At 43.5% G+C, this 71,805-nt stretch overlaps 2 protein-coding genes across 2 annotated transcripts in view; both read right to left on the bottom strand.

Moving 5' to 3' along the window:
• LAPTM4A (lysosomal protein transmembrane 4 alpha) overlaps positions 1–11,348 on the bottom strand; it is a 13,263-nt gene extending 1,915 nt beyond the window's left edge. The window contains exons 1-5 of the mRNA XM_054280470.1: positions 11,172–11,348; positions 4,511–4,631; positions 2,329–2,405; positions 2,111–2,233; positions 877–972 (exon numbers count right to left, since the gene is read on the bottom strand). Coding sequence (XP_054136445.1) covers positions 877–972; positions 2,111–2,233; positions 2,329–2,405; positions 4,511–4,631; positions 11,172–11,270 — 516 coding nt within the window. The 5' untranslated portion in view covers positions 11,271–11,348. The remainder of the gene's footprint in view (positions 1–876; positions 973–2,110; positions 2,234–2,328; positions 2,406–4,510; positions 4,632–11,171) is intronic.
• An 8,020-nt stretch (positions 11,349–19,368) lies between these two features.
• Positions 19,369–51,011, bottom strand: LOC128938701 (protein LYRIC-like). The gene is made up of 13 exons (XM_054279045.1): positions 50,934–51,011; positions 50,313–50,696; positions 50,154–50,237; positions 39,268–39,327; positions 37,973–38,063; positions 35,554–35,622; positions 33,499–33,714; positions 32,530–32,604; positions 30,860–30,958; positions 24,261–24,364; positions 23,442–23,561; positions 22,048–22,177; positions 19,369–21,584 (listed from the first exon to the last, which is right to left on the bottom strand). Exons 1-13 carry the CDS (start codon positions 51,009–51,011, stop codon positions 21,529–21,531), a joined length of 1,566 nt encoding a protein of 521 aa, XP_054135020.1. The 3' UTR covers positions 19,369–21,528.
• Positions 51,012–71,805: the final 20,794 nt, after the last annotated feature.

The raw sequence follows: 71,805 nt of genomic DNA, 5'->3' as shown, positions 1-71,805 counted from the left end.
TATGATGAGGATTAGGGGTTTTTAGTACTAATTTGTGTAACATTAACTTTTCCAAATCTCTCACTGACAAGTTAGCACTGTTGTACCTAAGGTACCAAATTTCCCAATCAATACACAAGTGCTACCTACTGTATTAGGCTTTCACTCTCCTCAGTTAAACATTCCTCTTGGAAAAAGTATAGAAAATCAGTAAAATTATTTTTCATTATTTATTTTTTTCTGAAATGCAACCTGAATGCAATAAAGGAACAGTATCATGGCCAATGTATATTATAAATACATTTCTCTAATATGCTTTGTCTACACAAGAGTTTTTGTAACCCAAATGAATGCCCCATTATTTGGATCTTCAGAAAGAAACTGCTACTATCATCCTTCAGAAGGGAGGATGACCTAAAATTAACTTATACATTTCCTCATTCCATCATCTTCCTTCCAAAACTTGCATTCTGGTTTGTTAGGCACAGTGAGAGATTTCAAACATTTTGTTTAGTGAGAGATTTTAAACATTTTGTTTAGAAACTTGTATACATCAACTCAATATTATTTCACTACAAGCTTAATTACAAATATTAAAATTATCTCCACATAGACAAAAAGTCTTTTTGCATTCCTCCTTTCTACTTAGGAAGGGCAGAGCTGCATAAGCACACCCCACTGCTCACACACAAGTTAGCTGAAGACACCAGTACACAACAGATTAGACCTAAGTCATGCTGGAACTGAACATCCCAACAATTGTGCTCAAAGAAGTTCTTACCTCAGCATTAAGAAAGCAGCTGGGTTCTGAATTCAGCATTGAGAATTAACTCAGATTGACACCATCTTAATATTTATTAACTCTTGCAACAGACACATGATTAAGTTTTAACTTACCTTTAAAATGATAAATAATACAAAGAACACCAGAACAATAAACAAGAGACAACTGGAGTCCAAAGAAAGGAGATCCTCTTTGTAAGGAAAATCAGGCTAGTGAAAAAAAAACATGGGGGAAGGGAGAGAAAGGGAAGAAATAAGAATGAACGCTGCACAATCAAATATGGTAAAAAACATCCAAACTTCCCACCAAATGAAACAAACCCTTGTGTAAACGACTCCTCTGAAACAAAAAGTTCTATTTCTAATAAGTTTCCTCTTTATCCTGCCACAAAGCAGAGTATTTATCCTGTCTCTGTCCTACAAGAACAGATCACTACAGTACAGTCTGTGTCCCTAGTCACTTCATCAGTCTCATGCCAACACAGATTCTTCTTCACAGCTGCAGAAAAGTATTTGTACTCATGGTCCTCTACAACTTAATGACTTACTGTTAATTATATCCTGGCAGTCCAACCTGTAACACACTGGTGTGCAGTGCAAGATGTCACCCCAAACCTGGGGGAGCAAAACCAGAACTTCTCCAAACCTGTCTCTCTTCCTTCCCTGACCACAGTAACAAAGCCTCTCTCAAACATCAATCTAAGATTTTGTCTGTTTTAAAAGGGACTTGCTTTTAAACATCTACTTGAGCAAATCACAGCACCAGCCAGCCAGAGCTCATGGTCTGTCAATGCAGACAGTACATTCTATGCACTGACTCTTCTTGCAGTGAAAACACAGGCAGTGTTAGTGAGAACTCCACTGCAATTTCCTTAGAAAGTGCTGCTGCAACTTGAGAAGAGACATACAGAATGTAAAAAGGAAAGCTCAGATGCCATGTGTAATGCTATGGGAACCCTTACCTATACTTCTCTTCCTGTCCCCCACCAGATAAGGGTCAACACATTTTTAATCTGCAGCAGCAAATTTGCCACTGAGCTCCACTGCTTAAAAGGCACAGTTAAGTGTGTTAAAGAACACATGTCCAAGGCAAATGTAGCCAACACAGTTTAAACCAGTAGTTCCCATCACAATTCTTTCCTTACTCTCCCTGGCTTTCCTATTAGGGAGCAATGACAACTTTAACTCTTCCACCTCTGATAAGCTACCATGCCCATAATAACCACCTATGGCTGCTGCAGGCTGAATTCCTTTTTCTTATGCAAAGGGAAGTGTAACTCAGTCACTGATCCAATAAAAACAAACTTAAATTGATATTTTACATTTGAAATTAGAGCTGAATACTTACCAACTGATCCAGGTAATCTTTGATTCTGGGCAAGTAGGTTAGAGAGCTGATGGCAACCAGACAACTGAGCACAAAGTCAAAGAGTTGGTAACAGAAAAATGGTATCAGCCAGCCTACACGATGCTAAGAAATAGAAAAAAGGAGCAGCATGTTAATTATTTAGTTAAAAAAAAAAATCAAGTAGCAACTCTAAAACCATGAATTATAAAAATACTTACAGCAATGGCACCATACACCATCATTGCGCTGATTGTGAACATGAGGAGGGAGATAGCAAACAGAACACAGGCATTTTCTGCATTAAAAAAACAAAAAACAGTAAGAATTAGTCATTTCCTGGAGTTGTCACACTGCAGCTGACAGGTACCCAAGCTCTGTCCATTACTATGATCTGTTCTCAATTGACTCATCCATGCCAACTACCAGTAGCAGAATAGAGTAATTCAGATCCTTCATAACAAAAAAAGATCTGGTTCAAGAAAACCTACAACTGCTTGGAAAAATCCCTCTGCCTTAATCAAAAGCCTGACTGAAGCCCAGGAACACCAATTAGAAGCCTGACATAGTTTGACAGTAATGCACCACAATGATGCTGATTTGCAATATGTGTCAGTGCTGTAAGTATGTGAGTGATTAACTTTACAACTGGACAGAATCTTAAGGGAAGCTAACACACTATCAACCTTTACACTTGAAAATGGTTTGGTTACATAATTTGGTCATTGGCAGTGGGAGCAGCACTGCTTCTTCAGTAACACTAAGGAAAACAGGAAATCACTGTGTGGAAGGTATCCCACTATTTACAAGAAAAGGCAGTTGAACAGAAACCAATTTGTAGCAAAATCCAGGACACTCATGGAAGTTGCATGATAAAGATTCTCCTTGCACATCACAGTTACTGATTACAGAAGCAGAGCTGCTTTCCACTAGTTAGATTAAATTTGTTCTTTTTTAAACACAAAGAAACCAGCCTGAGAGTCTACGGACATGGTAAATAAATGGGTTTTAGCAGTATTGAAGCCAAAATTTTTTTGTTCTCCTGCTTGAAAAAGATTATCTGAGAACCCTTTCTACTCTGCAAGTACTATCTACATACACAGATGGCATCAAGGAAGAGCTCCCCCATGTCTGAAATGTGTTGATCAGACACAAGTCTCAGCAATCACCAGCGAGTGTGGCTGTCTTCTGAGGAGTTATTACTCACAATATACACTAGTACAATAATACCTGTAAGGTTCTTTCACACACACAAAGCCCTCCAGCCCAGATCCCAAAATAAGGAATAAGAATTTTTAAGTAAAAAGCATGTGATAGATTTTACACTAAAGAGTGAAGAAAGCACCTCCAGCTTCATATTTCACTCATATAAGCTAAAGGCTACCAAGTACCCCAAGGGCCTTTACAGATCTTATGACAATTTACAGACCTCTGCTGTGATTTTACTTAATATCTTAGCCTCACAAAGAATTTGGTCCTTGCTCCCACTCCCATTTCATTAGTAGCAAATGTGAGTTACAGTCACAGGTCAGAACAGACAGATCCTCAACTCAGGTCATGAACAATTAATCCAGAATGCTCAAAACCAGTTTTGTGCTGTTCTATTTACTTTGCTGAACCTGACCCTCCCTAAATTTTCATGTAATACAACAGACTGAGGTAGTTCAGAAGTGCCATACTACACATTTCTGCACATTTAAAACCAAGAGAAGCAAAGCATATGCTCAAGTTCACAGATACAATAATTAAAAAGCTTGACACCAGTTACAGCTGTAAACATATGCACTTAGTAGAAGAGTGAAAAGTGGGCATAATTCTGCTCATTATGCTTTCTCTCATTTATTCTGCAGGTGAAACTTAGAGAAACACTTTGGTTTCACTCAAATACTTGGCATCCCAATTGTTCCTCTCTTCTTCAAAAGGTATCATGGCTTTCTTCTCAGTAAATTCATATGCAGGAGCTCTAAGGTATTTCCTGATCTATGAAGATGACCAAGAACTCTGAAGAAAAGTCTTTAAACTTGTTTTCTGCAGCTTGTTTTACTGAGTCAGCAAAGATAATTAATGTTTATGGAGAAAGCGAGTCAGAGATGTCCCACACATACTGCAACACTCAAAGCATCAGACAGCCAAGAAATCTCATCATTGAAGATGAGATATAAAATGAAGTATAAAATGAATGAAGTATAAAATGAAGTATAAAATGAAGTTATAATAATAACCCATAAAGCTTTCTTTTTATTCTTGTAGAAGAATTCAATCCCAGAGTAACTGAAGAAAAATTCAGAAAACAAGATAACCATATTTATGAAAAGTCATATGCATATATTACAACCTGGTGTAAGGCAAATCCATGGCAGTGCATGCTTTATATTCCCATCACCAGCAGAGCTCTAGACCTACCGGCCATTCTCTCAGAAGCATAGTAATTTCCAATGACTTCATACTGGATATCAACAGTTGGCACCATGTTTGGGTGAGTCACTTCTACTGTCAACAAGATGCCCATCAGCAAGTTCACCACCTGAGAGAGATCACAGTTACCTCAAGGTTAATTACTTTGCAACAGCTGAGATGTTTTTTAATGACCACTAATAATCCTTTATTTCAGTTAAAAATAAACTCTTCTCTTTACCTGTATGTGGAAGAAGAAAAAAAAAAAAAGAGCACAACTTACAGTTAAATTTCAAGCTCATTTAATTAAATGACTACTAAAACAACCCAAAGAGCGTGGAGCACTTGCTAGGTTCAATGAATCACCACTGAGTAACTCTGCAAATTGAGGGGATGGTAAGATTCCTAGGGATTCAAATAACATAATTAAGCCGACGCTGCCTGATGAATGTACAGGTTTGTGAGCTGAAAAACTGGAAACAGTTAAAAAAGGTCACGAATACAAAGGTACAGAATGAGGAATATTTTGAAAGAATTTCTGCTTTCTACAACAAATTGAGTTAATTTAACATAGCAATAAGTTACTGGGTTTCTGCCACATTTCAGCCTTAATAAGCTAGAGAGAAGATCTTCCTCTGCTTCCCAGGTCACTTACTGAAACCTCACCTTATCAAAAAAGTCTACACAAGCACAGGGGAAGTTAAAAATTTCACACAAAGATCAACCCCCACAGCGTGTGCTCGCCAGTCTTTCTCCTCCCTCACGCTGACACTTAAGGCTCCTTCTGTTGCCCCATTTTGGTACACACCAGAAATGTCTTCAGTAAGAGCTCAAAGAATCAGAAGTAGCTGAAGTCTCTGTAAAATTGCCTTGACAGCATTTATAAGTACCCAAGGTTTACAGGGACATAGTTTCTGTTACTAGTATCTGGAGACACAAGCCAAAGGTTGCATAACACAACAAAAACTTCATTATGGTCTTTTCTAGCTGCAGACATTTTCCAATCAGTATTCAGTACTGTCACCACCAGCAGCAGGATCCCTTCCAATTAGCCTCAAAATAAAAAGAAAACTGGTTTGTAGTTTCTAACAACTTAAGAATATTTGCCAGGTATTTCTTCTTCTATGGGCATGGCTCCAGAAGTCAATGATGGTGGCAAGTCTATGTACAATTACTGAGGATTTCAGAAAGGAAAAAAAAAACTCTGAATCTTGTAAAAATGTTGAGACTCACAGTTCCTATAACTTTCCCCCCCTCCTCATTGTTTTTATTAATTCTTTCTTCTTTTTTCCCCTAGGGTTTACAGATAAATGGTGATAAGCTTGCTTGCACTTCCTGCTAAAAGAACCCTTCAGTGGAATTAAAGCTGGTAGTGCATTTCACTTTGTAGAAATGCAATCATCTCATCGTGTATTACACAACTTTACTAGAATTTCCAGCTATTTTGAGCCACTTGTATTTCTATAAGGCATTTATATAAAACATTGTAGCCAAAACAGCTGGCAGTGAAGAACTCTGTTTAACCATCAATATCTTTAGCCTAGAACTGCACTTATTTTCACCCTCACAGGACACTTCTTAAAGGGCAAACTGTCAAGTTGCTCACCTGCCTTGTTTTCAAATCTTATTTACCTTCACTATTCATCAAAAATATGGAACACTTTTATCTCTCACCTGCTTCATCCCTCTGTACTCTGGCCTTCTGCTCTCAATGCTCTCTGCATTTTCAACCCTCTTTTCCCTCCTCTCAGTGAGTGACTGGGAATGTTGGAAAATACTTTCTGCACTGTACTTGTTTCAAAAAGCCCAAGTCAAGGTTCATGTCTCAGGCAGCTGAAATATTGACCTCTACTTTATAAAGCACAAAAGTACACGTTCAATTACAACTAAATCATTTCTTGTTTATACATAGTCATGAGTTTGACTGCCATCATAGGCTATCTGCCTCAGGATAAGGAGCAAGCAGCACCTGAATTACTACAGAAGTACTGAAGAACTTGCAAGCCTCAGAATTTTGAGACTGTAATTCTCCATCTGTCACTTTCTTTTTTATTTTCACCTTATCTGTGGTCCTAATTCTGTGGTCCAAATACTGAAGTCTTTGGTAATTTCACTAGTTACTGAATGTAGTTCTAAGTATTAAAGGTTTATTTTCTCAACCTGAAATGGTATCCAAGTAAAACAGAAAATAAGAGTCATTCAAAATCTAATCTATTAGAACCAATGAGACCAAATAAAAATAGTCACAAACCAAAACAAATCTAAACAAAAACAAACAACAAACCAAAACCGTGGCCAATTAACACCTCAGAGTTTCCAGTGCTCCATTACTACTGTTTACAAATCCATCACAACACTGAGCAATTAATTGAAACTCATGTGTTAAAAGTGATCAAGACTTACAGAGCCAGAGCCTCTATTTTAACTACTTCCATTCTTTCCCAGAAGCTTGATAGCAGCAAGACCACAAGGCTAGTTTCAAAATAATCAGCGTAACAGGCAGTAAGAATATGGTTTGGACCACAGAACATTGTTAGAGATTTTAAGTATATACTCACTGCAAATCAAATGTATGTCAACAAATGTCTACATAGAGAAGTCAGAAAAAATGTAACTCATGTATGCCTTAGTATAATATGAGGATTAAACTCATCACCATCTCCCCCTCAAAAAAAAAAAAAACAAACTCAAAAAACCCCAAGCCTGACAAGACAGCACTCAGTAGATACTGCAGCACCCTTAAGCAATACCTCAGAAATTTCAGCAGCCTCATTTTGTTTTTTTTTTTTTGCTAAGAAATCAAAAACAGTAATAAAAAAAGTCTGCAAAATGCATGTTCAAGTTCTTATTTAAAAAATAATCCCATTAAGATGAAAATAACCTTAATTTAGTTTTGTAATAGTTTAAGGAGTGTATTTTACATTTTCATATCTGGGATAACTAAGTGTAATAGTTTGATGTAGCTTGTATCAAGATTCAAACAGCTGAAATTTCCAATCCTCAAGTAGAAAGTCATCATTTATTACACACTGGTAACAGAAATAGGAGCTCCCCATATGATTAGAACTCAAAAGACTCTGGAACTCTTAAGAAGCATTAGCTTTTTAATTAATGAGTTTTATCTCCACAGTGTGCACTTTATGCCTCATCAGGTAAGTGCTTCAACTCTCTGGAGGCCCAAACATGAACTCAAGTTTTCCCCAAGCACTCAGAGGGACTTGGGCAAAACCAAGACTTCCTACTTAGAATTTGCTTATATCCTTTCATGAGGGGAAAGAGGGAAATTGCCTTGCACTACTACACTCATTTTCCTTTCACTTTTGCAGTATTTTTTCCCTAGACATGTTTCCAAACGGAGAAGAAAAAAAAAAAAACAAACAAGATGGAGATTCTGATTTGGTTTGATTTATTAACATATTGAAATAGTAAAAACTGAAGAAGAGTAATTTTAGCTAGGGTACTTCAGAGCCTCTAGCAGCAGCAGTACCAGACTGACAGAAATGAGCCAGTGTAACTAGGCTCACTCTGGTTCAGTGCACACACAATTGCAGAGATTCCCCTCATGCTCCTGCTCAGCAGCAGCAATTGCATCACTGCCTGCAGCCCAGAAGGCAGCAGCCCCTCCCTCCAGAACAATACTATTGGTTTCCATGCTGTTTACTGAACTCTGATCCCATTTCTGCCAGGGCAGTGCTCCTGCTTCCGGTCTCTGGAAAGCACAGTGCCCAATATGAAACTTCACAGGAAGAAACAAACTTCAAAGCAACACGACTGCAATTATGGAGAGAGGAACAGGAGGTTTCTTTTTCCTTCCTACACAGAACAGCAGTGGGTGTTGCAGAGCTAACCAAGCTTTATCAGACCTGGAACCCAAGTACAATTCTGCCAGAAATGTTCTTAACTTTTCTTTTGGTAAATACACTTTTATGTGCTGATATGTACACAAAGAGCAGCAGCACACAGACAGAACTGTGCTTGAGACACACTCTGCTCACACAGCATCAGCAGCAGACATTTTAGAAAGTAGTCCTGGTTCTCTCTGGACTTGCAGAAGCACACAGCAAGGACAGTGATAAAACTGTTCCAGTGAGGAGCAAAGTTAATTACAGGCATGATTTAAAAGTACACAAATAAACAAAGAATAGGAGAATGCCTAAAGGAATGGTTATGTAAAAAAAACACATGTATTAAGTAGAGAGAAGGCTTATCTTACTAAAACATCTGGAGTAGATTGCTGTGAGACTCCATTTTAAGTTTGATAGCAAATTCCTTCAGGACTGCACTGCACGAGAACACAGTTTATATAGCAAATAGCAAGATTTTCTGTAACATAAAACTATTCTTGAACGAAACGTTCTCCCCCTCCAAAAGGCTACATCCTTCAAAAAACCCCAACAAAACCAAAACACACAAAACACAAACAAAAAGCCCCACCAAAGCCACAAACCAAAAAACACCACCCTACACATAAAGTTATTACTATTTGTCCCACTGCAACTTAAAAGCAGAGATTACCTAATTGATTTAGAAATACTTCTCATAAGAATCTGAAAGACTAAGTTAGAGCTATACTTAAATAGGGCTTTAATTAAGATGTCTAAAAAATCTGGTATGTTCTGGACAATTTTTTAAAGCTTGGCAGAAAGCAATTAAATTTAACTTTCACTGTCAAAAGTGTATTTTACCTTCAAAAAAAAGTAATTTATATTTGAATTCTGATTTTGAAGCATTAGGGAAGACCACCATGTTATAACCTTTTCCAGCTCAAACAGAGAGCTGTTGCCAGACTTTAAAGTTCTCACCCTTACCCAGGTGACAGCTGAGAAGTGGATAAAAATATTCAACGCACGGCTTAACAAAGTGCTCGATAGACAGGGTTTTTTTAATAAAAACTCGCACCTCTAAAGCACTTTGCATGCCCCCTGCTACCTTGACCTCAGCTCTACTTTTCCCTGCAGCGACCGAGGCTGCGGTAACACGAGATCAAAGCCGGCTCCGTCCGCGCCCGCAGCCCCAGGGGTGCCCGGGGCAGCCGCCACCGGCCCAGCACCCACTGAGAGACAAGAGAGAGGCGCCGCATCCAGGCAACGCGGGGACACATCAGCTCGGCAGGAGAGGCGGAAACTGGAAGCGCTACCAGGTCTGTGGCCACGGAAACATCCCCTGTCCCCCGCCCCAGCAAGCCCCTGGGCTTAGGGACACTCCCGCGAACAGGAATCGCAGCGCGGAAGGCAGCGAGGTGCTTTTGTTCTGGAGCAAGGATCAGCATCCCCCTCGCTGTTCACGGTTTGTGCTTTTCCTTCAGGGACCAGAAGCACATTCTCGAACTCCATCCATCAGCACAGGCTGGTTTGCAGGTTTCCAGAAGTTTGATTCTCAAAACTACAATGGACCTTTTCCTTTGAAATGAACTAATAATGGAACTTAATCAGCACCAACACTTTTGTCCAGTTTCATTTTGAAAGAGATACCTTTTCCCTAAACTTTTGTTACATTTCCAACGCCCTACCCTCCCTTTTCCTCAAGTCCTGTCTCTCCAGCCACTTTGTTTTGCCTGTACGTTTTTTTTTTTTTGCCACCTGAGGGACCAATCCGCATAAAAATAAAGGATCTCCCCATACTTGTTGAAAATAAACCATAAGCTCCCCAAAATCAAACCCCCATGCCTCTAAGGGCAGTTTATGTGCATGGCTGTTTCATATCAACACAAAAATTCGGCATTCTTTGTTTCTTAAAATTCGCAGAAGGCCAAAGGAGAACACAGCTTTTGATTACAGCTTCAGGAGAAAAGGTATGATGCAACTTTTGTAAACTATCCTCGCATTTTTACTGCCCACGAGGGTTAAGGGGAAGGAAGGATGAGGAAATTACTCCAATAAAGGGGAGTTCATGCCCCCTTTAAGGGAACCAAGGGAAGTTAGGGCTCCAGGCCTTTAACTTGCTGCTACTGTTTTCACTTTTCTACTTCGCCCTAGTTCAGAACTTTATTTCTAGCATTTCATCCGCACTACCACAGCTCTTCCTCGGAGAGAAAGCACTCACCAGCCAGAAAAAAGGAAGTGTTTAGGGAGACAAATTTGTTTCCACTGCTTTTCAATCACTGTTTCAGGAACAGAATCTGGAACAACCAGGAACTTCCCTTGCCACAAAGCGGGGGACACTCATCTTCTTCTCAGAGGTTGCACAGCATTCACGGGTACCTCACCTTATTCCCCTATTATACACCCCGATCTCCTCCCTTACACGCTCAGTACTGTACTAAAGTCTCAACCCCTCCAAACCAAGAAAGAGAAGAGTAACACAATCTCTCTGAAACGCAGATTAAAACACTCTGAACTTTCTCTTCACTTTCTTTTTCCAAACACGACAAGGGAGGCTGCCGAGGGACAGCAGGACTTCATTAGCACGAAGGAGACCTCGGGAAAGACGAGGGACCCGAGCCCCGCCGGGTGACCGCAGGAAATCCCCGGGTGCAGCGTCCCCCGACCGCCCCGGCACAGGGAAGGGCTGCCCGGGACGGGAGCGGGGACGGGAGTGGGACGCGCGCTGTCCCTCAGAGCGGCCGCGCGGGCGCCGCTCCCCCGCCCCACCGAGCACCCCGCGCACGCGCGCTGAGCACGGCCCCCACCGCCGCCCCTCCAGCCGCCGGCCGGTCGCCCTCGCCTCTCACCATGTACCAGGTGCCCAGGATGATGGTGCCGGTGCGCACATGGCAGCAGCCGCAGCACCGGGTGCTGTAGAAGCGGTCACGACTCCGCTTGAACGTCATGGCGGCAGCGCACAGCTCCAACCGCCGAACCCGCCACCCGCCCTCTCCAAGCAGTTCCCGACACCGAACACCGTAAAACCCCCGGCGCACGTCACCGCCGCCCTGACCAATCAACCGCCGAGAGAGTGTCGTGGGGCGGGCCTTTGTTGCCGCGGTGACGGGTGATTGACAGCACCGCTGAACAATCACAGTAGCTCTGGTACCGACGCCCCGCATTCACCTGCGGCGGCGGGGGCCGTACCTGAGGTGGGGGCGGTGCTCTTCCGCCATGTTGGGCTTTGCCCGCCTCTACCGCCGGCCCTCAGGCGGGTCTGGCGGGGAAAAGTCTTGCCCTGCCCCGTTCTGCTCGCCGGGCGTTTGGAGAGCCGGAACTTGGCAGCCGGGGAGGCAGCGATAAACCTATGGGGAAAACTGCGTTGTCTAGAGACGTTCCCGTGTGCTTAGCGCGCGTGAGAGGCGGCTCGAATTCTCAGTTCTGAGCCCCCGAGTTCAGGAGGGACGTGGAAATTGTAGAGAATGTCCAGAGAAGGGCAACAGAGCTGGTGAAGCGGCTGGAGGAGAAGGAGGAACGGCTTAGGGTGTTTTGCCTGGCGAAAAGAAAGCTCAGAGAGAATCTTACCGCTCTGTACAACTCCTGGAAGGAGGCTGTAGCCGGGGGGGGGGTCGGGCTCTTCTGCCCCTTACCCGGCAGCTGGGAACAGCTTTAGAGAACATGGCCTCAAGCTGCGGCAGGGAGGTTTAGACTGGACATCAGGAGGAATTTCTTCATTGAAAGGGTGATTAGATGTTGGAACAGAAGTCAGTGTTCCTGGAGGAGTTTAAAGAAGGCTGGACGTGGCACTTAGTGCCATGGTCTGGATGACATAGTGTTAGGTCATGGTTTGGATTCGATGATCTCACAGGTCTTTTCCAGCCTAATTGATTTTGTGATTATGCACAGCCCTTAATTCTAATATAGTAATGAGTAAGTAATGTCTCCTGATGTCCTGATTCCAGCTGGGGCAGTGTTAACTTTTGCAGGTGCCAGGAGGGAGCATGGCTCATATGTGGAAGTTATTTTGTCCCAGCTCACATCATTGATCATTGCCAGGAGCAGGCAAAAAAGGGTTTTTTCCTATGGAGAAAACGTGGAGGAGGGAGCCGACTGGTATTGTGTATTGGGAGCAGGGACAGGTTTCTTATCTCTGATTTTCCCACTATATTGTTGTGCCTCTAATTCTCAACTCCATCCCAGCGCAGCGGCAAAGATGAGGGGAAGGGGCAGTGAGAGAGCGGTGCGTGGTTTGGGAAGGTCTCAGTGGGGGTCCTGAACTGGGAAGTACCATTATTAAACCATGACATCTGGGGAGAGCATGCAGAGGTCTGCTTTGAGGTGCTGCCAACATGCCCCGGCTTTCGCTGAATTTCCCTGCTGAAGGTTTTGCTCGCGTGAACCGTTTTGCTGTTCTTTTAATTCCTTGGATTAAAGGAATTTTAAAAAATAATATTAAGACTGTGTTACATGCTAAGAGGATATGCCATTAGAGGGAAAACAGAAGAGGTGAAATTTAGTCCACAGACGTGCTTTACTTTGTTGGTGACCCCAAGTCCTACTCTAGCCTCTGTTGGTGAGTGGGTAATGGAAATGCTTCATTAGTTCCACTGAAACCTGTGAGTGCTGCACTTTTGAATATGTTACATAGAAATAATGTGTGTAAATCCAAGTGCTGTCTTCATTTGTGTATGTGATAAGTTTCACCACCACTTAGACACAGAGTCTCCTGTTCCCACATGGAGCAGGACCTGTAAACTTCCCCTGACCCGATGGTTTCTGGAGAGACCTGAGCTGTTGATGCAGAAGTGCACACAGTTTATTTAACCTTCTACTTGCAGCTGCAAGTATTTCCTTCTTGGCAGTGCACAGTCTGAGACACAGAACCATAAATATTTGCTGTGCCTATATACACCAAGATGTGTGTCAGTATTGAGTTTTTTCACTTTGAACAGTGAGAAGGTAATGGGGGTGACAGTGGTTGTCCTTTTGATACATTCCAGATTGTACAATTAACACATTTTATTGCTTTAGCTGCCTAGTCTGTTTTTAATGTGAGCTGTTGCTGAGTTGTTTGAAATTATTTACTTAAGGGCTTTGAAAGTGACCTTTTAATTTTAAATCCCCAGAGTTCCATAGTTGGTGTTTTTCTTCCTTAGGGCATATTTCATTTTTGAATAAACATGTTGTAAGTGCTGCTAAGATGGCTGTAATGATCCTCTTACAAACTATTGTTTGTTTCTTTAGTGCTGTGATGTTCTCAGCCCTGTACACAGATGCATAATTATCAACACTCTGATTTAATGCAGCAAGAAGGGACTAATTTTAATCAATATACACGTGTTCATGTAAAAAAAAAATAGAAAAAAGAATGTGCATTTTGTTGTAATCAGTCATTTAAAAAATCATTTTTCTCACAGATGGCACTTTGGGAAGCCTAAGCCAACCATTCCTGCTGCATGCATGCCTGAATTGATTGCATTGTTCTGCAGAGCTGAGAGATTCTCCTTCCTGTTGGTCTGTCCCTGTGTGAAGCAGGAGTTCACAGGATTAGAATGAGCTAGAAATTAAAGGAGGAGCCCTTCCCTCAAAGTTTGGACATCCACTTGGAAACCTTTAGATCCCACTCTCAGTTCAAGCGATTTGTGAGGGCAAGTGTTGCAGCTAAGAGCTTGCAGTTGGACAGTGCCTTCGCTAAGATCAAGCTCTCCTCAGGCTCAGATTGTCAGGGCTATTTTCATGAGATGAAAGAAATCTTAATTAAGTGTTCATATCTTTGTCAGCCAGACTCAGAATAAAAATTGATGTGATTCCCTTGAGCTTCACTGCTTGTTATACTCTGCAAACGCTGCTTGTTATACTCAGCAACAAAGATACTGGGAAGAATAATGTGAATATCATTTAACATCACAAAGAAGCTTTCCACAGCAGGAAAAGCTGATGTGCAACTATTGAATTTGCATAAAAAAACCCTCTCCACTTTCTCCCCCCTTAAAAAACAAAAAGGAAAAGAACGATTTAAAGAGAATGATGGCATTGTTTCTTGTACTTAAGGGAAGAGGTGATAGGGTAATGATTTTAGTCCTACCCTCTGTGAAAGATTCCAGTTCTTCCTTGCCACAAGCGGCCCAGATAACCTCAGGCAAGAGACTCCTTCTCGCTGAGCCTTAATTCTCTCCTTTTTGCTAGTTCAAAGAGGATTTCTGAGGCTAAATATATTAAAAACTCCGGGCTCAGCTTAGTCATGACAGGCTGAGCAAACTCTCAGAGAATCAGCGAGTACTAGTGATAAAACTTCCTCACAAGCAGACCGTGGCATGCAGGACCAAAGCATCCACAGCAGTAAGAGCAGGAAGCCATCCACAGATCTGCGAGCCAGAAGCAGCTGCAAAAGGATGCTTGGGATTCCTTTACCAGCATGACGTTTTAACTCCTTCCCTCTCAGCAGGTAGGGAGGGTTTGATATCGAGGTGTTCCTCATTAGCCAAACTAGTCGGGCTTTCAAACCCATGTCTAGACAGGAGATTTGCACTTCTGTCTTGAGAGAGCCTGACAATTTTTTACCAAACACAAATTAGTTTTGGATAATCAGACTTTAATAAGGTGACAGCAAAACAGCTAGGATCAGGTAAATGAGAGACCAGGCTTCAACTTCTTCCAAAATTTCAAGTCCTGCACTTGCAAGATGTCAAAACAATGCAGCACTAAGACTGTTTTCTGCTAATTTTTGTAATATCATATTTTCTCTCTCATGCTGTTCTTATGCCTGTCCTTGGCTAGAAGATGGTGGTTTAATGCTGTAACCACACACTGAACTATAGCCAGGATGGCAATATTGTGAAGAATAAGGTGCTGTTCTGCTTCAGCACTTGCTGTGTTGTGTGAATGGAAACCTACAGACTCTGAACTGATAATCATATGCAATGTCAGGCAGAGTTCATATCACTTTAGAGTGAAAATATTGTCCTGATGGGGGTTGAGAAACTGAGGCACAGTGACATGAACTGATGTGACCAACACTACTACAGGTCAATCAAAGTTACAGGAACGTCTTGTCCATTGGCTTCTTTGCCAGGAGATAAAAGGTGCAGTGCAGGACATGTTGGAGCTCCTCCATCCCAAGTGGAGGGCACTTGAGTATGAGGGCAGGAACAAGCTACTGCTATTTTAAAATTTTTTTTTTCCTATAACTTTATGCATATGCCTGCTACTCAGCATTCTAAAACAAAAAAAAAAAAAAACAAACCAAACCCCCCCCCCCAAAAAAAAAACCACAAAAAAAAAAAAACCACAAAAAAAAACAAGAAAAAAAGAGAGAAATGGTTAGTTAGGTCCTCAGATTCGGTTATTTTCCATGCTGAACAAACATTTTTAGATTAAGAAAAACAAAGATTTTCAACATCACAGAGAAAGTAGTATCTTTACATAGAAACTGCAATATAAAGTATACTGTATCCCCTTAGCAGAATTTAGAAAAATCTATAGAACTGGTGCAGAAGGTGTGAAAAATACCCAGGCTGAAAGTATGGATTGACTTTTTGCTTCCTTAAAAAAAGAGAAGAATGTACTAGAGTAAAAGCAATGCATTAACATATCAATGAGAGGATAAAAACCTTCATATAAATTAGTCAGGGAGAAGCTTTCCTGTTGGTGACTCATACAGCAAAATCACAGATATCCTGAAGTCAGCATTAACAAATTTTACCATCCTTTTTCTCCAAGATGAATTTTGTAGGAAAACAGCCTAATTTGGAAGATCAGTGGTTTCTTGTAAAAAAGACTAGAAAGTAATAAGAATGTATCACAATGAGTTTTGTGATTATTGAATTTTACTCGTTTACCGAATTAATCAACTTCATTTTGGGATTCCTAATGTAATGTTCCAAGCTTCTGTACTATTTGTTCTAGTTGGTTGCTGTTAACAATATGAATTATCTTTTACCAGTATGAGTCAGTTAAACTCAGTTCCAAACCTTTTAAACTCATAACAGATGGGTCAGAAAGTCAGGGTTAGAAAATAAGCTGAAATATGACAGCATGATATAAAGTTTCTCTAAACCCAGGACTGTTCATGGGTTACTCATTGTATGCTCAGATTTTCTTAAAACGTCTTAAAACACTGAATAAAAATTCTTTTCATTTAGAGAATCAAAATATTCAAAACTAAAAGAGCTGTGTTTCATTTATAGCAGCCTCCACACAGTTGAGGAGCTATGAAAATGTCTAAAAATAACATGATCTAAAATGGTACTTGCAATATCTCAGTGCTTTCACGTGAACAACAGTGAGCACTGGAAATGGAAAATCTCCTGTACTCACTGGCAGCCTCCCCCTTCCAGCCTCAGCCTGGACTTGCCCCTCCATGAATCTTGGCAGGGTGAGCAGGAGGAGCCTGAGCACCTGAACACTGCCTCCTCAGGGAAGCAGGGAGTCACCTCCTAATGGCTGTGATTCCTTTACACGTGTGCTCCTTGACTGGCTTTGCAGCTGGGGACACCAGCAGGTGTCCAGGAGGAACACTGTGGCAGGAGACTGGTGCTGCCAGAAGAGCTCGATGAAGCCATTTACACAGAACCATCACCAAAGGAAAAGTGTATGTACAAAAAGAATCAAAATCTGAGAGAAAACAGTGTTTGCCAAATTTCTGATAGTCTCTTGGTGGGATGACACAGGCCAGCAGGTGTCCAGGAGGAACACTGTGGCAGGAGACTGGTGCTGCCAGAAGAGCTCGATGAAGCCGTTTATCATGTGTCCCTGCAGGGTGTGCTGCACAGAACCACCACCAAAGGAAAATCGTGCGTACAAAGAGAATCAAAGTTTGATAGAAAATAGTGTTTGCCAAATTTCTGATAGTCTCTTGGTGGGATGACACAGGGGTCAATTTTACAGTGGCCTTTTCCCCAGAAGACACAGAGTTGTTTCTGAGATCAATGCATTACAGTGTCTGTGCAGTCAGTACGGGAGGATCTTTCCTTTGCAAGAACACCTGCAGGGCTGAATGTCAGGGATGGCACATGCTAGAAAGTTCATTTTACCTTGAAAAGATCCCTGGGCCTGGGTCTCATTCAGTACAATCAAAGAAGGACAAGGTTTCCTATATCTGATTTTTGTGGCCCATGACTTCAAAACCCTCTCTCACAACATCCAGCTACCCTTAGAAAATACTCAGCACTACAGAGTAGCCCATAGCTACTCTGCTATGGTAAAGCATAATAAAGAAATTATTTCCTGCCAGGCAATTAACATGTCTACCTGCTAGTCAGCTTGTGCACATGTTGGCTGTGCCACCAATCTCCACATTGGGTGGGACCTTGATAATTATAGACAATTACAGTTATGGATAATTATGGAACAGCAGGCCAAATTCCTCTCTATGGTTGCCTGTCTTTACCCTGGCAGTGTTACACCATGGTTTGAGTGTGAAACTTCAGCCTCTACCTCTGCATCCTGCTGTCTGCCTGCAAGTAAACACAACTTTGTAGGTCAGGAGCTTGTCAGTTACATAATCAGCCACATCTTAATGCCTATGGATTTATTGCATCTGGACATGGCTCTTTTATTAGGGATATAGCCAATCTTCCCCTTTCAAGAGCTGCCCACAAGAAAGAGCATCATTAGAAAAATAGAGCAGACTGAGTTTAAGAGAAAGTGGAAACTTAAAGCCATATATTTCATCATTTACAGCTGCTGCTGTAACAATTAATTGCTTGCCCCTAACGAGATCATAGATGTTTGCCAGCCACACTTCATCCTACATCTCACACTGTGGCTGCACCAGAGGCTCGATTTCCAGCTGCTGGGCCATTTGCAGGCATGTGGAGAGCTTTTAGCTGTTCCTAAGGCAAGTGCCCCTCAAGCAGCTAATGAATTGCTTAGGGAAAAGGCAGGGGGTGCCAGCTGGACCTGGCCCATGAACTGGCAATTAGACTACACTGAGTTATTGAATGACCAGAGAGAGCTACTCTCTATTTACTCTTCTAAGGAATAACATTCAGTTATAGCTCAAGCAGTGCTTCAGCATGTTGGGGGAATGTTGCATCTTCTGTCTGAGGATTTTCTATAGTCTCCAGCTAGCAAAGATCAGAGACTGGGAGAATGCACACATCCAGCACACCAGTTAAGCCTCCTGAAGCCAGGAGCAGCAGAGCAGGCTGATGATCTGCACAGCCTCTGTCCTAAAAGCACAGAAACCAGGGATTCACCTGAACATGTGGTGATGAAGGGGAGTTTCTTCAGGAACTCAAAGCTTGTCTGATTTTCAAAGCAACTGCAGAGACCATTTATTAAGCTGTGTGATGATTTTTCAGCCTCTGACAAATGGGAAGTGAAAGAATGGAAGTTGACAGAGTTGCTTAGAGCTTTGTGTTCTGATTTGGTTGTTTTTGTAAATTCAGTTCTCTCACTGTGCATCCCTGGGAGCCTGTGCAGCAGCACTGCTGGGGGACATGGTACTGGAAGGCTCCAGGCACTGCCACAGCCATATCAAACAAGCAACAACCAACATACCCTTTCCTAACTGCTGACAAAAGAGATTAATCACACAGGCGTGCTGTACATTGCCACCTAATTTACCCTGAAAGGTGCTTTTCAATTATTTAGGAAAGCCTATGATCAAGAACATTTAGTTGTAGAAGTGTATTCTTTTTTGCCTACATTAGAGAGTTGTATTAAATAATGTGCTGCTGTAAACTATTGAGCCCATCTCTCTATTACTGTGATGAATTCTCAGGGGTGAAACAGTAAAGCCAGAAGGAAAATGCTACCCTCAGACACCACTGAAGTCAGGAAGAGGGGTACTGAAGAATTTGACACAAAAACAGTAATATCATTTGTGCTGCTTGTCATCAGCACCTCAGTCAGCTTGTCAGCGTTATAAGTCTGGATTGTTATTTCATCTCAACAACAAAAGAGTGTCACTAGGATTTCCTAAACATTGAAGAGTTCAGATGAAGGGAATCTCTTAAAAAAACTACAGTACCTCAAAAAAGCTTGAGAATTGAATGGTTCTAGCAAAAAACACGTGCTCTTACTCAAACACATACAAACTAAATAAAATACCTCATGAGCGTTGGGCTTTGGACGAAAGTTTTAATGTTTTATTATAAAAACAGTGGCATTTGAAATACTGAAAAATGTTGAAATAAAGCATAATTACAAAGACATCAAAGCGTTTACAAGCAGATATAGAGGAAAAAAAAGCAGAAGAAATCTGTAGTCCATCAAGAGCTTCTCTTTATCTCTTTTTTTTCTTTCTTTCTTTTTTTAGATGACAGTGCTTCAATGCTAAGCAAAGGCCATGGGCAACATCCTGGCCCCAATGAGGTCAATGAATGTCTTCCATTGGCTTCAGAGATAGCAGAACTTTGTTCATTACCCACATACTCATTACCACATCTTCTAAATCCTTGAACTTGCTGTACCTGTTCCTCCAGCAAGGCCATGTATTTTCTTGTTATGCATCTATTCCAAACCAGTTACTTTCCCCATAAAAGCTCTTTGGTCTGTTCAGTCCATTCATGAACTGCCAATATTTCGCCTACACTGAGACACAAACACCAAGATGTGCAGATCCTAGACAGTGGGCTGTTAACTGGCATCAATTAAGATTACCCCTCCCTTGCCTTCTGAAACAACCCTACTGTGCTAAATTTCAGGGCACACAGTACAGCTAACTACCCCAAAAATCACAGCACAAGAGTGATTCAACATATAGTAGCTTCAACATATAGTAGCTAAACTCTAAACACAAATACATTGCTGCAGTTAATTGCTTCTCTGAAGGGTACAGCCGATCTGACAGCTATGCAACAGATGAAGGCCATCAGGGAAAAGTGTTGAGCTGCAAGTAAAGCTTAGACAAGCTGGGACTGGGGATCAGGGATGCAATGGCAGAAGCACAGAGCTCTCCTCTGGCTCCATGATGCAAACAGGAGTGCAGCTGTGGCACTGTAAAGCCACAGACATCCCTGGTTATTCACTGTCCTAGTGAAGAGTTTCACAGCATCAGCCCAAAGCCTACAAATGTGCACACATTTAACATGCATTAGTAACTGTCCCCCACCATCTCCAAAGGCACAGAGTCAAATGCAGATGGAGATTTGAGAAAAACGCTCTCATCCTGTGAGGCAGCACTTCTGGGATGGGTCAGGCACAGTCTCAGGACTGTCTACCAGCTACAGAAGACCCCCCAGCTACCACCAAAGCTGCAGCTCCTCTGGGGATAAAGGGCTTCTGCTTTTAGTGGTGTCAGTTCAGCATTGCTTATAAACCACAGTATTCTATTGTAACACATTCTCCTCCATACTGTGAGCCCTCTGACAAGGAGAAATACACACCCTTCAATAAATACTAAACTGACTTAAAAACTTCATTCACAAATTTAGTTTATATTAGAATATTCAAGTGACAAAATGATAAAAAACTTCCAAACATCAGATTAAGAAAAATAATTTTTAAAAGTTACCTCAGCCTACTATAAGTACAAATGCAACATGCTTTGGACATACAGACTTTAAACTTTAGCCCACCATGAAATCCAGGGGAAAAAATGGGTTTAGACCATCTTTCCAAACAAGTTAAAAACCTCCTTTAGAAATGTTCCATAAGGAGCGAACTAGTCTGATGTGGGGTAAAAAGTATAAATATGGCAAGGTAAGAGGCAAAAGTCTGACAAATAGCAGCCACCAAGGATTTAAAAGAGTCAGGAAGTTGGAGAATGATCCATGTTATTCTCCCTTTGTTTCTGAACAGTGCTTCCTTCTGTACATTACCAGCCTGTCGATGAGCACCTCTGCAGAAATGCCGGGGAGACCAGACTAGCTGGGGGATCCTCCATGGGACCAAAGTACAATCACAGTCAGGTACAGCCCCACTATTTCTACAATGGCATAGAACACTACAAGTTGACAAACAACGTGACAGCAAAAAACTGAAAGGACTTAATGCAACCAGTCAAACCCCATTCAACAGCTTTTGATCAAGGGCAGCAGCTTGCAATGAACAGCCACTCTGTTTCAAAACCACCTCCTGTGCACAGCCTGCTCCCTCTCTCCTCTCTCACACACTCACGCTCTCTGGCTCACTGCTCCTCTTCTCTTCCTCTCGCTGGGAGGTCTCCCAGAGCCTCTCTTTGCCTGGGGCTCAGCGGCATCGCAGAAAGCAGAATCCTTGCAGCTCATTGGCATGTCTGCCCCATCAGGTTGGCACTCTGGCAGCTACACAGCTCCCTCAAGTCTCTTTCTTCATTTTCTTCCTCTTCCTCCTCTCCTTTTTTCCAGGTACACCTGCCATACAAACAACAGGGACAATGCACAAACCTTCCACATGCAATTGCATCTCTGAGAACTGTTGGCTTTTTGCCTGATGAAGAGGATTTAAAGGTTTTTAGGTGTGTTTTACAAGGGCCACCTACTTTCTAGGGTAACTCAAAATCATGGGGAGAACTCAGTGTTTTTAAGTGGGCTCTAACTCACTCATATTTGCTTCTGTTTCATGTTGAACAGAGCTGTGCAAAAATTACAGTCACTAAATGCAATAGTAGCTTTTTTTTTGCTCAGTCACTCTGAGAGGAACAGCAACAAGTATTTGTCAGAATAGCCTCTGAGTAATACAGAGCCTCTCAAAGAATTAAAATATGCAGCTAAAGGAGAAGCATTTCACATATTCACTTAAAAATACATTTGTGAATACTTCTTAGATTACACATTATTCTGAAAATTCATCAGATGTGCAAAAACAATCACTTACCATTACTGGGTGAATTATTAACAATGTCCAAGGATTTTTCGAAGGAAGCACTGACTGCATCACTGCTATCTCTTGTAGATATCAAGTCCCTGGGGCCTTCTTCCATTCTTGTTTGCAAACCTTGCTGGGGCTTAATTGAAACAATATGCTTCACTAAGCATATGAGTTAAACGAAGCATATGCAAGTACAAAATATGAGAAAAAATGTCATTATTGTGGGGCATTTAAAGAAACTGCAGGACAAATTAATTTTTATATTATTAGAATAGTTTGCCATGTTAACTACCTACCTCTTATTTATTTGTTTTAGAGGGGACTAAAGTGTTGAAATTGTTCTTCAGTGTTATTTTTCCCCTTGCTTCTCCCAGTGAACAGAAGAGCAAAGAAATACTGAGATGAAAGTACTGTCATTGTGTAGTGACACTGAAGAGTAACGTGCCCAGTGACTGCTAAGTGACTAGAGTCCACAGAAACATTGCAGGTAGCACAAGGAGTGGGATGAGCAACTTTGTGGATCTGGCTTCATAAGTAATTTCATTTTTTATGTCCGAAAAGGATATAAAAAGGTATGGCAGCACTCTGGGAACTCTGGGATATCCTGATGATTATGTGGACTGTGGTCAGTCAGGCAGTTAAAACCTTTCCCTTAAAATGGGAGCATCAGGAGATCTGGGAGCAAAATCATCTCAACGATTATGAGAGACCACAGTGGGTGTGAGGGGAAGACAATTAAAAAAAAAAAAGCAGCTGTACATGTCCAAAACACATTCTGTGACAAGTGAATGAAATACAATTTGGACATTTCCCCCACAATTTCTCATTTCACTGAACACCAGTCACAGGCAAGCACTGGACCAAAAGCCAGTCAACACTCTGTTCCTGGCACTTCCCATCCCAAATGAACTGACATTCTCCACAGCCTTTCTCTGTTACACTCTGAGACATTTTTTCCCTCAATAAGCTTTTTAGTGGTATAACAATGGCCTTGTTTTATCTTCACTGACTTTTGGGAACCACCTTTTCATTACTGTTGATATCTCTGGGTGACCTTCAGCTACAGATGAAACACAGGCCAATTGTACACTAAATTTGGAGTGCATCTGGTTTTAATCATGGATGAAAAAATGTTTAGGCAGATGCACTCCAAGTTTAGTGCACAACATTCTGTACTGCAAATTCAAAGTGTTTTGAAAATATGTTAGGGAATACCATGTTGCAAAACTCCACTGTTCCCTGTGCTCATAACTGCTTTTTATGGGAAGACAGGGAGAAAAGAGAAGAGAAAGCCAGAAGACAGAGAGGAAGAAAAGTCTCCCTTAGGTCATCCTAACAGAGAAGAATCCCCCTCTGCTAATGGAAAACCAAACACAACTCTTGGAATACAAAATACTCACATGCCTCAGTCCAGCTCCACCCTTTGCTTCCTTCACTTCCATCTTCTTCTTCTTCCGTTGTGTTTTGCTTTCAGGTCCAGAAAGACAGAAACGAATGCCTGCTTTGCCTTTTGGCAAATCCTGCAATCATCAGAGATTTTGTAAGAGGAGTCGTGGGACAGCTAATTCTGGTTTTTTTTTCAGGAAAACTGATTACCTCCAGGAGTATGTGTTGACAGTGTACAAGGGGCTGTCTCTCTGGATAGGGTGCACACCTCAGCTTAACACATATCTTTGCAAAAAGCTCAGCCTGCTCTTCCCATGCTGTCTGAAGGGAACATTTCTCTGGCTTCTAGAAAGCATTTAAACAGCAGGACCTCTGCTTCTACATCTCCACCCAAGATACCACTGTATCACTGTCACCAAACCCTCTTATCAGCAAACTTAAATAAATATGTCCTGGCTGCCTGAGCTGCTGTGAAGGCTGTGTCAGCTCTGGACTCCACACCTCTTTTAAGGTCTGGGTATTTGAGAAGGTCAGCAGCAGTAGGGTGCAAACACCCAAGGTTTGGTGCTTAGGGCAGTCACCACAGGGGGATGATGAACTCCCAGAACCAACCAGCTCCCCCCAGCCCATCTCATGCCTCCTGCAAGTGTGTTCCCCAGCTCCAGCTATCACAGACAAGTGAGGCAGGGACCATGCCAAGCATTTCCTCCCAGCATGAGAAAGCCCCCACAACCAAAGGAGCCTGGCTCCAGGGCTGGACTGGAGACCCCAGTGTGGATGAGACTGACCCCATCGGACCAGGTCTCCCTTGGCCATCCACAGCACTGCCTCACCTTCTTCTCATCCCTCGTCTGATGCTCCTCATCTCCAGTCCAGTTTCCCCACTCCTCCGTGGGAGCCTTCCAGTCAGAGTCCAGGTCAATCATGGAAGGGTCACCTATTAGGGCAAGCATATGAATGAATTATGTTCAAATCCATACTACTTCCCAGCCTCACATGAGCAGCAAATGCTGCAAAAAATATCTTCTTGCTTGCTCATGTGATATTTGGATATGCATGTATTCATGTCTTGGATGTGTTAAAACATTTCCAAATTTATTTTAAAAATTAATTAAGACATATACATTGACTGCCAATTCACAATTAGTGACAGCACTCTGCAGGACAGGAGAAAAATTAAAGAAAGGCAGAAAAGCACATACAAAACCAAAAGCCCTTCTAGTTTTGTAAAGCTTGTTTTTCAAGAAAACAAGCTTTACAAAACTAATAGAGTGGCTTGTCAAATATTTCCTTTTAATTTTATGAAGAAGGATTGAGGCATATCCAGAAACACTGGCAGACACAGCAGGCTCTTCCATTCACTGCAACACACCATCCTCTGGGCAATTATTCATTTGGAAGAGTAATATTAACAAAGGATTTGTGCATTCATTATTGCCCTCATTGGTGTTTTCTTTCTTACAAAAAATAGAACCAACTAGATTCTCAACTTCATCTTCCTTTTCTATTTTCTTTTCTTGAATGTAAGCCAGAAAAGCACCATCCCAGCACTGATTTCCAAACCTCCTTAATATACAACGCTAAACAGGCATGAAATAGAGAACACCTCCCCTGCGTCAATTCTGATAATTTCATGGGAACTGGGCAAAAAACTTTTCAAAATCGTTTAGGTTTCTCTATCTTTCAGCATCTGGTACCTTTGAAAATCTGGCTGCAAGCCCTCAGCTGCCTCTCCACAAAGCCCTGGCAAACTATCCTCAGTCAAGGAGGCAAAACAGACCAGTTTAATTCCTTCACCCAAACTGAATGAGGTGCAAAAAAGCAGATAAATCAGCATAAGATGTTGAAAGGACTACTTGATTATTTTTTAACAATTTGAATGTAACAATCTTAAGTCTTATCCTAACAGGAAGAATGACTTTAAAAACACAATATAAGTTTGAAAACATATAATAATAACTCCTAGCTGATTACTTCTCTTAAAAAAAAAATTCCCAAGCGGGATGGAAAGACTTCTACTTGAAGCAGGGCCAAAACCAAAAGCATGCTGGGAATGATAAAAGAAAACTGTTTCCAAAAAGTTGCTCTGACCAGTTTGCTGCCAAATGTTATAAACATGATTATAAACATTATTCAAGCTTCTCAGTTTAAAATCCATGCCCTCTATATAGACAATATCTCTTTCCTTCTTCAAAGGGGAAAGGAACAACTAATTTTGAATGCATTCCCTCATAAAATTCCAGTCCAAAACAGAATTCAGCCCTCCTGAGCTGCAAGGCAGCAGCTCTGCTCATGGATGTTCTTGTGGGTGTGCAAGCAAAACAGACCATAACTTAACACATGGAAAGCCACAACTGTTGTTTTTACCTTTTTAACTTCTGATATCTCAAAAAGTGCATTTATGTATATGCTTCTAAACATGAAAATAGTTTTGATGGCAAATTGCCTGCAATGGGCTTACATTAATGCTTCACCCTTGTCACATGTGGGCATGAAACTTTGCCAGACAGCAGTGACTGCCTCATCTCAGAATTACTTGTCCCAAAGTATGTGTCCCAGGGGTGTTTAAAATCAACTCAGACTAAAATTAAGGGCAATATAAGATTCTCTACAATTTGCTGGATTTGATGGGGAAATCGGATTAAATGTACTTATCCCAAAGCTCTGATTAAATGTACTTATCCCAAAGCTCTGACTTAAAATCTCTTCTGTTGTGTAGCATATTTCCCTTCAGTGACATCTCCCACAGTGTCCTTAAACTTTGAATACTCTCTAGTATTTTTAAATCTGATTCTCCTTGGGTCATCAATTCTCCAACAGACTAAAACTGATCATTAATGACTGTGAGCATAAACACTAAAAGAAATGTGCCCTGCATGTCCTCCTGCTCCCCATGTGGGTTTAGCCCTGACAGAGGTGATATCTCTGCCAGCACCAACACAGGCCAACATCTTGGCAATTCCTGCTGTTCATTTTTACGAAAGCAATGATGTTAAATGTCATTTTCCATTTCAGTTCTTGCTTGCAACCCACCCCAGTCCTCCAGCAAACTCCACCCAGACAAAGCTGTACTTTTCTGTTGGCAGCAAATTTGCAGAGTGCATTTCAAGGCCAAGGTGGTTTCCACGCACCCCATGCAATGAAAACACATTTAAATCCTGAAAGGCACAACACTGAAGGCGTCTTCAGAAACCAGGGCGGCTGCCAGCACCTCTGCAGGCAGAAAGTCCATCCCAGCACCAACTGCCTGAATGCCCTTGGTCTCCAGTCTCTCCCCGGTGTAACAAGGAGAGGACAGGGAGCGGATGGCTGTGCCCTGGGGGGTGTTGGGGAGCAGGAAAACAGGGCCCCACAGCAGCAGGATCTGCTCAAAGGGGACAGTCACCAACTTCTCTGTGCCTGCTGATAGACAGGGTGGAGTGCAGTACTGTACAGGCTGAGTCTAATTATCTGGCCTGGAAAATGAAACTGGAAAGTACTGCAGCAAAACAGTCTGTGTCACCAAGACAGGGATTCAAAATTTTCTACTCTGGAGTTGTACATTTGGATTCTAATCTACCAGCACCTCTCTTGCATGCTGTCACAAAATATGGGCAGCAGAAACTTAAGGGAGGCTCATCTGGCAGGGCAAACCCCTGAGTAGGCTGCATATTGTCCACAGCACTGAGCTTTTCTGTGGCTGGTATAAAAAAACCATCCCTTTGCAAAGGGCAGTGTACTGTGTTAGGAACACAGTCCTAACCCAAATCCTTGCCAAGACATCACTTGTAGACTTAGTGTAATACATTCAGTTAAAATGGGTAGATAATTTCCAGTCCAAAGCTTGAATTTCTGTGTTACAGGTCAACAGCTGGGTGGAAGAATCACTTATTTGGCACCTTCCTTCAGCATAATTCAGTAGAGGCAAAATATCAAATAAATCCCAGACTGAAGACTTCTTTTAGTGGAAAAAAGCTACTGATTCCCATAAAACAAAGGAATTACGATTGATTGTAACTCTGGAACAGAAGGAAAGTTGGGAGTCAGGAGACACAGGATCAGGAGACATCGAACTTTTCTTAAAGTTATGGGGAAAATTTGCTTTGGCAATCGAGAGGGATTCATTGGGAGGATGCCAAGACACAGATAAAAAGTGACTCTCGTGGTCATGAGCTGTTGCATTTGCAAAGCAGAATGTGGATTTTCTGAGATTGCACTGCGCTGTTGCCAAAGCACAGGTCGGCTGCACTTGGAAGCAGATGCGTGGGATAAAATTAGTATTCCCTTGCCTTGGAACCAGACACAAGTGCTCTAAAACAGCCCAGCTGGCCACACTGTGTGGGTTACATGTTTTATAACAGCAGAACCAGCCACAGCTTGCAATGCATTCTGTGGGACAGCAAAGCTCAAGCGCATAAATGTCACCACAGGGGCAGTGGCAGATGTGTGCCATAGGTGCACAAATGGAGTATTAGGAAGCACATGCAAGTAAAGCTTCCCAGGCAGAGAACAACCCTGTAGAACAGGAACAAGAAAGGTACTTGGTGAAAGCAGAGCACTTCCTGGGCTCAAAAATGAAGTGAATTATGTCAGGACCAGAAGAGGTTCAGCCCCCTTTCTTTCTCTTTGTGACAGGAATGAAAAGTATGCAAACACTAATGATGAGTAGGGGAAAAAGATAACGAGCAAAGCTTTCCACTTTGGGGCTCTCATGGCAGAGTCCTGGCCACCTCACCCTGCTGGTGGGACTGCTGGGACAGCAGCCATCAGTGCTGACCATGTGGCTTCAACTCCAAGACACTGAATGCCCCCAGCTAACAAAGGCTTCGATTGCTAAGGACTAATTATTTGAATATGCAGAGACAATGACTGATGACAGAATGAGAATTTCAGAATCAATGAGGTCGGAAGTGGCCTCTGGAAATTGTCTAGTCCCACTTCATGTCTCTCAGAGGGCTCAGCTACAGCAGGTTTCTCAGGAATGCAGCAAAGTTCTGAATATTTTGAAAGGTGGAAAGTCTGCAACCTCTCTGGGCAAACTGTTCTGTTGCCTGACCACTTTCCCCATAAAAAAAAGTTTTCACTTATGGATAAGTGGAAATTCACTTCTAACCCATTTGCCTGTTCCCCACTCTCCAGGCCGTGACCCCATCAGGTGCTCATACACAGGCATGGCTGGACCTTCTCCAGTATATCCCTGACTGTCTGGTACTGGGGAGCCCAGAAATGGACACAGGACTCCAGATATGACAATAATTGAGAATTAACCACCAGCAAGCGTGTCTCAATAATGAATGTCAACACAGGAGTGTGTTGTTTGGAAACCAGCCTGATTGAGAGTCTTTTAAATATTCCAAAAGTGACTGCCTAGTTCCCTTTACCACTAACTCCCTCTCTCCCTCTGTGTATATATGCTTTCAGTTGTGCCAACACTTAAATCTCAAGCCTTTTGTAAGTGAGGGTGTTATTATTGCTGGTACTTCACAAAAAGATAACCCGATGTGGAGCAGGGAGCAGGCTAAGGCAGCTCCACCAGCCAGGCCAGAGGCAGGAGTCCAGCATGCATCTCCTTTGGCGGTACCAGCCCAGCACAGAACAAAGAGACTCATTACATGTACTGCCCTGGATTTGATGAAATGACCCCAGGTCATATTTAGGCTATGAATGGCTTTTTTTTTTTTTTAGTTCCCAAGCCTGCAAGAGCTAACAGGCCGTGTTTAACTGTCTAAGAGCTCATTTTGCTTTCAGCGCCAACCTTCATGCCAACCATTACCTCATCTAAATTCAGGGAATACATGTTCCTGACGCACCCCTCCCCTGCATCGACAGCAAGGCTGATGAGTCAAAGGAAAAAAAATACCAGAACAGAAAAGCAAGCTGTAAGACAGACTGAATCCTCTAAACACTTCTGCTCTGATGTTTGCAGAAGCAAGCTCCTGAATTTGCTCCTATCCTTCTACTCTCAGACAGATATGGAACTCCAAAAGCAGAGCTCTGCTCGCCTGTGCAAGTGCAGATCAAGCCCAGAGTGTGCCAAGTCTGACATGTGCTAAATGTAGTGCAAGGGAACACTGCTGAAGAGCTGCCCACACTGCCTCCCTCCATCCCGCGTGGGCGTGACGGGGCTCCGAAGTTGGAAAGGGCCAGGCACCCTTTGCAGCAACGCAGGGGTAAAGAAACACAGCACCAAGGGAAGGGAAGGCTCAGGGCTGGGGGTTTTCTTTTTATTCTTTTTAAAACAAACTGTGTTATTTATAAAATCACGGCCAAAATGGTGCATCTGCTGCAGAGCTTCAGTTACCGCTGGGCAGAGAAGGAAGACAACCACAATCTTTTCCCCTTAATGCATTCCACCCCTCTGGGTTCTCCTGCAGTTAAGCAATCAGAGCAGATAGAGCACAAAGAGGTTTGCTCAGCTCATCAGCCATCATTCCTGCAAGAGCAGGGAAAGGCTTCCCAACAACAGGGGTATATATATATGTAAATACTTCACTCGATCCTGACCAAAAGGTCAAGTGAAAAGGTCATCTAATACCCACACTGTTCATGCCAAATTATTCCAGCCACTCAGGACCCATGCTTGTCTTTCTTTTAAAACTAAAAAAACACCCATTACCAGTCATAAAAAGACTGAAATCCTGACTGCCGCAATGCACTGGAGTTGTATTCTGCATCTGGGTTCAGGGCATTTCCAAGGAAATTTAAAGTTTTGGCAAAGGTACACGGAGCTTGAAAAGCACCCTGTCCTCCCATGGCTCTCCCCCAGCCACCCCACTGAGCCCAGGCTGCAGCTGCCTGGAAAAGGCCACTCAGCTCCACCTTCCCACACAACCATAGGAGGGAGGGAGGGAAACACAATGCTTCAGTTATGAAACCCAAACACAGCTTTGAACTCGTTTCACAAATTCAGTAATGCGAGTTGACTGCTAACACATGGGGCTTTTCGAAACACAGAGCCCATCCTGCTGCCTCTGGCTCAGGAAGTCCCTGACCCACTCTCTGCAGGGTGTGGGGAGGGATCACCCTGTGCTTGCCCCGTTCCTGTGCTTATCTGCCCACAGCTGATAGCAGGGCACTGCTGCAGAGCCTGCACACAGCCCCCTACAGCTGCTGCTGCTGCTGCCCAGCAGCTCTAGTTACACTTTGCACCAGTGTGTACATACCAAAATAAACACTACCTACCACATTATTTGTTTTTCTTCAGAGGGAAAACATAAATAAAATGCACTTTCTTGCCTTTCTTAAGGGTTCCACCTGGACAACCGCTGCCCTGACTGACTCACAGCAGCTCTGGGCACCTGCTCAAAACCAGACCCACATGGGATTTCTCCCTGAGCAGCAAATGAGCCACATGGGAAGTGGACCCTGATGTCTGAGGCTTAGGGAATGGACTGAAGAGAGTTCCTGCATTGGTGCACTTGTCTGTCTACAGAGGAAGGGCAGAGAGACGTACCCTGCCCCTGCCACGCATCATCTGCTGGGAGGAAAGTCGAGCTGCCATGCCAACAGCATCTGGAAGGACTGTCCTCAGATGATTTACTCTTCACGTTATCTGCACACAGGAAAGCATCTTCATTAAAAAATTAAACCAAAAAAAGCCCAAATCCCAAACCTAAAAGATAATCACATAGGTATATTCACATTATTAAAACCAATTAATCATGCCTCTGTCTGCTCGCTATGTCACGATGCCTGCATGTTATGTAATTTAAGCCACACATTAATCTCATCACTGTGGATTTATTAACAAAGGCTGGACGAGGACACTACATGCATAAGTTATTAAAAACAACTCACTCAGGAGTGGCTACACTAACAGCATTCAGAAAAGTAAACTTCTGGCACATCTCAGTTGGGGACCTAAGGAGGGAGCTGTAGTTCCTGCAGAACAAAAGCCACATCCAGAGTATCCAGCTCCAACTCCCACCACCTTCAGTGAGAAAGCTTCTGCTCAAGCTAACAGAAATCCATAATTACCAAATTAATTGCTCCATGAAAGAGCACAGGTGAGAGAGCTGCTGGAGGAAAAAGTTGCTTTCATGATTACTCTCAGTAACTAAAGCAGCCAGTAAGATTCACATGCCTCCTTGAATACTCCCCTTAGCCCTTTCTAAGGCCTGTACATAACAGACCAGGGTATTCTTCACATCTTTCATAAACTGGGGTTTTTTTCCCTTTCTTCCTTTCACCTAATAAACTCTGAGGTTTATGCAGTTGTGTATCAGTTTGGTTTTTTGGTGCATAAATGCAGATGTTAAAAAATATTTCTCCTTGTTGAGTACTTATACATTTAGGAACTGCTAGAATCCACTGACAAAGTATTGGAAAACAGATGGTTAAATATGGCATGTGTTATATTAATTGCCTTATCTGGCTTTAGAAGCTGATATCATCATTCTGGCTAACATCACACACACTGTTTTGTGCACAGATATCTATATATATATCTATGCTTGTCTTTAGCATCTCTAATAGATTCAGGACCAGACTTTGCATTCAGCATCCAGCTAAACTTTCAATCAAAGTGAGTTTCTGGGAGGCAGGGAATGTATGAATCAGGGGTGTGTGCAGTCAATCAGTGAAGACTGACAGGTGCAAAGATGCAAAGTGAAAGCCAAAAATGAGGCTTAACTCAATGCAAAATGAGGAGATGCTCCATCCTTCTCAAGGCCATGCATGGAGAGGCTCAGGCAAGAAATTCCTCACTGTGCTGGATGAGAAGCTGCTGGCTAGGCAGCCTCTAACACAGCCTTTCCAAGCTGCACATTCACTCCCTCCCTCGCTCTGAAATTCTCGGAATTTGCTGGTTATCAGAGCACAACAGAAACCTTCTGTGTGAGTCAACCTAACAGAAAGAATCTGCAGGGGAGGCAGTATTTTTTAAAATTTGTTCCAAGATGAGTACATGAGTTTGGAAAGCACTCAGTAAAGGTTCTAATGTTGCTCCCTAAAACACTGGTGTGCTGGGTTGCAGATGCAAGCAAGCTCTGCAAGGGAGAGTGAAAAATGAGACGTGGCTCCAGGGGAGAAGACCCATGTATGATCAATGAGAGCTCTTTTCAGTCAAGCAGCCAGGAAAGTGATAGAAGAATTCAGACAGAAGTACAACAAGAAGCCACTCACCTAAATCCCTGGAGAGATCTGACAATGTCCCAAAGGTCACAGGGCAGGATTTTACATCTGCAATATCCCATGTTCCTGAATTTAAAATGCAAACAAAATCTCATGTCATGTTCACAGTTTCCACCTCATGCTCCCAAGCTCATTACAGCCCTTCCATGTTCTCTTCATTCCAAGCCTACATCCACTGCTGTTGCTGGACAAGCCTCCAGCAAGGAGAAATCACCTTTATGGACAGGGAGAGTCCAGCCCCATCACCACGTTCACCTTCTCAGACTTTCAACATGCACATCACAGCAGTATGGCACTTCTCTGGACTAAAATTCCTCACTCATCTGAACTGATGCCCCCTTTATGCACTGCTGGCAAAGTTCTCATCATGTATTGGAATTTGGCCTTTTGATAGCATTAGAGTAAAAATGGTGCTAATGTCCTCCCCCACCAACCCTGTACTTGGCAAGAAAAGGACTCTAGCAGAGAAGGCAACTCACATGAGGGCAACCTAAGAGCATTTTCTGAATCATCAGAGTATCGGATTACTGCTGCTGAAGGTGAGTTATCATGTGGCCTTATATACCTTTCAGTTCAGCCACCATGCTCAATAATCACTGAGAATGTAGTCAAAATCAAATGCTTTCAGTTTAGGAATATCCTGCCTTTTCCTTTTTTGAAGTACATGAATATACCCTGCAGCCTAACTCTGACCATGTGTGAGCATCCTCAGAAGGCAAGGCTTTGGTTGTAAAAGGCACAAATAGTACCTGTGGGTAGAAAACAACTTGCACCCAGCAGGTAGTCTGCAACACAAGGAATTCCTGCCATAAGGACCCTTCTTTTCACATTGCTGGGAAATAAAGGGTCCTAGGGGGGTGGACAACACTGTGTGTGCAGGATGAATGTCAGTGGGGCTGCAGCAAGGACACAGCAATTTGTGAAGCTTCACCTCAGCAATACTGGAATGTCAACACTCACCTACATTGGAGAAAACATCGTCTTCTGATCTGGAGGTTGCCAATTCTTCCCGTAGAGCTCCTGAGCCCTTCAGCACAGTCCCACACTCTGCCTTGGCAAAGAAAGCACCTTTTCCACCACCACCAGTGTCCTCTGTGAGCGGCCACACTGCTCTCTTCTCATCCCAATCAAAGGCTGGCTCAGCCACTGAGCTACCCAGAGATGCTCTGAAGGGGTCTTCTCGGGAACAACATTACCACAGGATCATCGTTATTTTTAGTTACAAGGAAGAGTTTGTTCAAGAGAGAAAACAGAGCAAAACCTGATCTAAACCCATCAGACTCTCTCCAACTGAAATTATTTACAGACATGGTGGCAGTGAAACACAGCTCCTGGGATGGGACACTGAAGTGGAGAAAAGGAAGGCCAATGTGAGAAAGACGGCACCACAGTGGCCTTAGGCATCCCTCCCTGGAGGGGAGGCTCAAAGCCTCCAGAGTCCTGCTGGGGGCCCAGAGCAGTGAAGGGAGAGAAAGAGAACAGCTGGACCTCCAAGAAAAAAGAAAGCAAACCTCTTGGATGTTGGTAGTTCAAGGCTGCTAGAGAAATCAGTGCAGGCATATGAATATTTTAAAAAATGACAGTTATCTTCAACATTTTTGTTCCAAAGGACTCCTCAAGAGTTTCATGACTCCAGCCTTCAGAACAGCAAAGCATTTTTTGGAGCTCTGGTGAGGGGGAGACCACCAACTGCTGACACCAGCTCCTTCACAACCTTCACATCCCTTAATGGTGATGCTGCTGTTTCTCCCCTGCCAGGGAACAGCAGCCGGCACTCTGCAGGGTTAGCGCTTCTTCCTGGATCGGATCTCACTACTCTGGAAATGCCCATGCCAGCATGATCAGGGGGTCAGCATTCTGCATAGCCCAGGCTGCAGGACTGCACCAAAGACTTCTGGTGCTTCAAATGAGACTTGGTGAACTGAGCTCCCTTTCCTGGGTCAGCAAAGCCCTTAACACCTGAACGACCTTAGGGTTAATCCCTGTGGGGTTCTGCAGATGGAGCTGGCACCACTGATGACAAGAGATCAACTTACATGAAGAAAGAAATGTGGACCCATTCACTTTGCTGGAGAGAAATTGGAGACCTCAGCACCTCCAGCCTCTAAAGACCCTTGATAAACCTAGAGTTAAAAATCTAAACTCTTGATATTTAACTCTATATAACCCAAATGAGAAAGTGGTCCCAAGGTGTCTGTATATTTTTCTATTGAAATTTCCTGTTCCCTTACCCTTCAATTTTAATAGAGCACCTGAGAGCACTTTAAGAGCCTTATTGCAGACAGTGCACTAACTCACACATATATCCAGCTACATCTCCTAATCCACTTATGTCCCTCCAGTATCCAAACTCCTATTTTAGCTTCTAAATTACTCTAATATTATAAACCTAAAGTTATTTTGATCATTTTATCACAGATCATGAAAATACTTCCAAATGTCTTAATTCCATGATCTGCTTTCATATAGTGGTTATTACATATAACATGATTAGCAGACATGTGTATAGGCATAAGTGCACAGCAGACACCCTGAAATCCCCAGAGAAAAAATGTGGAGTGAGCACCAAGTGTTGTGTCATTTTATCTCATTAGGATAAGAGTATATTCCTTTTATAGTTCTTTAGTATGGGCAGTCCTTGACTAAAGAACCTGTTTGGAACTGAGAAAATTATTTGTGTTTTTAAACATCCATTATCGAAAACTTCTGTCAAGCCATGCAAAAAGAACAAGCCCACGTGACACCAAGCCTTCAGCAGATCTACCATCTAAGAGAAATCTGCTTTCCAAGTCCTGTGGGTAATGCTGTGTGCTCTGCTGTGTGTTTTAATGAGAGCATGGAGTAAAAGGCAAGCTCCAAGTAAAAGCTCCCAAAGCTGTTTTTCTTAAGTAAATAGCCTCAGTAAGTGCCTGGATTTTGCTGCCAAGTGATGAACAGAGCAAACAGACACTGGGCTGTGGGGAGGGGTAAGCAGCCCAGCCAGATCAGGTGTGTAAATTGAGCCTGTACATTTACCTTTTTGTTTCAGCCTTTCCTTCCTTAAGTGTCTCTTTTCACGGCTGCTGATCTTGGTCTGCCAGACTCCTGCAACAGAGAGCAAAGTTCATTTTTAAGCTATCAAACAACTTTCTTCATTGCCTTTACTGCTCAGCAGCAAGGTAAATAGCCATCTGAAAGTTTCTGATGCTGGCTGTAAAAGAGGCATCAGATCTTGTGCAGCATGTCTCCTGTGTGCAGCCTTTGCTCCCTCTGCAGAGATGTGTTACATAAGAAATCCCCATCACAGACCTGTCTGTTGTGTCCTGACCCATGTAACTGCACATATTCTTCTGTCCTGTGTGTCAGCCTGATGTGACACCCATTCCTTTGGGGGAGGTGTCACAGCAGAGCATCAGCCTCCTCATATGTCTGACAGTGGGGAGAAGTTAATGCAAATCTTAACCATTAAATAAGGCTTCTATTTACTGGGTTCCATAGCCCTAAGACCTGTCCTACAATGTGGACACCCTCTCCCACTAATCTGGTTTACATACACATTCATTCCCACCCGTGGGGCCACATCCTGTCTCCATCCATGCCCTCCATGGCCCAAGAAGTCAGAGGAGGTGCTGGTAAAAATGGTTAATGAAGGAAAAAAAAAATCCCTGGAGCTGACCAAGACACTTCCTTTCTCTGAAGGACACATGAAGTGTTCCTGAAAAACACATGAAACAGTTCAGCTGGCTCATCCATTCAAAAAATTACAGTTCCATTTGCAGGAAGCCTCTGCTGTGTCCCCTTCTCCCCCAGCAGCCTCACAGGCCCCACGAAGGACTCTGGTCCAACAGCAGTGAGGGCTTCTCTTGCTCTCACCACCACACTAATCACAGTGTAATCTTTTAAGCCCAGAAAAGCTTAGAATTTGTTGTTTTCAGTGCAGCCCTTGGTGGGGGGAGGCAGAGAGGGGCTCATGGGATGCAATGTCTTTTCCAGTGAAATTCTAGCTGGCCTGAGTCTTGCTGGCCTCTGCCAGATTTCTCTGCAGATCTGTTTGAAACAAAGGTCTTGGCTCTGCTCACAGGCATGCTACAAGCTGGCTGTGAATTGCCCCAGCACCTTTACCAGCCTCAGTCGTGGGCACAACAGTGTGCTGCTCCATCTGTGCATCAGCATGGCAGAGGCCACAGGATTAGGGGAAGGACTCCCTGACCACTGGGCCTCTGACCACTTGAGCGATCCTTCCTCACCTGCAGATTTGCCTTCCCTGTGTACACAGTCAGGACTTGGGGAGTGTGGCAGGAAAGCACATGGCCCATGTCAGAGACTGAAATGCTGTGGTTTATGGCTTAAACATCTTTATGAAGGACTTTTGCCCTTTATAAGAAAAGTGCATAATGAAACTGCACCCCCAAAGCCCTCCCTGGATGGGCCTCCTGACTGAAACCCCAAACTGTGAGTTAAACCCATAGGACAAGTTGAGATAAGGAAAGTGACACTATTGTTCAGAGCATCTGGAAGAGCACCCCTGGCCCAGCCCAGCAAGTGCTTTGAGGTGGAGGCCACAGCCCCAGGTTTATCAGCTGCCAAGCTCACACAGACCCTGCAGCAAAGGGGGGAGGAGGAAAGGGTTTGGGTGTGTGGCACAGCCTCTGGCCAGTGAGTGCCCATCCTCTGCTGTGCACACCAGCTCAGCTGTGGGGCCTCTTCACCCAGGACAGCCACATCCAAGGGACATCCATGTGAGGGACAGCAGAGGAGGTGTTATGGCCCATCAAAGGCCCCTCCCAAAGAGCCCTCAGACCCTGCACCAGGGCACTGCATGTAATGCAAGAGATCCACAGTGCTGCAAGGGACAGTGTCAAACCTGCCCCCCTCAGAGGAGGCACATGGCCATTCCCACCTGCCCAAATGTATATTAATCCTTGGGATTCCATGCTTTAAGGCAGGGGACCACCAAGAAGAACAGATGGAGGGAAACAACGAGGCAGCCTTGGAACCCTTGGAGGGGTGATACATTTCTAATCTTTGTCACTCTCCCTGTTCCCCCACACACCTAATTTTCTATTTTTCTTTCTTTCTTTTCTCTTTCTTTCTCTTTGCCTCTTTTACTATTAAATAAAATATATCAATTTTTTTATATCAACATCTAAGCTTGTTTGGTTTGAATCACGTTTTTTGGGTATATTCAAATCTTCCAGGGTTCAATCCATTTTATTCAAGGAGAGTTTATAAAGTTCTCTTCACTCCTCTGTAATTAAGCCAGATCACAAGAGCACCTGTCCACGTAGTTACACATAGGAAGGAGCAGGTGATAAAATAACTCTCAAACTGGCAGCTTTCCCCACTAACACAGAACTCCAGAATAGTGGAAAAGGCCTCCCTTTTGACATATTTCATCCCATGTTATTATTTGGTAATATGCATCAGATAACAGAAGAATCAGATCTTTTGTTACCTTCTTCCTCTTGCAGTTTGTCTTTTTCCACAGAAAGCAGATCCTTTGGCACTTCCTTGTCTGAGCACTGGGTTTTCCTCTTCTTCTTAGGCTGCAGTATGGAGGAGATATAGAGCAGCAAGATAAAACAAGTATTTGTTATGTTTCATCCAGAAGAAAAAAAGAGTCAAGGCAATAGTTGTGAAATGGAGACAACCCATGATACTCAGAGTGAGTAGAAGGTTGCTAGAGTCTTTCAAGTGTGTGCAAAAGTCTTCCTGAGCAGATTTTATTGCAAATTCCAAACCAATAAATGCTATTGCTTCGGACCTACAAATCTTAATTTATCTGCTAGATTAGAAAGTTCACATTTTAATTCAGGTACCTGCTCTGTAGTGAGATTTGCATTCATTGTTCCTAAGTTCTAATGTTCTTCCTCTTAAGGAGGAAAGTCTGAAATATTTACCCCCTTTAAAATCAGGAATGCAATAATCAAGAGTTAGGACCCTGACAATGCTTAACAAAAAAACCCCAACCCCACCTTCCCCCCCTACACTTCAAACCATGGAACAGATTATTTTTAATGAAGGTATATGCAGTTTGCACTAATCTGAAAGGGCACAGGATTAGCTGAGGCCATTGGCATACAGCTTGATGAAATTGTAGCACTAACCCTAAACCATAAATTTTAAATGTTCTAGTTTAAACAGTGGCTCTTGACTTTTCCAAGGTGGGAAACCCCTGCCAGAAAAGGTAGTTCCATTCCCAGGCTCAGGGGCTGCTCCTCACTTAGAGTCACAAAATCACAGAATGGTTTGGAAGGAACCTTAAAGACCATCCAGTTCCAACCCCTCTGCCACCTTCCACTAGCCAAGGCTGCTCAGAGCCCCATCCAGCCTGGCCTAGAACATTTCAGGGATGGGGCAGGCAGCTTCTCTGGGCAACTTGGAACTTGCTGTAAAGCCTTGGAAGCTCTTTAAAGCATTAGCCGCTTCTTCCCTACCAGTACAAGTGCTCAATGCCCAAGGTAAAACCCTTATACAGACCCAAGGAAATGTCCCTGTCAGAGCAGGAATGGAAATACCAGAGATTCCAGCATTCACTTCTGGGCTTGGATGATGAGACCATCCCCCTTGTGGTGGCAGTGACAAACACTACAGTGTGGCTGTGCCAGAAAATTACATGGTCTTATATTCCTGCATCATCTCTTAAGTGCAGCAAACCAAGGAAGAACAAACTATCTTAAAAAAAGGAACATTCTTAAAACAACTGTCTCTTAAAAGATAATATGTAAACTCTAAAACTCTTGCTGGTACCTTGAGGAGCTTTTTCTCTCTGATGTTGACTGATGTGATAAGATGGCCATTCACTGGAACCTAGGAAGTGGACAATAACAAAACGCATTATAGTACATATACATGCATGAGTGTGTATGTGTAAATATATATAAAAATATATTTATTTCAATACTTTTCTATAATACATTTAATAGTCTGAAAGATACAGCTAAGTAACTCCCTGTACAAATCTGGGCTAGAATTTGTGGCCTTGTTCCAACTGGAGTAATTTATTCCAAATTAATTAGTGTATGCTAAGCCTTTATGAATGTAAATCCAGAAACTCCACAAAGATTTATTCCAAAGCAGACATATTTGTGGTTTATCATAAGATTTGTCTAGGATCAAAGTTGTTTTTCAAATAGGGTAAGCCTGTCTTAAAGAAACAGCATAGACATGAGAGGGCTTATTTTAATATTCTTATTTTTAATTCTTGTTTACCAGTTGGGGTGGGCCTTATGTTCCCTCTCAAGTCTATCTGACCAACTAAAAGAATAGATTTTATCCTACCTAGATCCAGTAAAGTAAACAAGAAATGTTTAAGGACTTTTCAAATTATAGTCTAACTAATGTCTCAGCTGTCTCAGAATTCCCTGGGAATTGCCAGCCACCAGCTACAGGGATGGGAGGGTGTAAATCTGCAGCTGAGACAGCAAGGGCCACTGCACACAATGCAGAGCCAGCAGCATCCAAGACAAGGCTGAAGCTCCCTCCACAGGTGCTTCTGTGTCTCCTGGCACAGAGCAGCTCCTTGCTGGATGTATGGCACTTCTTTGACTTATGCAGGTTGCTCTCCCTGTGCAATGCAGCTGCTGCTCAGCCCTGCCCAGGCTTCCTTCAGCCCATCAGACCTGTTGCGCTGCCCAGCCAAACCTACATCTCCCAGAAGGGAGCCTGACTCAGGCAGTCACCCAAATCCCTGATCCATCCTCTGCCTCCTCCACCTGGGGCAAGGGGGTCCGTGGCAGGTGAGGGCAGCCCTGCCTGGATCCAAATCCTGTTGAATTCAGGTGCCCAGTCCCCTTGGGGAAGGGAAGGCAGCTGATGCTTCCTCCTGTCTCCTCCCTCTCCCCACTCTCACAGGTCATCTCTGTCCCTGAGATGGGGCCATGACTGTTAGCAGCAGATAAAATCCTGTGGGTGACTGCCCGTGTCTCTCCCCAGCAGACCCTGTGGGGCTGTGTCACAGCCATCTTTTGTGAAAATCCTTTTCTTTAGGATTTTTTCCCTTCTGAGAAGCTGAGGCCTCAGAAACAAAATGTAAACAATGGTTATCTGCTGCTGTGGAATGCATCAAGTGGATTTTTGATTGGGCCATCTTGAATGTTTACAATTAATGGCCAACCACAGACCAGATAGCTTGGACTCTCTGTCCAGGCCACAGATCTTTGTTATTCATTGTTTTCTATTCTTAGCTTAGCTAGCCTTCTGAGGAAACCTTTCTTTCTATTCTTTTTAGTATAGTTATAATGTAATATAGATATATCATAAAATAAAAAATCAAGCCTTCTGAATGTGGAGTCAACATTCCTGTCTCTTCCCTCATCCAAGAACCCCTGTGAACACTGTCCCAGGGCTGCAATCCTTCAGACTCTTAATAGTCATCTCTTTGATATTTTGAGGATTTTAGAGCCATTTTTCACAAGTCTCAGAAAGGTCTGGTTTAAAGTGCATGACAGGCACCTGTATGCTGGCAAATGCTTCATCCCTGGAGGTGTTTGCTTGGAATTCCAGACCAGCTACAAGCCCATGGTGGACACAGACCCAGCAGGCTGGTGTTCATCCCAAGTTCCACAATGATGAGGAAAGGAAGCCCCAAAATTGTGGAATTTGCACACAAACAATACTGATTTGGGGTCTTTCAGTAAAACATCACAGCAGCAGGAGGCAAAACCCTGCCTGTTATATCAGTAATTCCACCAGCTTCACATTACAAGCTTAAGCCAAAATCTCCTCCATCTCCCTTGGCTGTCAAACGCAAACAATAGAATTGTTTACAATTATGATATTCTGAACATTAGTAAAATAATTACTTCTCTGTTAAAACCCAGCAACATTTGTCAGTAGCTAGCAAGGCTGTCTTGTTTTTTCCCATGGGCACTCTCTTCTAAGCCTCTCAGGTTCATTTACTAGAGGCACTCCATAAATCCCACCACAAAGCAAATAATTTTCCATCTCCTGCTCTGCTCAAGGGAAAAATCCCACTCTACTGGCAGCAGGGAGGGAAGCAGCTTCTCACATAAAATGTGGGATATAAAATACAAAACCAGGGGCATTTTGGTGAAAATTTGAACCACGTAGATATGGAAAATCTTGAGTTTATATTATTCTTTCTTTCTCAGCATATGTTTCTGTCCAATTAAATATGTGAAAATACAGATGGATCTTGTCTCAGAAGACAACAATTCCTATGCAATATAGAATCTTGGGGGAATGACATATAATTATACGACAGCACTTCAGGAAAACTGAATTTTATCAGATGAATGTAAGAAGAGATGACTGGGGGAAGTCAAACAACATGTAAGTGAAATATTCCTTCCTGGTGTCATCAAACCCTGGTGATTTTCCTGTTTTTCCCATAATGAAATCTTCACTGTTTTCTAAACGCTTTGCAAATGGACCTCCCAAGTGAAGGCACTTTGAGCAAGACTGCCACCATGGGCACAGAAATAGCAACACCAGCTTAGGAGGCAAGGAGGAGGATGCTTTACTGCCATCTTTCAGAAACACACAGATGAGAGGATAAGAGACACCCCACCTCCTGTTAGCCTCTCTTTATATCAAGATGCTTCTGCAAGCATGAGGGACTGCAGGCAGAGACAAGGAAATGTCAGGATTAAGGACATGAAAGTGCCTTCATCCCCCAGGCTGGCGTGAGTGAGCACAGCCCGAGGCTGTACAGGGCCCTCACACAGGCAGGCAGAATCCAGAAGGAAAATGCTGAGTGCAATAACAGATCAGGGAAGATGCAAACGATATTGGCTCTGACAGACTTGTCTCAGCTGGGGCAGGATCACGTTCCTGGACCTTCTCTCTGTATAAATGACAGCAAGCAAGGAGCTGGAAAATTGCAGCACTTTGTTTTAGTGCTTTGCCAACCTGACTGCCGCGTACCTTTACCAGACGAGCACAACTTTTGCTACTGAAATGATATTTCACCTGCTAGACAAACATCCCCCTGTCTCTCCATCACTGACTAGGAGGTTAAATATATACTGTTGACAGTCATTTACTATGTCCCAGGGGTCTTCATGACTGAGTGGCTATTCAGCCCTAAGTGCCCACCTGGGACTCCTCAACCTTGTTGCATCCTTCCTAACAAGCAGCTGAGTGCAAAAAAATGCCAAACCTGACCACTGACTGATGCTCAGCAAATGTCCCACCACTGTGGTGATGCTTTTTTCTAACCTGAAATATCTCTTGCTTCTCTGCCATCCTTCAGTAATGCCAGCAACTCCCTTTCTTTCATCACCAAGAATTTTTACTGAGTTCTATTTCCTTTCAGTGGAAATGTATTATGTTAGCCTGACCTTTTGTATTAAATCCTGCCCTTATCCAACCCTTTTTCAGGCAGTAAGCTGGCTGTGTGGCTGAGGAACCCCACCCTACCCTATTCTTTCCTTTTGAAGCCCTTAGGGTAGGGGATTAGTCATGCCTCTTTATCGTGCCATTTGGCCACTATGAAAAGGAAAAAGGAATTTTCATTATTTTATTTCATTTAACCTAATGCAATCATTAAAGAGAAATTAATATTGTCAGGAGAATTTTTTTTCTTAATGAAAAATGAAGTTTTGTATGGGGAAAACGCATCTAAATCCACCTCATTAAATTACTATATTAAGTCTTAAGTACAATTCCAAATACATCAAATATATGCAGAGAAACAGAATCAGGACTTTTAGTGGAATCAGACTTAGCATATTAATTTCTACTCACATTCTATGGAACAATAGAAAGATTATTTTTAGTTCATGGCCATTTGGTTCGTGACCCAGTGGAACAGGATTTCCCCCCCCACCCCCTGCCTTTTTTTCCCTTTTTTAGTGTAACTTAAGGTTATATTTCTGATGATTGTTCTGAAATTAGCAATTTCTGATTCTCTTGAGCTAGTGTTTAATTTATTTCATGCTTTTAATATAGTTCTAAATAAAGTCACAAAGGAAGGAGGCAAAGTGATACATCTCCAAGTGCTAAAAAATGCTGGGTTTAGTATATAAGCCTTATATTCAAAGCCATAAAGCTGTACACCTAGAAACTTAACCTTTATGCATTTTAATAGTTTTGCTAGACTAGTCATTTTTATAAAACCCAACACTTTTGTGTCTATCAGATCAGGCTGCCTGCTTTCACATCTCAGTGCCACCAACTGGTTAGAGGAGTAATTAAAAATTGTGTGAATATCAGCTTCAGGTTCACTAACTGCCCTTTGTCCCTCTTGGGAAAGGTGCTTAAAATTGCCTTCCTGAGGAAGGCATGGAAAGGTTTGCCCAGTAGAGGGATACTAGGACAAAATAAACTCAGCCTATGAAACCCAAAGGGAGCTATTATATGCTTCACACACTGGAAATCAGGAAATTCATTTAAGAACATGAATAAAGATTCAGAAAATTGTTCTCAGCTACCACTTTCAGAAAACTCAAATTAAGTGGGTTGGACACTGGAAATGAAAGGAAGCAAAACTACCCCATTCTGGCAGGGGGTCTGTGAACACAAAACCATTTCCAGATTTAAGAAGTACTTCAATTAAATTGTTTCATAGTGCTCAATTCCAGTGAAAAAAACTGGAGTTTTTTCACTTTGTTACAACACATGAAAAATGTCATGGATGTAGGCCAAAAGGCAATATTGGTATGACAAAAGTAACACCAACACGCATTAAATTAAAATGTTAAGGGAGGGAGTGGGAGAAAAGAACAAAAAGGACTTTCTAAGCAGGGAAATAAATAATCTCCCTTAAACATGCTCTGTTACAACTGAACAAAGTATGACTGCACTTTTCAGCTTTCTCAGTAGATCTTCAACAAGCTGAAAAGTGAGCAGGAAGTCTTCACCCCTCTCAGCATCCTCTGGAAGAACTGGTCCTTGCTCCCTACACTCCATGCTCTGAGTCAGATTACTCACAGCACCACTTGCAGTTCACTGCTGGCTCTCTGCAGGTGGGTTCTTGTCCCCTGTGCACAGAAACAGGGGCTGGGCCACAGGGAGAGGAAACCCAAGTGCTGCTGCTGCTGCAGCCAGACACGGCTTGCATTTCTCCATCCACGGACAGTGAGCCATTGGTGAGACAAACGTGCTGGGAAACAAAGCAGGGCTGGCTTTCATTAACTCTGACTCATAAATGGAAGCAGACATCCTGGCCAGCCTGGCTTTGCCACATGGTCTTGTCCTGATGATGGACTTTGCTCTGGGAGACCAATTCCCTAAACCAATGGGAACCAGGTGAATGGGAAAAGACAAGCCTGCATTTGTCAGAGGAGAAAGGATGGGGTTTAGGCAGAGGCCACCAGAGAAACAGGAAAGTAGCAGCTTCAAAGAGAATCACTCATTCCGTTCTAACAGCTAGAGAAAGGATAACAAAATGGCAGTTTCTGCTCAGGTAAAAATGGAAAGCCAAAAAAAATGTTGGGTTTGTTAGCAAAGGAAACTGAGTGGCTCTCCATGCATGGCAGAAGGACATAAAGGATCTTCTTTGGGACGTGACTGCTCACAACACTACAAAGACATGTCTGCAAAGAGGAGTGAAAAGAGAGCAGAATCCTGGTTTTTGATCAATACTGTAAGTACTAATAATTTTATTGTTAATAGCTGTTATTGATATATGGTAACACAAAGTTTTCCCTGGCAAAATCACTTCAAATCACAGACAAACGTGTTCCCAGTAGGAAAAAAGAGTCTGTTGGAAAGGAAAATTACATGGGAAACACATGCAATGAACAGACAGAACTAAATAGAACTACACACTAGGAATATGTGAAATTTTCCCTTTCCCTTAAGGCACCTAATGTAGAAAAGAAAGGGGCAGTTCTCCCATCAAATGGATATTCCAAGAACCTTGTGGAAAAGGATCTGGGCCATCAGCACAGAAAACCCATTCATTCCCAGGGACGGAGTTGCCCATAGGAACTCCTTGAGCACAAACACAGGTTGATAACAAGAAGTGGGAGCCAGGACTGCATATGTATGTAGCCATTCACATCCAAAAGCAGCTGCACAAGAAAATTTAGGGAAACATCCTTAAGGTGATGCTGCCTGCATTACATGTCCCCCAGCTGGCCAGCCTTCCCTGGACACACGAGAAGCCACACAGCAGCCAAAACCACAATCACACATGACACATACCTGCCTCAGTTCAGCTGCCCTCGTCATTGGGGAAAAAACATATCTGGGGAAAGAGTTTCTGTAGCATGAGTAGATTAAAACTACTGTTGTGAGGAGGGATGAAGAAATCAGTTTCCTGGCATCTTCTATTCTGATTAATTAGAGCACCATCTCAACAAGGGATAAAGGTTCCATTTTAGGGAGGCAATTACCAAACTCCAACACCTTCCAGGATACTTCAAAAATCAATGCTCATCCAAGACAGCTGTAGAAAAATAATTGTGCAAGTGTGTTGCATTGGCATGAAAAATACTGTGTAACCTGAAAGGGTAAAAGAAAACCTCTATTTTCTGTTTATGAAACTCTGGAGCTGAAGGGATGGATATGAAGTTCTGGTACTGTTAAGCAATCCTGCAAGATGGAAAAAGTATCTCCAGTTTATAAAGACACTTCAGAAAAGCAGAAAGCTTTCTTTTGGAATGTATCAGATGGTACATATTTTTAGAAGCTTTTTAAGGAAGATGATGTCACTGCATTTGTAAAAAATGTTCTTCTTTACAACTGATCAATTTTCAGAACAGCCCAAAAACTTTGAATAAACACAAACCACCCAACTCAATAACTGCCATTCAGATCAGCTGGCTTCCAGCATGTCTCATTAGCAATTTCCCAAAATTAAGGAAAAGGCAATTCTGAAAAAGACTAAACACACTCAGCATAATTTCTAGATGTTTTTTTTTTGTGTGTGTATGGCTGTGTGACAACAGCCAGAATGTAACTTTTTCTTCTATGCATAATGAGATCGCATTCAAAATGTGCTTGTGATTGTGTGGAGGCCATGTATCCATTGGAACCAAGTGGTGGGTGAGAGGCTGGACATGACACAGCCATGTGCTCTCACAGCCCAGAAAGCCAAGTGTGTCCTGGGCAGCACCCAAAGCACCAGGGGATGGGGTTCTGCCCCTCTGCTCTGCTCTGCTCTGCTCTGCTCTGCTCTGCTGAGACCCCACCTGCAGTGCTGCATCCAGCCCTGGGGCCCCAGCACAGGGAGGACATGGACCTGTTGGAGTGAGTCCAGAGGAGGCCATCAAATCGATCAGAGGGATGGAGAGCCTCTGCTATGAGGAAAGTCTGAGAGAACTGGGATTGTTCAGCTTGCAAAAGAGACAACTTCAGGGTGACTATCCTGGTTCTGGACAGGACAGGGTTAATTTTTTGCAGAAGCTGTCAGGTGGTGTGACCAGGACTCGGCAGCCCTTTCTATCCCACCTTACAGTCATTACCAGGGGTGCCAGAGGAAGGGACTCTCTTTTGGAGAGAAGGGGCTCCTTCCAGTCTGGTATTGTCTATTGTCAAGGGGTTTCTGTGTAAATAATTTCTTTTCTTGTAGCCTCTGTCATTAGTATTACTCCTGTTCCTGTTTGTTTTCTTATCTCGTTGCTGTTTCCAGTAAATTGATCTTATCTCAGTTTATGATCTTTACCTTTTGTGCCGCCAAGTCTCAAGTCCATCCCACTGCAGGTGGGAGGGGAAAAGCAGCAGAGCAGGAAGGAGGAGCATGTGGTTTTAAGGAATCTTGGTGGGCACACTAAATTGGGGACTACCATTCCTAAACCACGACAGTGATCCAACTGAGGCCTTCCTCTACCTGAAGGGAACTTCAAGGGAACATAGAGCAAAACTATTTACAAGAGCACAAGAGGACAAGGGGGAATGAGTTCAAATGGGAAGAGAAGAGCTTTGGATTAGATATTAGGAAGAAGTTCTTCACCATGAGTGTGGTGAGGCACTGGAACAGGTTGCCCAGGGAAGTAAGTGGTGGGTGCCCCATCCTTGCAGGTATTCAAGGACAGACTGGACGGAGCTCTGAGCAACCTGGTCTAGTGAAAGGTGTTCCTACCCATGGCAAGGGAGTTAAAACCAGATGATCTTCAAAGTCCCCTTCCAACCCAAACCATTCCATGATTCTATGAAAGTTTGTTCAACACACTGATCTCACAAGAGCTGTTGAAGCCACCCAGTCTGGGTCTAACAGGGCACCATGGCTCCTGGACACTTGCTATGGGGAGCAGGGACACACAAAGGGATGAAGATCAGTCCTACACCATCCTGCAGCCAAGTAAGAGCAGATTTCATGGGAAGGCAACCTGACAGCCCACCCCTGGGGCAGCAACTGGGAATCACTGGCAAACATACATTCCCAAACTGAAAAAATAATTAACCACCTAGGTTCTTTTAATTAAGATCCTGACTTATCCACCACTCCAGGAAATGCAGATGTTTGGCCGCTGGGATGTATCAACACACCTGAGCACTGGAGGCAATTTGTTTCTTGTTTTTTTCATATCTCAGCAGGCAGCAGAGAGGGGGTCCCATCCTGCACACCCCATCTTATCACATTGGCCATGTGTATGAATGGGAGACTTTGTTATTAATGACACCTCTGCTGCTGCTTTGGTGGAGATTTTCATATGAAAATTTCAGCATATCAAAGGTGTTTGGCTGTTCTGGCATCCTCCCATCAGCTAAGCGCCAAAGCAGTGCAGCGTTTTACACTTAAGTAAGGAGATACAGTTTTTGCCTCAAGGATATGATGTTCCAAAGGCAGAGAGAACCTGATGGGAAATGACAAGGAGCAGTGGAGAAGGCACGATGGGGAAAAGAAAACAAAAGAGACAAACAAAGAAAGGAAAGGGCACGGTACTGTCATGGGAGGACAAGCCTTCATTTTTCTTTTCAGTATGCAAGATATTTTCTCTGGGTTATCTATCTTTAGGATCTTTTAAGCTATTTTTCTTGATCATCCTCTTCTCATCCTCTACCTCCTCAGGACCATGTTTTCCATGCTCTCCACAATAATCAGTGGGTCTCATACAGAAGATGATGCTACTGTGTAAATGCAACTGCTAGAGCCCAGTCCCTAAAGAGTAGGGATTGCTCAGCGCTGGAAAAGGTGAGATTAATGGCAGAAACTGCACGTGACTGTAAACAAATTTATCCCTTCAGTTTATCCCTGCTCCTCTTTGGTTTCTGTTACTTAGGCCTGTGAGATGCAGCATCTCTGACTAGAAGGTATCTATTCAAATCAATGCCTTCAGCTTGAACTAATGACCCTGCCACCATCACAGCACCTGGACTGTCTCTGACACATTTCTGTTCATGAAGAACAAAACCACTTATTTTATAGCACACGTTTAAAAAACCCCTGCAAATTCATTTTGCTTGTCTTTTTCCGAACTGAGACTTAGGAGATATTAGTAACAGATTAAACAATAAAGTGGGTGTCTCCCTTCCTGTCCCACACTGCCTCCAGTATTGGTGGCTCTGGAAAATTTTCATTCGTTCTGCAGGCAACTCAAGTTATCTAGTATTGATCATTATAAAAATATGATAAAAATTGTTACTGAAATCCTTCTTCACCCCTTGACACTGGCAGCTCTGTTCAGAGTGCTTTTGGATTTAATTGTTCTTTGCTAATTCAGGGGTACTTGTGCTGCCAGGTCAAGATTCTGCTCTGACTGATGAAAGAAAAAATGCCCTAAAATTGAGTAGTTATTTAAAATATAACTATAATACAACTAAAAGCTAAAGCTTCCATGACAAAATAATAAACCCTTGAAAACTAGCGTTACAATGGAAAGCCTGACACATTTCTGTTCCTGAGGAACAAACCCACTTATTTTATAGCACACTTAGAAAAAATCCTGCAAATACATTTTGTTTGTGTTGCTCATTAATGAGACCTAGGAGACAACAGTAACAGATTAAAATGTTAAAAAAGCTCGATGCAATAATTTTAAGTACATACTTATGTTTGGTAAATTATTCTGAGACTTTTACTTTCCATATTGCAGTGCCTCAGTGAAATTGTTCTTTGTAATTTACACTGAGATTTTCTGCTACATACAGCTTACAGTGTGTCAAAGCAACAGTCATGCCAATGTCATACAGAAACTTCAACACTGCATCAAATCAAACTCACAGCAGGTATTCAACAGGGTAGCCGTGGTCATCAGCTCACAGCCAGGTATTCATGTGGTAACAAGAGAGCTTTGATTTGGAGTAAATACACATAATTAGCACATTGTATTAACACCGTAGTATGGATACTATTCTTGTATATTCCTTCTTAACATGATGGACATTAACTGGAGTTTTCTCAATTCCCTGCAAAGAAAATCAATCTCAAATGGAGTTGTGCTGTCAGACAGAACGGCGGATGAAAGGCCGGTGCCAGCACCCCCAGCCAGGTGCTCGGGCAACCTGCTGCCTTGTACTGTCATCTTGATGGCACCACAGGGTTCAGGGGAACGCTGAGCCCCTCATCCCTAAATCCCACCGAGAGGTTCGGGACGGTGAGTCCTGGGCGGGACGGGACGGGATGGGACGAAACAGGGTGAGATGGGATGGCAGCAGCCCGGCGGGGCCGGACGCAGAGGGTGCAGGACTGTTCTGTGCCCTGAAAAGGTGCCGGGGAGGGAAGAGGGAAGGATGCTCGTCCCGTCCCGGGGAGCGGGCCAGGCGCGACCCCGCACTAACCTTACCTGCGCCGTGCGCCTTTGTTCCTCCGGCTGCCGCGCCGGCAGCGCCCCGGCCGCCCGGCCGCCGGCCCCCGCGGGGCCATCCCCCTCCTCCTCCTCCTCCTCCTCTTCCTCCTCCTCCTGCGCCTCCCCGGCGGCGCGGCGGCGGGGGGGTCCCGGCACGGCCCCCCGGTCCCGCAGCCCCCGCAGGACGAGCAGCGCGGCCGCGGCGGCCGCCAGCACCAGCGCCGGCCAGAGCAGCGCCAGCAGCCGCCCCGGCAGCTCCCCCGCGCCCAGCGCCATCCGCGCCGCCGGCCCCAGCATGGCCGCGCCGCCCCCGCCGGGGATGTTCCGCTCGCTCCGCTCCCAAAGTTGGTGCCGGAGCCGCGCTCGCCGCCGCCGCCCCGAGCGGCACCAGCGCGGCTGCGGAGCGGGCGGGGAACCGGCCGGGCGGTGCGGGGGGGCCCGGGGGGCGCGGACACGTCGGTGCTTACGGGAGCCTCGCGGCGAAGGGCGGGGGCGCCGTGCGGGGGGCGGGAGTGGGACCCCGGGCGCGGCCGATCCCTGCTGCGGGGCAGGAAGGGGTTAATGCACGGATTGGGTCTCCCCTGTGCAAGGATGAGAGTGGTACGCGATGAAAGGTGAAGGCGATTCGATTGGAAGCAGCAGCGCTGGTTTGAGAGCAGATGTTTGGCCGGGGATTGGGGTATGCGGGGATGCTCACAAGTGATGCTTTTCTGCAAAATTCCCCGGTCTAGACGGAACAGTGTTTGGGGATGTACTTGTGTTGTCAGGCAGCGCTACAAACATGTCGTTATCGAGCACCATCGCTGTGGTGATGACAGGCGCTGCCATGTAACGCAGCGCGAGATGCGCTCTCATCTCGGGCTCATCTCCCAGAAGCAGCATCTCACCGCCGCCAGCCGAGCGGAGCGGAGCGCCTCCAACCACAGACCCCTTTGTCGTGCTCGATGGAAAATTTCTACAGCCACCTGATGAATAAGTGCAGATGATGCTCTCTGAAAGTCTTTTTTCAAAGTCACCGAGTTTCTTTTAAAGAGGAAAGCTGAGTTTTGCCGTGGTCAGTCTAGGGGGACAACCCCCGAGCAATTAATAAACGTTGAATAGCAGTGAAGGGAAGGAGTGAGCTCCTCGTTGTGTCTTGCACCTAGCACAAATACAGTGGGACTTACCAGGGGCCATAACTACCAAAAAAAACCTCAACCCCAACCCTCCCCCCACAAAAAATCCCCACAAACTTATTTAACTAAAACAGCATAAAAAGTCATGTTTGTAGTAAACCCAGCCCAGAGAAAAGGCTGGTAAGGGAATGGCTTTAATCTGTCATTGTTTATTTCACACCCAGCAGGGACTGCTCTCTCTTGAGCGTGGATCCAAGTGCTGGAGCTCAAACTGAAACCCACTGAAAAGATAGCAATAGGGAAGGCTCATTATCCATCCTTCCATTGGATCACCAACTCTTCAGGGATTAAAGATTTCTTATTCCCACGTCCCAGGCTGAATTACAGTTAATCCTAAAGAAGTCTAGGTTTTGAAAGCACAATAAGGTGTTTATAGCACTCTAGAAATTTCCGGATGAAATACAGGAGACTTGTGAATAAAATGGTATGTTGAATGGCCTTATGGGGAGAAGAAGGTTTTGGGAGGGAGAAATGCTTAATATACAGGAGGGAGCTGTGAGGGTATGGTGGTGCTTCAAATACAGTTGTTGGGATAGGAAGCTTCTGCTTAAACACGGATCACACAAGTTATCATTTGCTGTCTGTATCTCACACTGCCTATCTTCTAAAATTCAGCACTGAATAATCTTGTGGTTTAAAACCTCAGGAATGTGAGTGTTTCTGTTCCTAGGTCTGATACTGATGTTTTGTGAGAATATGTCTATCTTGCACCCATCTGGAGCCCTGAGCTGATAACTGAGTTATCACGTGCTAATGTCAGAGAGGGAGACTTCCTCCATAGTTAAAAATCGCAGTTAGGTGGTTAGTATAGATAGTTGTATTTTGTTTTTTTCCTTATCTTGATTTTTATTTTTTGCCCTTCTTTATTTCTCTGTAAAATGAAGATACATCTCTTCAGGTCTGAGCTGTTAAAATGCATACAATCTATATCTCAGCTCATACATAAATTCACTACTTTCAGCTCATCTAAATTAGTTTGTTTTTCTTTTCCTGGGAAACATAAGCTGAAAGACATTTCAGGAGTCAGCATTGCTTAATTGAGTATGAGATTACTGCTTTGCACCATTCCTTTCTATTTCTTTTTTTTTTCTTCAATAGAGGCAATTACTGTGGCTGGCCTCTAATGGCATTTATTTAAAAAGATAAACATCATCATATTAGACCTTTTTTTTTCTAGTATTATTACAGGCTCATTTGGCAGCATATCTCTTACATTATTGCTCTGTGAAAATAGCACAAATTATTATCATGTCATGTTGCATGGAAATTTTATTGCAAACTTGAGCAGATATTTTTCCATTTATGTGTGACATGAGCTAATTGCAAATGTCAGATAGGGAATTGTTCTCCCTTCATACCTGGACAGAAAGTCCAATAATTAGGGGCTGGAACCACCTATCTGTTGTAGATCAAAATGTGGTGGATTTCCACTGACAAAATAGTGTAGACACTAATGCCTGATGGCTCCTGGTCAAACCTGTCTGTTTCTGTGCTGAGTTTGTCATTCAGAGTGCTGAAATGATGAAGGTAGGCTTTGGGAAGTTTTCTGGAGAAAAATCCAGTTTTATTAATATTTAAATATTTCATGAAACTGTTTGATTTTGACAAAACCATATGGCAACTGAAAAAAAAGGCCAAAATCTTGGTTTGGGCAGTTTTCATGGTAAAGGCAAAGCAGAGTTTTCTAGCTGAAATTAAAGCATTATTTTTATTTCAATTTTCTATTGAAACATTTAAAAATGAAATTTACTGAAAAAAGGAAGGAATTACATTATTTTTAGCAACATTTCACAGAAATTAAAAGGTTCTGACTTGATGTATTAACAGTAGACTTAAGGATTCTTCTACAAAAGCCGAGAGAAATGTCCTACCCTAACACTGCTCATGTTTAATCAACAGCAACAGACATGATAGAAAAATTAGGGATTTCAAAGAAATAAGAGATATCGAGAGGAAGCTTTTAAACTCCCCCAGCAAAACCATCTTTTGAGGTCCCATCAAAACCATCTTTTGAGGGGCAGTGAGGAGACTGTTTAACCAGACTCCCTAACCTTGAGGAGTTCAGCAAGCTGCATCTGGAAGAAGGCAGGGAGTTTGTTTCCAAGCAGCTGCTCAGAAATCCTTGGGTCAGGGCAGAGCAGAGCAGGAGCTGTGCCTGCCCTTGGAGGAGCCTTGGTGCTGACCAGGCTGTTCAGAACAGACCCTTCTTGTAGGATCACAGGGCTTTGCCTTCCCCTCTCCGAGCCTCGGAGATTTGGGGTAACTGGGTGGAAACCAGTAGGGGTTTGCACCCATTTGAGTGCCATAGAGCAGTCCCTGTGTTTCTGAGCCCGCAGCTGGGAGAGGTTTTCGGAGGCACTGTGCAAACATGGGCAGGAGGTTTTGTTTCAGGCATTTGAAGGCAATGAGACGCTGAGTGAGGATGTGTCCCCCAGCAAGCTCCTGCTGCAGGCCCTGCTGTGGGCTGGGACCCTTCCCCCTCTGCTGTAGTGAAGATGTTTACAGGCTGAGATGGTCTCACACCCTGCTTGTTTACAGGCTTGAAGGGACATTTGCACCAAGTCCTGAGGTTCATCTGCTGATGTGCAGGGCATGTATTCATCACTTATTTGTATAATTTGCAAACTTCTCCCATTTTTTCTCCTGTCTGAAGCCCTGGAGCAGCAGTGACTTTCCCTGGACATGCCTAAAGCTGATGAAGCACTGAGCTTGCTTAGCCTGTGGGTGAGGAAACTGAGGAAGGTGGTGGCTGCACGCCTGGCAGCAGCGTGACAATGACCAGTAATGAGAGAGGAATGCTCCATCTGCTCAGACTATTCAGCTCTTTTGCACAGCTGCCCACGTGGCCAGGTATTTGGCATTAAATAAGATGATTAATTCCTTGACAAGTTGGTATCTGGCCTAGCAGTCCGGCATTTCCTTTCGGCATCTGTGGCTGCTTTGAGGAATGCAGCTTTATAGAATTTTACTAATTATCTAATAGCTTTTCAATCTCTTGTTTCAGTACAGGGAACTGCTGTTAATTAATTGCAGATCTTCAGCATACCATTCTTAACTGATTCCCCTAGTAAATATGTTTAACACTTGCCTCGGTTTCCTGTACATGATTCATTCAGTTGGTAAGTGATCCATCTTTGTTTGCTGTCAAAGTCTTTGAGCTGGAAGAAGACTTTAATCATGTTACTTGGCTTTCCTGAATAAAGAGAAGCAATGGAGTCAAAAAAGCACGCAATGGTAACGGAGTCAAAGAAAGACCATGGCCTGGGTTTCTTTCACCAATAAAAAAGTTGTGTAAGCTTCAATTTCCCTTTCATTTTCATAAAGAACATACTGGAAGCATCTATTCAGCCAAAGACATGAAACTAAAACAAAGAAACAAAAAACATCTGAAAGGAGGAAAGAAGGCACTTTCCCAGCTTATGCATTAATTAAGACCAGTCAAAGAAAGCGGCTTCAAAGGAAGGAGGAAGCCAGTGGTAAGCACGGCTGCAACTGCTTTAATGGGCTATAGCAATGACATGCATGGCAGGCAGAGCCAGAGCAGGCATCAATGCTGCAGTGGCAGTTCAAAGGCGACAGAGAAAATGTTGGAGGCAGAACTGAAGTTGCTGAATAGTAAAATTGTTTCACTAGCAGATTTGTCAGCCACACTGTGGGACAAAGGAACTTGTTTAGCAGAACACATCATCTTGAGAACCGTAAACACTGCTGGTTTAAAGATAAAATCAAAGGCCTTGAGAGCAAAGCAAAAGTAGACATAAAAGTATGCATAACTGGCTTTCCTGGAGGTGAAGAGGTTTGCATCCCTGTCAAACAATTCAGAAAGGAGCTGTTAAGTGCCCCGGATCACTCGCGCCCTGAGCACCCATTCTTCCCCTGGGTGGAAGCCTGTGCAGAGCTGCCTGAATATACAGCAGGATTGGTAGGTTTTTTGCACATGTCAGTGGTGATCTGGGAGTCTGGCAGGGAAAAAAAAAAGCTGAATGCAACTTACAACGTACTATTATAAATATTTTATACAAGTAATAACTGTATTTGTTTAGAAGCAAAAGACAGGGCTTTATTATGTTCTTTCCATGCATATTTATTCTCTGTGCTTTTCAGCCTGTGTCCCACATCCAGCTGTCTGGGAAACCAGCTGGTAATTTGCTGTTTCTTTTGACAAACACTTCAAGCTCATGCTTTAAAGACTTCCTAGGTCTCTTCATCAGCAAGCAGCAGCACGTGTGCAATTTTGCAGGAACATGATGTCTACAGAGAAGTCTCCAAATTAAGATGTCTCTCCTTGCTTTAATCCAAACTGGCACACGACACAGTGAGCATGCAGTAAATGAGTGATGACACACAGTTTATTGCTATCAAAACCAGCATTCTGAGAGATGCAGCTGACACACTGGAGGGAGGGCATCACTTCCCTCAGGAAAGTTTTAGTGTCAAAAATGTCTGAATACACATCCACTGGAAAAAGTGTGGCTACCCTGCAGTGTTGAGGCAGTTTCCCATTCTTGTGAGATCTGGGTATCAAAGGCATGGCTGTCCCTGGATGTGCTCAGAGAAGCTTCGCATCTGAAGAGGATCTTCCACTTTGATCTGGAGATGTGGAGGTCTGAAAAATGGACCACATCCACCACATCCTCCATGGTTTCTTCTCATGTTTAGTCATCCTCCACGTGAAAAAAACCTACATCTTGTTGCTAATTTAATGTTATCGAGCTCTGGTTTCCCACCACTGATTTCTGTGACTTGCTCTGACAGCGATATCATTCTCCTGTTCCTCCTGAGAAAGTGCTTCAGTGTCACATCTATGTTACCCCTTAGAATCACTTCTGATAAACAAAAAATATTAAAACTGTATTTCTCACCAAAAGGCATTTCCAACAGGTCTCATGTTGGTTTTGGAGTCTCTTATTTTGCACATTCCCTTGACATCCTTTTTCTGCATTGTCTTATGGAGAGGTAACATTCAGCCTTTGTAACCTATTAACTTGATCCTAGACACATGGTGTGGGATCATTTTAGCTCTCTTTTCCTCATCAACATATGAGGGGCACCAGTGGAGCTGGCTGCTCGTGTTTTTTCTGCTTCCTAGCCAGTTTACTAATTTCCTTTAAATAAAATATGACCCCAGATCCTTCAAAGGAGGAGTCACAGTGGAGGGCTGAGTCTCCTCCATGGCTGGCAGTTGCCCATGGTTCCAGGGCACATAGGTTTGCTCCAACAAGGGCTCTGTCCTGTGAGCAGCCAGGCCACAGGGCTACACTAATCACAAAGAAAATTCTGGATCTGGGTTTTTAGTAGAAATCTCTATTAGCAACTAAGTCCTAAGGTTTTTGAAACTACCATTTTGTCTGGATCCCAAGACTGTGTCCCTGGTTTGTGGCCCAAGGATCCAGACAATCAAGATTTGTTGGGTTTGTTGCTCTTCTGCTCAGTCTACACAAAAAACCCCTCAGCCAATTGGGATAAACCCCACATTTATCATCTCCTTCCACAACCCAGAGCGCCAAGATTTCACCATAAGGCATGTGACAATTAAATAAATGGCACCAATGGTTTCCCTTTTTATAATTGCCATGGCAACTATATTGTAACTTTTCTGATAACATTTCATTTTTGGGGCTGCATCTCTCTCACAACATGGCATAATTTAGCACTCAGTGCCATCCCACCAGCCTGCCAGCCACACCATACAGCAACATGTAGTTGCAGCAGTGCTACTGGAGACTCCCATGCACATTGTTACTTGTTCTTCCAGATTTCTTCCCAGATAATGCAGCATTTTAGAAAGGAAGGCTGCATATTTAGTAGCTGTTTTTCAGGAGGGAGTACCTTGCAATTTTCTGAGTGTTTGTAGGAGTGTGGGCTTAAGCTAAGTTCAAGTCCTTTAAACAATTCCTTACACTTCATGTTCCTTTCATGTAATGTTGTTCTAAATTTAGGGTATTGAGCTTAAATTCACTGTATGAGACATCTCCAGAGATGAGATGTGTCTTTTCTCAGCCTCCAAAAACTGTACTGCCTGCAGCTTACCGTGGTCATTAGATACCATGCGACACATGCTATTCAAACACACACACCAGGAAAATAAGATCTGTTTACCTGGTATGGAGCAGAGGCAGTCCTATTTTTAAATCCATCTCAGGAATGTGGGAAGCAAAGTGTCTCAGGAGGCAATCCAGGCTGGAAAATGTAGGCAGTCATGCCAAGGCTCAGTTCTTTGTCTGAGTGGTGATGCTGGTGGGCAGAGCTGTTCTGGCCTCGGGACAGGCAGGAGAGGGCAGCTGAGGCAGGAGCAGGTGGCTCCATGCCCAGCTCCATCTGCCAGGTCTGTCCAGTGATAGCTGGATCCCAAGGCCTCCCTCCAGGAGGAGCTCACTTCCCTTCACGTCTTGCTCTCACCCAAGCCCTCTTGGTCAAAAACTCATAGCTACATTTGCCTCCTGCTTTCAGCCCTCCTGTTTTCATTTGTAGTCCTGCTTCTGGCCCAAGGCTCGCTCTGAAACCTCCTAAAGCCAGGAAAACTGGGAAAGGTCTTCAGCATCTTGACCTCTGCACAATTCTCCTCTAATTAGCTTCAGGCTGCAGGCAGTACTGGGAGAAGGCAGCTCCCATTGAAAAAGGGCTTGGTGTGGATGGTAGGTCCTGTGGGAAAAACTCAGATCCTGGAAGGAAATGCTGGCCATCATTAAGTCAAAGGTCTCTGCTGACACTTCATCATCTTTCTATCTGAAATTGAATCATTTGCTGTTATAAACAAATTGTAAGATGATTAAATGAAGCAGAGGAGGAACACCAATATTAGCCACATTCTCAGTCTGCAAAAGGGATTTTCTACTTGTGTTCCTGGTATTTTCCATTTTATTTTTCAACTAGAAAACAAACCATGGTTTACATGACCTTTGGGGGCCATGTTCACTTCCCAGCTCTGCTGGGTAACACTGGTGAAGTAATTTCAGCTCAGGAGCTAATGGCTTTGCTTTCACATCCTTTATTTGCTTGTCTTCTCAGATAAGCCTTCCCCAGAGTCCACCAGCCCATGGTCTACCCAAGGCACACCACTCCTTGCTCTCCCTGTGAGCCTCAGTTTTAACTTCAGAAGTGCTGTGCCTGTGAGTAGCACTGGGGCAGGTTCAACAAGCCATGGACTGGTGTGGCCAGCAGGGTCAGCTGGTGTGGCCAGGGGCGTGGGCTGGCATGGCCAGGGGGTGACATTTTGGTGCAGGAACTGTTGATGGTAGGATGGACACCTAAAGCCTTGGGGACAAGCACTTGGAGGAGCACTGGTGTCGTGCCAGCTGCGAGTATTAATGATGCTTGTTGATCTGGGAGTTCTTCATGCTGCTGAGACAAAAACAAGCCTTAAAAACTGCCTAAATCCTGCAGCAGAACAGGGTTTAAGGTGTATGCCTCAGGATTTCTAACAAGCTTATTGTGTGGTGTGCTGGCCATTCTCAGTTTGATCCCTAGGCATATACATCCCCCTGATTAGACAGGTGCCAAAGGTGCCAGGTCCTACAGCTCCCAGTAACAGAGTCCTATTAACTAACTGCTCACATAATTCTGTGTGTAAAATGTAAGCATTTCCTTTTCTAATAGTGTTATTTCCTTGTCTAATAGGCATGTTGGTGATGTGAGACAGTCAGACATAGTTATAACAGGAAGCAGGAGTGGGATTAAGACGTTCCAGGTCAGTTGTGTCTCTCAAAATGTGGTATTGTTCCCTTGGAGAGCTCATCCCTATACCAACTGCCTCATTTTTGGAGCACAGCATGCCTCTTCTGCAGCGACTGCCAGGAAAGTGCCCCGTGTTGAAATGTTAAACTTCAAAATGCATTTGGGAATATTTCCCTGCCAGTCTTTCCTGGTAGACCTTTGAGCTCAGAAATGCTTCTGCAGAGGATGTGGGTTACCCTTGTGAGGAATCTGAGTACCCAGTGCACAGTCATTTTCAGTTTTCCCAAAGCGGTGTCGCTTTCATGTTGGCAGATAGGAGAAGCTTGTGGTTAGGAGTGTAATCCAGTTTCAGTAGCAGAATAATATCTCTATTGTTCAGTCTAGTTTTTAATAGCTCTGTGATCCCACAAGCATATAAACAATGGGAACAAAAGTATAAGATTGGGAAGGTGAAATTGCCCATTCCTTAGTTGCCTGTGCACCTTCTCTGTTCATGGAACTGAAGACCAGAAAGAGGTTCTATTTTTTTGCTAAAACTTAATATTGTAGAACAGGACTATGCATCCCATGTGTGTCATGCCACCTTTGATACTTCTGAGCAGGAGGGGAAAATGGAAGCCCTTACATGTCCATGCCAAAGCAGAGCCCTTCAAAGGAGTGAAATAAATGACCCTGGTATGGTTGAAGCCTCTGACAGGGGTGGCAGTCACTCTACAACGTGTCCCCCACCTGGGGCAAATCACAGACGTGTGTGGCCAGGCCGTCGGAACTGATTGCTGCAGACTCTGCGGACCCAGGGAAATCTGCAGTTCCAACAGCAGATGGCACAGTCTTAAAACTAAAACCAGCCTGCAAGAGGAAATGCTGCCTGGGCTGTGAATCTGAGCGCTCCTTCTAGGGGATCCTGTGGATTTGTCAGCCTAAGCATACTGGTTTTGAAAACAGCGTGTTTTCTCTTTAGGAGAAATAATCATAAAAGAAACTGCATATATGAGACAATCTGATAGCAGTGGAGTTTCGTTTGAGATTCTCAAGTACAGCTGACAGCTTAAGTGTAAGTAAAAGCTTTTTGCATCCATGCCTGATAAATCACTCTTTTGATCTTCCTTGTATGATCTAGAAACCATTTACAGTGGTCATGGATACAAAGAAATTCTATTTACTGGAAAGAAAGTGAAACCCCAGGATTATTTAATTGAACAGTAATGTCTGAAATTTGCTTTTATGTGGATATAATCCTTTTGGGATTCTTAACCATCATCCAGAAACTTACCAAATTAGGCACAAAAAAAAATCTTCTGTTATGCTTGGAATTCCATGAACTAAGTGAGATATAGGTAAATCAACTCCATATTCCCAGCCCTCCACATGTGAGGAAAGCAGTGCAGCAGACCTGGCACTTTGGTTCCATCAGCAATTAGCATTTGGGCAGGCAAATGCACTTAGCTTGGCATTTTTTCTACGAACTTATAGAATAAAACCTGGAGATCTTCCTCCAGTAGGCAACATGGTAAGCCTGGAATAATACTGGAAAACCATTTCATGATGTTGAAGGAATTAAGAAACTAATCCATCCTTTTGATGCACTAAGGAATTGCTAGAGGAATTGTCTAGTGGTTGTAGCAGGAAACTGTGAGTCAAGGCATCTGTTCCCCCCTTTGTCAGTGAATCATTTCCTCTTCTTTGGCCCCACAAAACATCCAGACAGAATCTGTCCCCAAGTAAAATACACCCTTTACTAGGTCTGGTGCCCACATAGCTCCCAGGCTTGTGCTAAAAGCTTTCACCTTAGAGTCAGAAAGATGTCAAAATAGAAAGATGTCTTGTAGTCCAGTACATGAATTTTCCCTCTGCAGGCTTCACAGAGCCCAGAGCTCTGTTATCAGCTGCCCTGTGAGAGCACATGGAAGCAGCAATCTCAGCACAGTCCTCACTTTAGCAGATGTCAAAGTGCACAAAAAAAAGAATTTTCCAGTGGTAAGATTCTGTATCAGCAGTGTTTGTACTAGCAATGTTTAAGGAGTGAACTATCCACCACTGTTAAGTATTCCATTACTTTCTTGCAGTTAGAGAGACTGTTGTGTTCAGAGAGAGATTCATTCCACAAATTTTAATTTTTTTCCTTGGGATAGCATGAATTATTTTCTGGAGCTGCCTGTCTCCACTGTTTGCAGAATGAAATGTTGAGCAATTTTACTCCTAACTTACTGCCTCAACTCAGTGCTTAAATGGGCATCCCAAACTCCTGCCATAGGAGTCAGACCACATTAATTAGATATTCTTCCTAATTAGATATTAGGAAGAAATTATTTACTGTGGGGGTGATGAAACAGTGGAACAGGTTGCCCAGAGAAGCTGTGCATGCCCCATCCCTGGAAGTGTTCAAGGCCAGGTTGGATGGGATGTTGGACAACCTGCTCTAGTGGAAGGTGGCCCTGACCATGGCAAAGGGTTGGAACTCCAACTCAAGCCATTCTGGGATTCTGTGGTTCTGAGATTCTGCGACTCTGTGATTCTGTGGTTCTGTGATTCTGTGATTGAGCACCAGCTAAGTCTAACAGTACTGGTCACTGTGTTGTACTTTCAACAGCTGCAGTTGCTGCTGCTGATTTTGTATTTGCCACACATTCCCTGCCTCCCACCACTTCACACCAAGCACTGCTTTGGCTCTTCTGCTCAGGGGTGTTTGCCCAGGAACCAGCACCTTCCCCAAGGCAGCCTGAGGCAGCAGCAGAGAAACAGCACAAGCCTTTACTGCCCAACACACCAATCACTCATCCTCTCCCACTGCTAATCAAGCAAACAAAAATATGTGCTCCCAGAGATAACAGGGATTAAAGGTTTTGCAGTTATTTCCCAGAGGGATTCCAGGCATTCCCATGTTTGCAGTGATTCCCAGAAGTTTACATCACAGTTGCCTCCACAGGGAAAGCAGTGGCTTGCTTTCAATATTCAGAGAAACATGAGCTCCAAATCAAATAACTTTGCAGAAATATCTCAAATATTTGAGATTACTCCTTCAAAACCAGCAGTCTGACACAAGAGGAGATTAACTTCACCTAACTACAGTTTTCTAAAAGTTAGGTGGATGAGCAGGAATCCCCAGTAACCAATGGAGGCAGGGAAGCAATCTCAAACAATGCAAGTATGAAAGAAATAATGCCTTAAACAAGGGAATAACAATGGCCTATTCTGTTCTTCCTCTGTTTGTCTTGAAAACAATTCCAACTGTAACTTTCTCAGGGAGAAAATAATTTTCAGTTTCCGTTCTCTGTTAGAATTCAGTTTGCATTTTCCTGATTTCTCCCAATTGGTATGGTTTTTTCCTACTCATCTGTTGTCAGAGGCTGTTGTGGTTCAGGTGCGTGAGTGTAGGTACACGGATGGTAGATGTTTACATCTGATTTAGCTATTTTGAGCTCTGATTGAAAATACTTCTGTGAGTGCTATTTGTTGTTCTAGGGCAGAGTAGGCCTAATGAACGGCACCCAAGAGATGCTTATTTGTCCTCATTCACAGTGGGAAGAGCCTGGGGTCACTAGCACTGGCGTAAATATCTGCGCTGCAAATGTCTAAAATTAGGTGGGATAAATCTCATGCAAGGAGCTTGATACTTTAAGCCCCTGTTCAGCAAAGCACTTACTGACAGCATAAAATGAAGCCTGAGCTTTAATGCTTTGCTGAGCTGAAGCCTCAGTTACTGAAGGAATGAAAAGACAGTCATGGGGATCATAGCAGTCAGGCTTGTGCAAGGTTTTATGTTGGGTTTTCACCGAGCAGTCCTACATACCACTCTACTCCCCTACAGAAAATACTCTTCTTCCTTCAATTTCCTCCTCCAAACACATTTATTTCCCCCTCCCGGGGCTCCCTCTCCCTGGCTGAGTCACCCACACTGTGTAACCCAAAACAGGGGCAGACGAGCTAGGGGCACCACAGGCTGCCGGGATTCGCGGCTCTGCGCCACTGCCTCTCACTGCTTCTTAGCCTTCGGGGTTTTGGCTTCAGTCTTTAGCATCAAATTCTTCACCACCCGGCTGAAAACATTGTCTGAGAGTGGCAAGGCTAAATAAATATCCGGTGGTGGGCTGAGTGAGCTTTGTGTAATTTGGGGCTTGTTTTGTAACTACCCCAGGTAGGTGGCTGGAGCTGGAAGTCTGACCAGCTTGTTGGGTGTGTTGGCACCAGCAAGCTCCAGGCTTGCAGGGCACAGGTCCCGGCACAGGCACCTGTGGGATGTTGTTCTGGGTCACCAAGCTGTCCTGTGTAGCACTTGGGCACATCCAGCCCCAAAACACACTCTACATCCCGCCCCCTCCTTCTGACTACCAGGGGCACCTGGCTGTGGGAATAAACCTTGACATTATGCTAATTCACAGAATCACAGAATCCTTTAGGGTGGAAAAGACCTCTAAGATCATAGAGTCCACCCATTAAGCAGCACTGCTAAGTCACCCACTAAGCCATGTCCCTGAGAGCCACATCTACATGTCTTCCTTTTAAATACCTCCATGGTAGTGACTCAGTTATTTTTGTAGCCACCTTGAACCTTTAGGGCAAAAACCTAATCATCACTTTTGTGCAGGAATAAGTTATGTTCATCTCCTGAGCTTGGCCAGGGATTTTAGGTACAAAAAAATAAATAGTGGCAGAGATTTATTATTGTTGTGCTTATGCTGTAAAGATGTCTGAGGACAAGTCAAAATACTCAAATCAAATTGACATGCTTTGTTTATATGTGCCATCACTCTGCTACATAAGAAACAAAAAATTGAATTACAAAACTGAGATCAGCCACCAGAATGAATTGCTGCAACCCTGAGGATGTGCAGAGCATAGACTCAGTGGAAAGTGATAACTATAAAAATACAGGATCACCAATGTGATACTTTTTTCCCCCCATTACCACAATTTAGGCTCTGTACTTCTTGCTGGTTAATAGAATCAATGGAGACTCAATCCCAAGTATTGAGCAATACTGGTATTGATAATCACAGACACATGAATCCACACAAGTCATTACCTACCTAGTAAACCAAATAAGTAAATTAAACCCAGCAGGGGCAACAGGAATGTAGCTGAGAATTCAGTTAAATCCAGTGTCTGTCACTGCCATGGCACAGGGACTATGTTAAGGGACAAGGGAGACCACGTTCAGCATTGCCTAGTGTACATTATGTTTCTTCCATAACTCTGCAGAACTGACATCCATTTCCTTGTGTTGAGTGCTTTCACCATGTTTACAAGAGCAAATATGAATCATTATCAAATGCATTTTTGCTTGTTTTTCTCCTGATATTTTCCAGAAGAATTGCTGCAGATGTCCATGTAAAAAAAAAAAAATCAAGCATCCTGTCTTTCACTCCATTAGCGCTCAAAAACTTTACTCGATAATGAGGCATACCTAGGTTTCTGCTTTTTCTTCCTCAATTTTTAAATGAGAAATAAATAGTTTTTTCTCCAATTAATTGTATCAAGTTTTTATTATTAGGTTTTCATACCTACAGCAATAAATACTGTATTTTTACCTTTTTTACACCTTTTGTTTGCAAGAAACTATGTCAATATTCTCAGTAAACTGGAGGCTGGAAAATAGATGTGTGTGTGTGTGTTATAACTTCAAGAAATGCTTTTTGGTAACATAAATAAATGCTTTTGAAGTGTTTCAAGGTGAGAAAACCTTTCTAATAGAAGTTAAAACTGTTAATGAGAAATGTTTAATCTCTTTGACAAGTTCTCAGGGAGAAATGAGTGAACAAGATTTTTATTAGCTTCTCTTTTTCATTATGTCATGTATGAATTAAAATATCTCTATAAAATAAGCTGTACTGAGAGGTTTAACTTTCCATTACTCTAAAAGCAGTATCAAGGACAAATTTGCCTGCAGTTCTTATTTCTAATTGTCAAGTGCTTAAAATGTAATGAGTAATTAAAAGCTACTAGCAGGGCAAAAAATGTACAAATTCAATAACAGTAATTAAACTCCCTCCTTGCATAACTCCAAGGTTTCACAATGCTCTAGCATTTCTCTTTTATATAAGACAACAACTGAGTCAGATACTTCAACACATTTTTACAAGCTCAGTTGGTGCATGGCCCCTGTTTGCTTCCCAACCATGGTCATGAGATGATCTACACCCAGTTAAGGCTCTCAGGCTGCAGGTTAGATATTCATTACACAACCCTGGTGACTGTGTGCTGCAAAATTGCATAATGTCTTTGTAAATCTCATTTGAATGAATCAGCCATTGAATTAAAAAGTGATGTAAAGCTCAGTCCTGCCCTTTCAGATGTTGTATTTCACTGTGCACTTTCAAGAATTAGCAGGTGGCAGGATGAGCCTTTGCTTTCCCCATGACAGCCTGGAGGCAATGGCTGGGCACCCAGGGTCATACTCTGACTCGCTGGCTCTTATAAAAGCAAGGTATCCACTGAGGAGTCAGAATTTAGGCAGTTTATATTGCAGCCCTTATTCCCTTGGCATTTACTTTCGTTTAATTATATTAATCTGGAGGCTCTAAGGTTTCTGCCCACAGGAGGAAATGTCGTAAAATCTAAGGATACAATAAAATGCATGGCAGCATCTTGGTCCTACAAATATAGAAGAAGCTGAAACTTTTTTATTATTTTATTAATTTGCAATAATTTGTGGCACTTGCTTTGGCTGTGAAGTTGGATCAGTGCATCAGTGCACCACTGCCACTGAAAACCAGCACGCCCGAAGGGGAGGTCATGTAAAACTTTTTGTTTTGATGATACCATAGAGGCAGGAGTGAGCTTTTATTAAAGCAACCTTGCCTCTTCATGCTGGTCTAGATCACAAAGCCCCTAAATTGCCTGCAGAATGCTGTAGCACACCACACCACTGTGTTACATAAAATTGCATCTCTGGCGTTGCTCAGTACATTTCCAAGGGAAGAAACAATAGCGCTCGCTGACCTGCCTTTGGGTGTGAGCTGTGCTGAAAGCACTTACAGCTGTTGACAATGAGCCCTCAAAAACCTGTCCCACTTGAAAACCAGTCCCCAGCCTTTTAACAAGAGCAAACAGGCAGAGCAGATCAAGGCAGCGATTTCAGTTTGCCGTCCTCTGACTCTGCAGGAGTGGCAAAATCGCCGTAATCCTGCTGATATTACTCACAATAGTGTAACTGATATCCAGCTCAAGAAATTAAACGTGTTTTTACCTACAGGTAGCTCACCAAAAGTAATGCATTTAGTGTTTTGTTCTTTTCCTTGGACAGTAAGAGCCTCAAACCTGGAGAACAATTTTTTCTTGCTTCCCTCAGGAATTAGTTGCCAAGAGACTGCACCACTGCCTGAGATAATTCCTCTGCCATCTCTTTCTTTCATCTAGTGAGATGCCAGAGGACTGAAAAGTGCACAGGGGTTTGCTGACAGTCTTCCTGTTCAAAACTTCTCCTATGCCTTGGCCAGGCATTAAATGAGAAAGAAGGTTTGCAGTGCAGTTCATCCTGCTGGGAGACAGGTCACAGCCTGGCAAGAAATCCAGCTAGAAAACTGATTCCTTGTTTCACCACAGGGGAAAACCACTATTTTTCAAGATGAAGAAATAATAGGAGTGAGGGAGAAGCCTCTCACCTACTTCAGCGTAACCAAATGGTCACAATCCTTATTCCAGATGTAGTGAGAGGACATGGAAGCTTTCTAAATTTAGTTTTACAAACAGTATGTTTTTTCCTGGAAAAAAAAAAGAAAATCCACCAAACTGCAAAACAAACAATAAACCCCACCAAAATCAAAACATCTTTAGAAAGAATAAATCTACTTATAAATCTGGGTTAAGTTTGGACAAAAATATTGACCCTCAAAATGGAGACATATTTTTTGGAAATCTTACTTTGGTATCCCTTCTTGGCTTTTGCTAAACTTTTTGGTTTTACTTTTCACTGTAGAAAGCCATCTTGAATTTAAAAATTGTCTTAAATTTACCAAAAAAAAGTCTTTGAAGGTTTAAGTTCTATCTCCCCTAAGAGACATGTTGGTTTAGATCACAAATATCTTAGATGTTAACAGAAGTATTTCTCATCTCCAGAAACACTAAACTTCTGTTTCTCAGTTCAACCTAAGGGAAAATTTCTCTTCTAACTGTTTATTCAATCTCTGCCTAAACAGGAAATGTTGTTTTCATACTCAGATATAGATTGTAGAGGAAAAGTCAAGTCCCTATTCTCATGTCCAGCTATTTGTAGAGAGGACATTGGAATTCTAGTCTAGGCAAAGATCTCTTAGTTACCTTTGTGTAATATTTTCTCCTGTGTTAAGCAAAAAAGTCACTTCCTTTCCCCCCCCCTTCAGAACAGATACACATAGTCTAAAAAATAAGTTTGGTTCATATTAACCAAAATTTTCAGATAGAGAAGGTTTCTGTAGGAAATGTTTAACCCTCTAGTTGCTGGGGCATTTGTGGCCTCTAGTTGCTGGGGCATTTGTGGGGTGATTTCCTTTCAAATTTCAACAATAGAAACAGCTGTTGCAGAGGTGATAAATGAAGAAATTGGTCCAAAAAGCACCCTTGCTGAGGGAGGCAGGGATTCAAACCACTTAGACTCCGTGGTAAGGGGGCAGAGGGGCAGCCTCAGCCCTGTCTGTCCTCAGCAATGCCATCAGGACTGGCAGGGAGAAGGATTGCTTAAAGCCCCTTTAATTTTTAAAAAGCTTGACTTAATAAGTATTCCCATGGGAGCATATTCCAGCACAATGTGGGAGTCAATGAGCCCATGAAGCAATAATACATTACGTATTTGAAAGGTTTTGAGAAGTAGTGGGAGAAGCAGAAGACAACCTGGGTAGAAGTTAAACCACATTTATGGCAAAACACCCTCATAATTAAAAAGAGAAATTCATTGTCTCACAAGCAGAAAGGCTTTCACTTTCTTTCCTCCTATGTAGGTAAGAAAGAGAAACTAGGAGATGAGAATCTGAGAAAGAAATGGTGAAAAAGCTAATTTTATTTCTGTGCATTGTTGTAAACTTTAAGCCATGCAGATCCAGCTCAGGTGAGTGATATCATGACAGCCATTTACAGGAGGGAGAGAAGTGGGATTTATCCAGGAGGGCTCTTCTGGTGATGGAGAAGCAGATTTCAGTAAGGTTTATTTCATGAAGATACTCCATTGAAACAGGAGCCCAAACTTGATATTGCAAGGTCCCAAAATCATCACCCGAGGGGGGAACAGAGGTGGGGGGGGTGGGGTGGGGTGTGGTTTTTTTAAGACATTCTCTTCAATACAATACAAGTGAATTCTTGGGAGTTTTTTCCCCTTCCTGTAATGCAAGGATGTACAAAGATCAGCTGTAGAGAGGACAGACGATGGGAAAACAAAGATAAGACATCCTTTAATTTGTACTTAAGCACAAAATGGCTCATGCCTGCCCCAGCCACGGAGAGGGCTGCTCAAAAATCGCGTGTAAATTGTAACAGGGCCAAGCCAGGCATGTGGCAGCAGACTGATTTTTTGTTTTTCTTTCTTTCTATGTGAATCAGGACTCTTCCACAGGGAAAGTCTCCATTTCATCTCACAACTCTTCATTGTTGGCACTGCCGCTCCATCCCGATGCCCGTGGGGCTGGCGGCAGGCCCCGGGCAAGGCGGGCCTGGCCCGGCCTCGGCTGCTGAGGGCTCCTCTCCTCCTCCTCATCCCGCACCGGCCTTGGCACAGCCCGGCCCCGGCTGCTGAGGGCGCCTCTCCTCCTCCTCCTCCTCATCCCGCACCGGCCTTGGCACAGCCCGGCCCAGGCATTTCCCTTCTCCTGAAACACCACGGGCCCTTCCATGCTCCGAGGAACGCGGGCATTCGGCCTGAGGTGCCCGCAGGGCACGAAACCCAGAGCATTTCTGGCTGTGGCAGGGCGCGAGGAATGCCAAATATTTCTCGTTTCCCTTGATTATTGTATCTCCATGAGTCAGCCCCTCGGGAGCGGGGCAGCCTGGCTCGGGGGCACTGGGAGGGGAGGGGCGCTCACTGCCGGCTTGGTGCCAGCATCTCTCACGCCCTTATCGAAGCCAAGAGCGCCGTGACTCCGTTCCCGGTCCCTGCCACAGCCCCGCTGCGGCTCCGAGGGTGTCACAGCAGCCTGAGCTTTGTCCCGTGTCACACACGGAGCGCTCCGGCCCCGCGCCTCGCACGGGAGACAGAAACAATGCCCACGGGCTATTCTTCAAAACTCAGTGCTGTGAAGGGCTCAGTTAGCCCCGTTCTTCATGTGTGCAACGCGAAGGGGGATTCTGTAACATGTAATAAGAGGAAGAATACATCCTGGGACCCAGGAGGAAGCTTTTGGAGAAATACAAGTATAGATTGTTATAGCACTTGGCAAACCTGAACCAGATGCATTTTGTGCTTGATATAAGAACCTTCAAGGCTAATATCAGTGCTAAACATGCTGAGGGTGGAAACAAGTATTTCCAGGCTCTTTTGGATGTCTCTAGCACCGGGGCCATTGTGGCTGTCCAGGCAGGAGGTGTCCTGGCCTGCAGCCCCTGGGTCAGAGTGTGCCAGTAGTGAAGACTTGTAGGGGAAGAAGGAGAAGCACTGGGATATCCTCAGGGAAAATGAATTATGAGTAGGAAATGGCTGCACCATGTCTCAGATGCGCTGCCTCTCTACCTGCTCTTTTGATCCATTTCATATCATGTGCTCTGCCCACTCTCTTTTCCCCCTTGCTGTTCTCTGTGTTTTCTTTCCTTACCTCCCTTCGTGCCATTCATCCTCCTGTACTTGAGCACACATCCCTTTTCTTGAGCAGGGGGCAGAGGGACATCATCCCTCCTTACACTTCCATCACCTCTGACCATTAGAGAGTTGCAATCTACAGACCATGTATCATTGTATCACAGAAACCATCTCTGTCACTTGCAATAGTAATACCCAGAAACTTTACATTTTTTGGCCTTGGTACAGTGAAAGCATATGGTAGGAGACAACTGCTGCACACAGGAGGCTTGTGAACATGATCCTGGGTGTCGTAAAAGGTATAGAGAGCCTGGAGGAAAGGCACCCCCAGCTTGTCGAGGGAGCTGTGGGTGGGTGGCCCAGAGGTGACCCAAGCAAGTGATGGCTGCAGAGGGGAGCAGGTCCCTGGCTGTAACAAGAGCTGATACTGCATGAGCCACAGCACCCCGTGGTAAAACCCATGGCTTGGAGGTGACTGGGCATCAGTCTAGGGCAACTGGGAGCACCTGGCTGGCCTGATGATTCCATGGGGCCACCAGCAGCAGGGCTGGAAACATTGTCCATGGATACTCAGAGCCCTGGAAATGGCCTGAGCAGGCAGCCCACTGTAACACCCTGAGCACAGACACGTTTCAAGGTGAATGGGACCAGGCAGGAGGGCAGTGCTATCCCTTTGTGCTGTCACAGCTGCAAGCAGAAAGAAGAGTCCAGGCTAATTCCTTTATAACTCTGCTGAGGGGCAAGCCTGGGGCTGGCTGGGTGTTAATTCAGATTTCCCCAACTCTTGCTTCCTTCTGTTTCCTTCCCTCTAATAAGGTTCTGTTCATTTAACTTAACAGCTTGGTGCTGTGACTGGTGAAACACTGCCTAATCCAAGGTGCACAGAGGAATTTAGTGTCCCAAGTTTCTGAATGTATAATTGAGACTAGGTTGCTCCAGTTTCCAAGGACATGTGGTTCAAAATTGAACCCAGCTTAGCAGCACATGCTGAAAATATTACAGAAGGTAGAAGACAAAACCCAAAAAATGGCATGACAATAATGAGGTGAGGGATGCTTCCAGGATCTCTCATAAGATATCCTATAACCCAGCTATGGATCCCTTCCAAGCTGGGATACTCTGTGATCCTGTGACACAGCAGACCATCAACAGCACAGTGGAGATGTCTGAGATCTCGGCCTGCCTGAAAGCATGTCCTTCACAGGACTGGGCATGGACATGTCCTGACAGATGCTAGGTCATGTGTTCAGGCTCAGTTTGGCAACTCTGAATGTGCCCAAGGAAGTCTCTTACTCATTTATTTGCCAAACCACTCTGTTCTTACAATTGTCCCTTTGTTTGCTCTGTTGGAAGTTTTCACTGTGCAGAGCCTCAGGCTGAGAAATTCACTGTCACTGTCATAGAGGGGGCAGCAGCAGCATAGATATGTCCTAGGAATTTATCCCCACATTTGCTTTCTGTGGTCTATAAAAATATTAAAAACACTAGAGACTAGTGCTGCATCCAGAGACGTGATCCACCCATGACCTTTTTTGAAAACACAATGTCATCTCACACAGATAAAATTCCAGTACCTAGAATTGGAATGAAGACTAATACAAAGTACGGAAATCCACACTGGTAGCTCTTCATATTGTGATACTCCTCTATGCTTTGAATAAAACAACTAAGAGTAGCATTTCAAAGTTTGTAATTAGCTTAATTAAAAGACCAATATATTATTTTACCTGTTTGTCTTTTTAAATTTGTGACATTTATTACAAGTTTCAGAATTAATCCTTAGGAAGTTTGGGGTGGGTCTCAGCTCTGTATTAAAAGGGCCTGTGGGCTCAGCTCCATTGGCCAGACACGTGTCCTGGGATGCACAAGACTTTTATGTGGTGCTGTGGGAATTGACACAGCACAATCCCAAAGATGTTTGCACTGTTGTCTAGAAAAGCCAGAGGAAGTACCACAAAGGTCTTAGGTGATAAAAACAACTTCTCCTTTACCTTATATGTTGAAACTTAGATGTAGACACCCAAACTTAATGTAATAAATTTAATAATGACTTTTTTTCTGCTAAGTCCTGGTGTCTGAATTGCTTCAGAGAGCTTCATTTGCT

This window comes from Melozone crissalis, unplaced genomic scaffold (assembly GCF_028551555.1).
Source record: "Melozone crissalis strain CALT ecotype California unplaced genomic scaffold, PUWL_Pcris_2 ptg000027l_1, whole genome shotgun sequence".
Lineage (NCBI taxonomy): Eukaryota > Metazoa > Chordata > Aves > Passeriformes > Passerellidae > Melozone > Melozone crissalis.
This window is presented reverse-complemented; position numbering and strand designations above follow the sequence as displayed.

Coding starts and splice junctions, on each gene's coding strand:
- LOC128938701 (XM_054279045.1), bottom strand. CDS start 51,011: ATGAGAGCGCATCTCGCGCTGCGTTACATGGCAGCGCCTGTCATCACC. Junction 50,697..50,933: donor TGCTCGATAACGACATGTTT/GTAGCGCTGCCT, acceptor CCTGCCCCGCAG/CAGGGATCGGCCGCGCCCGG. Junction 23,562..24,260: donor AGACGAGGGATGAGAAGAAG/GTGAGGCAGTGC, acceptor TGATGATTGCAG/GATTTGCCAAAAGGCAAAGC.